Here is a 72,089-nt window from a genome sequence, read left to right as displayed (position 1 = left end):
TCTCCATCCATTCATATGTCCTAACTTGTTCTGCAAAGCATTGTTCCTAATTAAATCTTCCCTTTCATATTAATCCCTTAATATCTGCCTAGTAATCAAGAACAAATGTTTCTTGTTAGCATTCTTATGGAGTTGTTGAACACTTACCCCACTTGCTGAAATGGTCAGCCCTTGCTAGTTGGCTTGCATTTTCACTTGAGTTAGCAGCCGACTCGGCTGCTAGTTACTATTTCTCTGACTTTGTTCTCTGTGGGTCATACCCATAGCTCATTGTCTAGCATGAAAGAGAAAGGTGACAACAAATACAAAAAGAGAATTCACAGTGTGTCATATCTTCTGTTCCTGTCCAGGACTTAAGAGGTACAGCCCCCACACCACACTCTCATAATCATATCTGCCCTTTTTATAGAGGTAGGTGCTTTGTTAAAAAAATAATAACACATCAAAATTGGTGATGGTGCTTGGTAACTTCAATCCCCACTTATGTGAACAGAAGGTACCAGTAGAAGGGTTAATGATACTGTGTACCCCTCTCTCATACCTCTCCACCACAGCTATCTCTTACAAACTAAATTACTTCAGTGTTTTTCTCTCTCATATAAGTCCGGAATCTACCGCAATCACCACCACTGACTTTCTCTACTTTTCATATGCTGTTAGGCTTTAAAATGACAGGTGTGATTTTACACACTTGTGGTCCTGGTACAACACAAGAGCAAAATAATCATGTCCTGGACTTGTGGTCCTGGTGCGACACAAGAGCAAAATAATCATTCAGAACAATGTGACAGACCACACTCCATAAGCTCTGTTTTATAGCTTGCACTTAAGAGTAGCCTCGTATTTTTCCTGGAGCTGTTGTTCAGTAGGAACCTGAATTGTTTCCTCATAACTGGGTGATCTAAAGCCTAAAAAATAAAATAACTGCTTGCCTTAGAAAATATTTTAATGGTGGCAACAACAGATGTCTCTAAATTGGAGAGACATAGATTTGATGGATGGACCACTCAGTGGATAAGGAATTAGCTGGATGGTCACAGTCAAAGAATCACGGTCAACAGCTCAATATCCAAGTGGAGAACAGTGTCAAGTGGTGTTTCTCAGGAGTCGGTACTGGGACCAGAACTGTTTAACCTCCTGGTCAGCAACACGGACAGTGGGGTCAAGTGCAGCCTCAGCAAGTTTGCCGACGACACCAAGCTGTGTGGTGTGGTCGACACACTGGAGGGAAGGGATGCCATCCAGAGGGACCTTGACAGGCTTGAGAGGTGGGCCCATGCGAACCTCATGAAGTTCAACAAGGCCAAGTGCAAGGTCCTGCACATGGGTCAGGGCAATCTCAAGCACAACTACGGCCTGGGTGGAGAATGGATTGAGAGCAGCTCTAAGGAGAAGGACTTGGGGGTGTTGGTGGACAAGAAGCTCAACATGAGCTGGCACTGTATGCTTGCAGCCCAGATAGCCAACCATATCCTGGGCTGCATCAAAAGAAGTGTGACCAGCAGGTCAAGGGAGGTGATCCTGCCCCTCTACTCCGCTCTCATGAGACCCCACATGGAGTACTGTGTTCAGATTTTTTACAAGGGCATGGAGTGATAGGACAAGGGATAATGACTCTAAACTAAAAGAGAGTAGATTTAGATTAGATATTAAGAAGAAATTCTTTACCATGAGGTAGGTGAGACACTGGAACAGGTTGCCCAGAGAAGCTGTGGATGCCCCATCCCTGGAAGTGTTCAAGGCCAGGTTGGATGGGGCTTTGGGCAACCTGGTCTAGTGGAGGGTGTCCCTGCCCATGGCAGGGGGGTTGGAACTAGAGGATCTTTAAGGTCCTTTCCAACCCAAACCATCCTATGTTCCTATGATTCTATGATTCCATGATTTTTCATCTCAAGATTTGAATTAAATTTTTTGAGAGAAGAATCCTTATCCCATTTTCAAAAGGCTTTTCCTTTTTAAGCCATCTTTTTTAATTGCTGATATGGAATTGTCTGAACTATAAAGATATCTAAAATTAGAAATTCCTAACTAGCACCTAGGATGGTTGTGGAATCTCACTGACATTTTTTAAAATTGATTTACCAAACATTTGTCAGGAACAGTTGACGTGCAGTCAGTCATGTCTTCAGGAAGCAGGGTGGCCAGGCTGACCACCTTCCAGCCCTATTTTCTATGACCATATTACTAAGAAAAAGATTAAAATACTTTTAAAGTCAATTTACTTTAAAAAGCTTTAAGAATTTAATTGCAATAGCAAAAAATATCTTCCAATTTCACAGTTTAAAAGAAGACAGCCTTTACGTCTGCAAGAAAGCTGAAATACCTCAATCGTACATATAGTCCTGGTTCCTCAAAAATGTTTTTTAAAAACATCCTCTAGCTTGTGCCAAGCCACTATTAGAACAAAGTGTTTCAAACCTCAAAATGCTTAGGACAGAGATCATTTACCAGCACTGTCACCATCCCTTGGGGAGGGCTGTCACAGCTGAATACAGAAAAATAGAGCTTTGGGCCAAGCTGGAACTTGGTTGTATACCCACCTACCAGGTACAAGGAATAAGTATTGGTTGCACCAGTGATAAGAAAGTTGTGAAGATCGCCACTGAAAGCTCAGTGCATGTTCACACTGTTAGGAGAGGCTGTTGAACAGGAAAGCAGTGTAAGTCTTATCACAAACATCATCACGCTCAGAGCTGATGAAGATGTCCTAAATTGTTATTGGGCTGGAATTACTGACAGTTGTGTGTAGAATATATAGTAAGCTTGAGGATGAGATTAAATAAATCAAACATATTTGGATTAATAACATTCTTTTAATCATTTCTTCTTCTGTAAACACACTACATACATATACATACACAATTCCAGATGTTTTTAACAGGAAGTTCAGTGTCTGAAATTCCAAGCAATAGTAGTTTTTTAAGAAATTTATTCTGCACCATCTGGAATTAGTATAAGAGAGATCCATTATAGGTCGCATGTATATCTACACTACAGTATACTATTGTGTGTAAAATGAATCATGTCAATACATGTCTTTGCAATGCTGCTATGAAATACAACTCATTTTTCTCCACTTTCAGGAAGAGAATGAAAATGCCCTTAAGAGGACCTGAGGTTAGCTCAAAAAAAAAAAAAATAGTTGTGCAGCTACAATGCTCATCCCAGCTAGGGAAGGCACTCTACTTCTCCATCTGAATTGGTGTTGGCATGTGGAAAGGAATTCAGAACAGAAAGAGAAGTTGATCACACAGCCTTGTGAGTGAGTAGAGGACTCACACAGGGCAAGTAATCCTGGATTTCATTCTCAGGACTCTTACTGGTGAATTTGTGTTCAATAGATTAATAATCATAGGCAAGTACAATTTATGTTAAATACAAAACCAATCATAGGCAAGGAATCCAGGGTTCTTCCCTGCAAACAGGCTACAGAACCACGTCTGTTCTGTCTTATTCTCTCTGTGATTTGTTTCCTACAAAGCTTTTCCTTCCTTCTTTTGCCACATCTTTAATAATGATCTTAATAATTACAGAAAAGGAAGGAAGGAAGGAAGGAAGGAAGGAAGGAAGGAAGGAAGGAAGGAAGGAAGGGAGGGAGGGAGGGAGGGAGGGAGGGAGGGAGGGAAGGAAGGGAGGGAGGGAGGGAGGGAGGGAGGGAGGGAGGGAGGAAGGAAGGAAGGAAGGAAGGAAGGAAGGAAGGAAGGAAGGAAGGAAGGAAGGAAGGAAGGAAGGAAGGAAGGAAGGAATCTCCTCAGTTCAGAGCTAAGCAGAAGCTGAACAGCAACATGCACCATTATATTTGTGAATATAGATACTACACTTTACCTTTAGTCCCATTTTAAGGTGTCAGGTTATTTATCTGAGGTAGACAGTCACTGTTGCAAAAACAGGTATAAAACAGGAGGTAGTTTCTATGGTCAGGTCCTGGACTGGAACTCAGAGATTTGCCTTCAGCTCCCAGCAGAGCTACAGCCCTCTTTGGATGCTTGCAGGTACAGAGCTATAATGGGATAGCCATGATCGTATTGGCTGACCCCTGTTGTAACACAGGCAATAAGACACCAGAGGATGGAAAGAGAGTATCAGATGGAATGTGGAGACAATGCAGTCCTTCATCCTGCCCTGAGAACCTCTAAACCACTTTTAAGAGATGTTTATATAACCTGCACTTATAAACCACCACTGATAATGTTTCTTATATGTTTTGGCTCCATCTTTTTGCACGTTATAAAGCTTCTCCGGAGTCTTTATTGCTAGTCTTTAAACCAACTAGTTTCTCTCCTTACAGATGCAGAGAAAAGTTTTGTTTCTACCTTTCAGTTGCATTTACATTTCACATTTGAAGTTTGTTAGCCTGCTTACTTTCAGTATTTTTTACTTCCACAACTCAAATCTTGCTTTAACTAAAACCACTTTTAAATAAAGGGTTCAGTCCTGATAAGTTACTCCAGTAGTTCTTTATTTTTCTAGTGAAAAAGTGTCTTATCTTCTATAATCACATGTAGAGAGCTTTTACACTCTCTCAGCTTCCAATTGTGATTCTGCTATAGACAGTACTTCTGCTCTTCTCACATCCTTCTAAGGATAAGCCTGCTGAGAAAATAAACTCTTCAGGAGGGCAGCAAAATGGACTCCTGATATTAGAATAGGTCTCTGAGCATCCTTGTGATGGAAACATTAACAGCATTCGCTTTTAACTCAGGCTGGGATGAGCAAACACTGTGCAGCTCCCAGCCACTTACGATGCTGTCGTCAGTCATCACCAGCATCGTGCTGATTACAGGCAGAATCTCAGCTGGTAGAAACCAGTATAACTCCTATCAGACATCACACTCAACAGTTCTCACCTTCTTTATGAAAATGTGCCTTCTGACTGCCATAGGCTTTTATCAGCAGTGTGCTTTGCTTAATGTGTCTGAGATCTGTAATGGCACATTGAGCAATATGATAGGCATCTCATAAGGCTATCTGATCTTTTAAGGTCTGGACTGAATTGTAACATCCCTGAAGCATTCAACCTCTTTTAATTAGTGAGTCGATTCTGTCATAGCTACCTATTGAAAGACATATACCTAGCTCTCCCTTTCTCAAGCTGCTTCCTGTCGCAGCTTATCTGTTATTGTAATACTCATCTTAGTTATAGGAGACACAGTCTTCTCATTAAGAGACTTGTAAAAGCAGTATCCAGTTCATATTCAGTGGGAGAATACATTCAAAACCTCTTTGTATAACTTCTGGAAAACTCCATGTTGTTCCTGTTGTTACAGTAAAGAGTCCCACAGCAGAGGATGCCATACTTTAGTGTAAATATGCACCTATAGTTAGTTACATTTACCGTGCTTATTTTGCACATGCGAAAAGTCCACAGACTTCAGTGGGAAATTTGAGTGTGCAAGAAATACCATTTGGAGCTCATTAGGTAGACATAGTTTTTATTGTTTCTAAAGGATGTCTGCTCTTGAGTTCATACACAATGTGGGGATTGTATATGCACATGTTGTGTTAAAGGTTCTGTTCTTGCTTCATTTTAGACAATGACTGGGCAACACTCCAAATTGTTCCTTATGAAAATGTATTAAATGTAATGGTTTTGAAAGAAAGGTATTGCATAGGGTCAGATAAATGTAAAACAGTTCCGCTGGGTACCAGAGCAGTAGGAATAAAAAGTGTGTGAATTAATTTTTCCTTGGCAGCTAACGCTATTCAGTGCAAAATTTGTTCAGGGTTTGTTGCACAGCTTAAATATTTGAGCTTTTTGAGATTCAGATGAAATATATGTTTGTTTTTTCTAAAGCTGTCAGGGGCATATATGTGTCAGTTGTCATTAAGAATAATTTCCCTCAGGATCTTTGGCTTAAGTTAACCTTCAGACCTCCACCGACCCCTTCCAAACCATCAGGGTTTCTTTTTGTGTGTTGTTCCATGGATAAATGTACCTGCCAAAACCTAAGCGCCTTCAGAGGATGATGTTGACTGAATGTCTGAGCAGTTCTCAAATCTAAGAAATGTGCCCTGCAAACTACAGCAAGAAATTCTCCTCCTTCCTTTCCCCTGAAATGATCTATTTCCCCAGTACTAATAAAACAAACACTTAGGAAAGTGTACGTAGTAGTGACATTTAAAAATTCATCCCCTCTACGTTAAAGCTATTTTCTGGAAGAACTACTTTGTTCTGTATATGTTTAAGGTCGAGTCCCACTGTGAAAAGTTATGCTTGCAAACTAATGACAAAGCACAGCTCTGGCAATTCTTGAAATATATGAAAAGGAATCCAATTAGCTGACAAAAATCATAACAGTAATATGCAGCTAAGGTAGCTCCTCTGTACAAAACGCTGCTTTTTCACCAGCCAGAGGGACTTCACAAAGACTATAAGCCCTGCTAGTGCACCAGTCAGGACATACATCCAAGCCTCGTTCCACTCTTTGCTGATGGTATAGGCCACCCATTTCTTAAGAGTTAATTTTGTTCCCTGTTCAACTGTAGCAAATAATTTTAGAGTTAGGTCACTGTTGGCAAGTAGAAGAGGACTGTTGAAAGTAAGGAAGTTTCCAGGGAAAAGCAGAGACTGAAATATTATTCAAGGATCCTTCTGCCTAAAAATCATGAGGTTATTGTAACATAGCGTTCTGGTTCACACGATCCACTGATGTTAGTAAGTAAGGAATGCTGAAATGTTTTGATTTGAAGGCTGTGTTGGAAATGAATAATTCACTTCAGTTCTGCACCATGAGTTGAGAAATACATTTGTAATACACATTTCTCTTATAGAATGCTTTAACGAAAGAATTAGGTTATTTTCTTTTCTTTTCCTTAGATGAAATCCCATGATTAGCTCTTTGTAAAGAGCTATCAAAAACTTCTTTTGCTGCAGGACAAAGGCAAGGGATCAGCTCAGCCATTTGCAATAAACCGTACTAGTAACTGATATTTTAATGGCTAATGGTTAGCAATATGAAATGTTAACACAGATAGACTTTTTTTAAACACATAACTCACAGTGACATTTATCTAAAGGTATTATTATGGATGTAATAAAATATTTTTCATTAGTGCATTTACCAGTTGCAGAATCCTCTGAAAGCGTAAAATAAGTTATATACATTGATCCTTGTGTTGGGTTATGGGAAAATAACTTCAGAGGCTGTACGTCTTCAGTGCTAGATGTTTCATGTCTCGCCAAGACACTCCATTTGCCTTTTGGATGGCCTGGATAGAGTGCAACCCACAGGTGGGAGAAATCTGGCCCTTATTATTTATAGTTTCCACACAAGAGAGAAGCTGAAACCATTCTTAGGAAGATACTGTTTCTCTTAACTGTGGCTTACTCTTATGTTCATCATATTGGTGACATTATAGCTTCAGATTTTACCCATGTTTCAAAGGCTTTCTATATTCGGCAGCACTATACAGCAATAGCCAAACTAGAGTCAAACAAATTCCCTCAGGAACGTGAACAGGCCTGGTCACGACAGCAAGGTGCACCATGGGTATTGCTGGGTTTAAAGGAAGATACCTTCTTAGAAGTGTTTAAAGTAAAAAAAAAATGTTCATGAAAGTGCTATACAAATGGTCCAAAACTGACTGTCCACTCAGTCCATGGTCTTCTGGTTACCCATTCATAGATGGGGTGACCCTGTCTGGAAAAATTCCTAAGGGAGAGAAGAAAATATAAAGCATGTCTATGTGGTCAGAAGATGGATGTTATTCCCTTGCTCTGTCCATGGCTTGGGGCCATCGAGATGTTATTCCGGACACTGTTTCACCAGGCTCAGGGCCAGATCTTCCTCTCATACCTTGTCCAAAAGAGATTTCAGACAGATCTCAGATCTCTCAAATTCACCCTGCTTCCCTGATTTATTCTATGTCTGTCATATGGACCCCATTATAAATTAAGGAACAAGATCAGTGACTTTAAAAAAACCCTTACATAGGTATTGAAAAATAATGGCCCTCAGTACAGTATTCTGGACTCCAGTTCCCAGTCACCACAGATTTCTGTGAAGCATTCTCTATTAAATAGCCAGGCAGTTTCCTCTGAAGCAATCTTGTTAGAGTCATTGCAAAATGACTTGGAGCTCTCTTTAGCTGAAATTTGGCTCTGAACTAATAGTTAACCTCAAAAATAATCTTTCCCTTTCAGAAGAATTCAAAATGAGACCAACCAGCACTGTTCAGTGCTAGTTTGTGTCTCCAACTGTTACTAATTATTGTGTAGCATCTATTTTTAACTTGAAATCCTCTGTCTCCAGTTCTCCTCACACCTTTTCTGGTCATTATTTTTCATATGATAGGATTCCCTCAGTTAGCCTAATATTGTAAAATGTGCCACCTGATATTGGTTAGCTGCCAAGGCTCCCTAGAGAGCCAATGAAGAAAGTCAGGTACCTCCATAAATTTATACATTCACCTATATTATGTAGCTATGTCAGTCTCCTGGAGAAGACTATATATCTCCATCAGCTATAGGGGAAATTCAGACTATCAGCCTAGGCTAGACACCTGACTTTTGGGTGGCTAAAATCTGTTCAGATAAATCCCACTCTATGTGTCCAGAGAAGGCATTGTACAATAATGATCATAAACTAAAACTATGCAGATACATTTTCGCAGAATCTATGGAAATAAACCAAATTCACTCCAATGCATCTTGTCTGAAATGATCAAATATGTTTTGGATTATATTATTTATGGTTTATTACCATTACTTATAGGTGTCCAGTGCTACAAATATTTATCTCTTTCTGGTAATATTAGGGGGAACTGTGAGTGCTCATCATCTGAAACAAAAGCTGCAACAGGGTCTTTTCATATCATTCACTGGGCCAGTCATACCCTATGAAAGGTAATCAGTCATGATGGAAAAAGTATCACAGCTCTCCTAAATTCAGGGAGTTTGTCTCAGAGGGATTGGATTGTGATACTTGAAAGGATCTCAGCTCGTGAGGAATGGTAATTAAATAAACAACCGCTCCCTAAACAGAAAGCTCAGCTTTACTCAATCTTTTTGGAGTATTTCCCTTAGCATAATCTGCAGAGGACACTGGGGAAGTGTGCTACCTCCTTGCTGTTTGACCAGTGGTGTGTGAAACCAAATGACACTAATCCATGACGTGGCATCAGGTGCTGCGGGAATACACGTGTTTCACTGGTCCCCACTCTCCCTTTAGCTTCATTCGCCTGGTTCTTCAGTTGGCACTTACACCACACTTTCAAAGAATGGAGGCCTTTTCCTTAGCCATGCTAAAGAATCTCCTTCAAAGATTTCCAGAGAAGCCTCACTGTTTTAGGACCCTAATTCAATGATAGTTGAGCAGCTAACTCCTTGGAGAGGAGTTGCTACACTAAGTTGAGACTGCCCTAATTTTAACCAGGATTATTTGGTAGTGTTATAGATAAAATGTTCTCCAAATTTTTTGGTGTTCAAACAAATGGCAGGTGTTAAAAATCTGTTCTCACAGGCAAATCTGACATGTTGGAAATGGCTTAGCTGATTTGTACTCTTATACACTCAATAGGTGAGTAGAAGTATACCAAACAAGTTACTTATGGATTGGATTCTAATTTAAGTGCCTCAGCAGCTTAATGCTGTCCAGAAACATGCTGAAAGAGAAATACAGAATGTAACAACCAGTCTTATTTCACACTATTCTGGTTTAATGGGCAGCTGCAGATTGGAGGGTGAGCCATGGGACTGCATTTGCAAGTGTGTTTACAGACACAGTATTGATTTCCTTGCTCACTAAGAGTATTTCTGTACTGCCACTGTTTGCAATAAACAACCCTGCAAGAGCCTACATGGTTGTGAAGCCATAATGCATTATTTAACAGTAGCTAATCAATATAAAACAAGCATTCCCTTTGTTACAGGAGTGCTATTGACAGAATGCTTCTCCCTTTTAATTTTTTATTATTTTCTATTGATTGCTGAAGCCCTGCATAGTCTTCAACAGCATATACTGAGCCAGGCCTGACCATAAATTTCACTTTTTATATAAAACCACATTGCCCCATTTTAGCACAGAATTAATTTGGAAGAATATCCAGCATCCTAAGAAATCAATATGACCATAGCCATTAACTTCAACAGAAGAAAAGTGAGGCCTTTGATCAGATAGAAAAATCAGTCCATTTGACCATCTCTGAAATAAAAGATCAATACTAAAAACCCCTTCCTGTTCCCAAATAAGTCCTCAACTTAAGAGTTCACCTGGAAAGAATGCATGGAATTTGGATCTCTCAGTTAATTGAAGAGAAAGAATTTTGCCTTCTGTAATTTCAAAAATAACATTCTCTACCCTGTGGCTCAGATTTGACCTGCAATTCTATTAATGCAATGCCTGTAACATCATTCAAATAACAGTAAACAAGTGCTAGGCGGGGTTTATAAAACTGGACTGCCTTGCATATATTCATTTATCCTGTCTTAAAAATCTCCAACTGTTTCAGTGGGAGCAGGGATGAAGTAGGTAAAGAGGAACCTATTTGAAAATTCCACTTCCACTTCTTGGACCTTCATTTATAGGAATATGCTTAATTAGTGAAGTGTTAGGATCTTCATAATGAAACTCATGGGCATTAATTGTCAGCTACCACATTCCAGGATCATACTTTGAACTGGCATTCATTAACTGCCAATATGACATTTAGGGAATCAGATGATATGCCATACAAAGGCCTAGGAAATCCTAAATTAATCTGTTGTTTGAGTACATTTCATTTCAATTTTCAAAGGAAAGATACAGGCTTTTTCTTCTAGTCTAAAAGTTAAAACTTTACATTAACAACTGAACTCTAAAACTAACATATTCTGATTCTTTTGACCCTTCATATGTCTACTTCAGTGAGGGCTTTCAATATTGTTTCAAGTTGGATTGTGACTTATGTGTCATTCAAAACTGAAAATCTTTATGAAGAAATGCTATGTTTGACATTTTGGAAACTGATGAAAATGGTAAGTAAAATAAATGCGAAATATACAAAGGCAAGTCCCAAATATAGAGCAGGCAGCTTTGTTATCTCAGGGAAGATTCTTCACTATTCTCTGAAATTTATTTCAAAAAACATAGAATTACCTGGGTGAAGATATGTTTTGCTGGTTAGGAAGGAGATGTTGTGGGATGCTGAGATGGAGAGCATTTAGCCACTAGCCATTGCTGAGTGTAGAATGCTTGATGGTCTCAGGATGTCCCTTTGAAGTCACAGTTAAAGAAATCTTTACAAATTATAAATATTAAAGGTGACTATTTCCTAATTGTTTAGAAGTATTCTGTGTTACACCATTCTATTAGCAGACCAAAAAAAAAAAAAACCAAAAAAACCAAAAAAACCCAAAAAGAATCCAAAAAAACAAGATGAGAAAAGGAGATATTGTGGAGAAACTCTAAGTTTATATCTCATAGTATCAATCACAGTGAAGAGCATGGCTTGCCAGAGGCATTTCTTTTGTAATCTAGAAGACCATCTGTACAGTGTCATGAAATAATACAGCAAACAGAAGCTGTCATACTGGTATCTGTGCCTATGTGCATACACACACCTCCTGCAAAAGCTAAGAGGACTTCTGCCCAGCATACTGAGTGGAGAAGGCATCACTGGTGCTCGCTTTATAAATGATACACTAGATACTAGTCATACAAAGTTGAAAATGGGTCCAAATCACCACCCTTGAATGCTCAGAAGTCTGTCTGTATGGATGTACAGGCTGGCCACACCAAAGTTTCCAAATTCAGGACAGTATTTCTTTGACAAAGTGAGGGTTGTTTAGGAGGGCCCAAGATCCGTCTTATGAGGATATGTGGGAAGTGACAAGGAGAATTGAACTAGGACTCTGCTCCCTGTCTGGTAGACCATATAGAGGCATTCCAGTTTTAATCAAATTATTGGGATTGCAAGTGCTTTGCTTAGTGAGGGAGACACCCTCTGAGGTTTGCAGAGACATCCAGACAGCTCACAAGCCAGAAGGGCCAAGTGGGCTTAGGCGGTTTGGATTCTGGAGTGTGAAATTCAGTTGTTTCACCTCAGAGTTAGAGAATAGACATCACGCTGTGCAGCTCTTGAGAGGTGCAAAATCACCCCTCTCAACAAGGAGGAAGAGATCACCTGGAATTTGTGGAGCTGGAAGGTAAACCCATAAAGAAGGCTGCTCCTGCCAGAGACAGGCACTTTGTAAGCAGCCATACCTGGCAAGACTGAAGGGCAGAAGATAGAAGGCAAGACAAGCCTCAGGGCTGCCAAAGCACTGAAAGTCTGACAAAGAAGCACCACAATAACTTAAAAACCTGCTGATGGCTTTAGAAAGGGAGTTGACCTGTCTGAACAGGTTAACCTCAGCTAGAGATTTTATACAAAACTTGCTTCACTCACACCAATTTTGCCATTGTAAGATTCTCTCTCATGTCATGAACTAGAACAACTGCTCCTTTCATGGAGTAAGAAAATATATACATATGTAAATTATTGATTTATTTATACTATTTTCTAATTCCAAGAAAATTCATAGTATTCTGTCAGGATTCTATCTATTTTTTCTTTTTCTCTGCTTACTGTAGGAGCCATCCAGTAAGAAGGACTGTCGATACTACTATATATCTGAAAAGATAAACACTTGACAGCTTGGCAACACATAAGCATTCTTCATCCATATTCTTTTATGCATCGTAAGTATCTGCTCAGAACACCCACATGCATGCACAAACATTGTGTCACTCACACATAATGCACTCCTTTTTCCAACCACAACTTTTCCTTTCCCAACAGTTCCAGCTATAATTCACTGGCAGAGCAAAATCTTGGAATAAGCATCTCATTTATCACTGGACAAAGACAGGCCTTTACTTCTCCTCAATTCTAAAGGCCAAGGTAGAACTGGCTGCATCCCATTTGTCATAAACTTTCAGTAGATGAGTTAGTTTATATCTGGGTGGACTGAGACAGGCTGGAGCTTCCTGCACTGTTTTCTCATATTTTAGTCGGGATGGGGGCAGAATTCACAGTTCCGAAACTTCACTACTGAGCAAGTTTGACTTTATCCTGCCTGCAAGAACCAGTACTGTGGTTCAGAAGAGCTCCCTGGGGTGCTCAGGCCAAGTAATTACAGTAACTTGCATAACACCTCTCATCAAGAAACTGCATTTTTTCAGCAAGGAGTCTTGTTCCATTCACAGTAGACACTTAAAAAAAGAAAAATGTCAGTACTAAACTGCCTGTAATCTATTCTACCTTACCAGCAACAAGTAAGGGCAGCAAAACAGAAAAAAAAAATAAATAAAAACCTTAAAAGTCTTATGTGTAGCTTACTGGAGGATCAGAGAAGACACTATTCTTTTTGTCTCAGTATGGTAGAAGTGAGTTTTCAGGAAGAGTTTACATAAGGATTGGTTAATGGCCCCTGAACAGCAGAGTTCTCTTACAAGCTATCTCACAGTTCCTCACTGCCAAATTCACAGGCTACCACCCAAGGAGGGATTATGCCTGAGGCTTGCTCTTCTGTTCCACAATTGCTTGGTACATGTGGATGCCTGCGTATGTTTCAAAAGCTGTTAAGTTTTTGCAAGTTGCACCCCTCCCTCTGCCCCATCTCAGTCCTGCTCCCTCAGATGGGGTCACATCCATGACACTCTCCAAATGACACTCACCTGGCCACACAAAGTCTACGAAGTCCAGCAAGGACCATCAGTGGACTCCAACAGACTAAGGCTTTCGGGATACCAGGCTGGAGTCAAGGAGGACACAATGATTTAATCTCTTATTTATAAGGTTGGAGAATCCTTTAGTAAAACAAAAGCTCTATCGCATGCATGGGACTGTTTTAAGAGAGAAGTACAAAAAAATAAAAAATAAAATCATTCTTCACCCAGGATATTTCCTGGAAGGTAGAGGCACGGGTTCTCCACTGGCAGAGGAGAGCCTTGTTCCCCCACCCCTTGGGCGAGTTCCCTAGCCACTGGATTACTGGCTGCAAGATGGGCTGCATCACCTGCTGATTTTATGAATGGTGTGCAAGTCTGGCATGCCATTTCTCTGGCTTTGCTTTTAATGGAAATGTTGATATGTAAAATGAAAATGCTTTGTTTCACAGAAGAAAAAAATATCTCATTTTGCCCAAGAAAACCTTACTTCTAATCAATTTTATTTCTTTTTCAAGAAACAAAAACTAGGACATGTTCACTTCACTCAAGCCAAGTTCACTTCCATTTTTGAAACATCATTGGCATTTAAAAGGATAAAGTATACTGTAGTGTGAATTAACCCCTACTCCATTCCTTGCTCTTTATGCTACAAGGCTTAATAAATTAACAACATGGGAATTTTTACTGGGGTCCTTAAGTTTCCAGGCAATTTATTTTAACTGCGATGAGAAAGCTTTGTCTTACATATTTATTCTCTACACCTAAGATACAACATATGTTTATACTTCCAGTTTTTAAAAATTACACTTTCCTCCACAGAAACTAATTGAGTTGGTGCCCCTCACATTTTAACCTTTTTTCCTCAAGCTCAGGGGTGCCAAGGTTCTGCTTAGTACATAAAGCATCTGATATTTTGAAAGAATAAAAAAAATCCTTTTCTTTTCTTGGTGAAGCATACATTTAAGGATGAATAGACCATTTTAAAATTTCAACAACAGCACTTAGCCAAGAATGCAGAGATTGATAGTTTCTCAAAAAATTAAGATTATTTTAGGACATATTTGGTTAACAAAATATCTCAGGTTTCCCACCCAGCCTCAACAGTTGGCTTTTGCTGTACTAACCACTGCTGTTAAATTATATAGTGCACACTACACTTATGATGGACATGGTTATAATGGACAATTGGTTATAGCGGACAAAAACAGATCTCCCAAACCAAACATATTAAGTTCAAGACATTCCTCTCTGGTTATAACAGACAAACTTTGGCCGCAATGCCAATTTCTGGGTTTTTTTCTGAACCCTATAAGTGGACTGAACAGAAATGGGAGTTGGTGAGGAAAGTTACAGGAATACTATGTTTTTAAAATAGATTGTGCCTTAAACCAAAGACTGATCAAGATGGTAAAAGAGGTTATGCCAGACTGGCACTTTCTGCCAGCCTGATTGACCACTGCATACCAGATGAACCCAGAATTTAGAGCTCCTGCTCTAAGGGCCAACTGCAGTGGATGCAGTACTGTGGAGATGTAAAAAGACTCTGAGTCACCACTCCTTCACAGGGCTCTTTCTCAGATGACACAGCCTGTCCTGCCCATGCACAAGGGCAGAAACTCCAGGGCACTCCAATTGACATAATAATTTTCAAGGTAGCCTTTTATATTCTGTTTATATCAATATTTGCCAAGGGCACAAGGAGGATTGGTGGGCAAGTTAAAATGTACCTATTTCAAATAGAAAGATGAGCCTGTGAGCTGTCAAGAAATGCAAAATATTTATGATCCACAGCTCATGAAAAGATTGCATATTAGGGTCAGTCAAAACTCTTGTGAGATTTTAACAATACTCACCTAACCCCAACAGCTATTACAGATAACAAACCTTTAAGTAACCTTTCAGGTCCACTTCTTACAGAGCATCTTTCCTGGCTGAACTTCAAAAACTAAACTATCAATGGTGGGTATAGAAGTGAGAGCTATTTTTCAGGTCTGCTTTTCAAACAAACAGACAAACTAACTAACTGACCTTGTTTTCCCTTCTATTAAAAGTAAACAGTTTGAATTTAAACCTTTTGTTCTGAAATGTTCTGCTGGAGCGTGTCCAAAGAAGGGCAATGAAGCCGGTGAAGGGTCTGGAGCACAAGTCTGATGAGGAGCGGATGAGGGAACTGGGGTTGACCAGTCTGGAGAAAAGGAGGCTGAGGGAAGACCTTATCGCTCTCTACACCTACCTGAAAGGAGGTTGTAGCCAGGTGGGTGTTGGTCTCTTCTCCCAAGTAACAAGCGACAGGACAAGAGGAAATGGCCTCAAGTTGTGCCAGGGGAGGTTTAGATTGGATATTAGGAAAAATTTCTTCACCAAGAGAGTTGTCAGTCACTGGAACAGGCTGCCCAGGGAAGTGGTGGAGTCACCATCCCTGGAGGTATTTAAAAGCCGTGTAGATGTGGTGCTTAGGGACATGGTTTAGTGGTGGACTTGGCAGTGCTAGGTTAACGGTTGGACTCAATGATCTTAAAGGTCTCTTCCAACCTAAACAATTCTATGAAAAAGAGTGACATAAGCAAGGCATGCTTGGCTCAAGTGTAGGCAAATCCTACTCACCTGAGTTCCTCATTTGGGATCTTAGCAATATACAGCGTGACCCTTTTTGAAAGGCTTCAGCACATGTTTTTCCTTGGTAGCCACATACTTGCTTTTAAGCGCCTTGTAGCAGACTATTCCTGGCCAGCATTTGTGTCACTAGCAGAGCTAGATCTGCAGGCTCCTTGCCTGTCTGGAACTCATGAACTCACACTCTGCTTTACCTCCTAAAACAGAGTAACAAAGTAGGACATAATTCACACATCTACATTCACAAGCATCTACTCACACCTATGAAACAGCTCTGGTAGAAATAGAAAGGCTCTGTATTTGCATGACTAAGGTCCTGCAAGAGGACACTCTGTCAGCTGATGTTAATGGAGAAGATCCAAGATGTAATTCTGCATTTCAACAATAAACTTCATTTTATTCCATATGTTCTTTGGGGTCCAAGTCTGTCAAGGCACAACCTTGGCTTCCTGATTTCTAAAAGTATAAATAAGTACTTACTACATTTGGTTACGCAAACAATGTTATCTATGAATTTTAGTTATGTTCTATGTGACCATGCTGCAAAATAGAGATGAACGTCCCAAGTCAGCACTATGTACATTGGAAGTTCTTTTACCTACCAAGGTACAAAATACACATCTAAAAATAAATTATGGCATTCTAAAAATTATAATGGTGAAATATCTGTGATCCACGATAGTCTTGTGTGACACAGCAGACATTCAAAAGAACTAGGGAGTTCACGTAGTGATTTTCCAGGCAGTGGAGGTCTGTTTCCACCCATATTTCTCTTCCCTTCTTGTCATGCAATAAGGGCATCACGATATTTTGTGATCGTCTAAAGATTGTTTCATTTCAACAACAAGATAAATGCCTCAAGTCCCTTCCATTTTGGAGGAAGATTGATAACAAAAATGTAATCAGTGAATGATCATTATGGCAAGTTCAGTGACTGGAAAATGGATAGGGAATATATACTGGCAAAGACATTTGCCATCTAGAATTATAATTAAAAGTATTTGCAAGGTGCATTCAAATGTATTATATTTTCCAAAAGTGTAGAAAATATCCTTATTTAATTATTCAATTAATTCAGAGGGTTTGTTCTTAGTTTCAATATTTTAAGGCTTATTTTCCATTTATTAAGTGGATGTTACCTGTACTCAGACAATGCTAATGCGCAGAATTGTATAGACAACATGAAGTGTCATCAAGAGATGTGGTTGTCATACAGTTTCCTGTGCATTTAAGCTATCATCTTTGCACACAGCTTCAAGTAACCACTGGACTTTCTCTTCACTGGCTATCTAACAACACAAGAATAAAATATAGATTTGTGAAAAATATATCATTTCCCTACAGAGTGTCTTAAATAATTTGAGGTGCATGTTGATCTCTTCTGCTTATCTATCTTCTTTTCATTTCCTTGGTTAAAGATATCATACTCAACAGGGGGAAAAAAAAGAAAAAAATAAAAGAAAAAAGTGCATTAAGATTACATTTGGCATTTTGAATACAACAAAAGGTACCTATAGGGCTGCTTTATTGTACAGTCAAGTAAACTCCAGCTGTCAGCCCTGTGATCACTTCTTCAATAGGCAAAAAGGACGCAGCTGTAACCTGGCTACATGCTGGTTCTCACCAGTATAACAACTGATATTTTCTTCTTTATGAATTGGATTTACAATTATTCCTTGGCTTTCAAGGAAAACTTTGAAAGAAAAATGTGACTAGACTTCCTAAGTGAGTGCTTTTTTTTTTTTTTGTTAAATAAAAAAGCTGTATATCTGGTTTTATTACAGCTGAAGTAAAACCTTTTGCCTGAGATGAAAACTTCTGCAGGATGACTTGCAAAATCTTGTGGGTTTATTCACATTCTCCTATTACCTTCACATTAAAAAGCCCAAAATATGCTAAATATGGCCTCCTCTGCCTGGAGAGAAAGCAACTGCTGCATATATGGAGTCAGAGAATACGCATTGCTGAAACAATTGCATTGATCGCTTTTTTAAATGTGTAGGTAAGGGGAGAAATCCTGGCCTTGCTGAAGTGAATGGGAGTTTTATCATTGACTTCAGCTAGACCAAGGCTTCACTAGCAGTCTTCTGATAGGAGTGACTAGATTTATTGTGTAACTTCATTTGAGATCCACACTTCGCAGAACAAGTATATCTAAACACTAGAATTGATTTAAAACGTTGAATAACATTTTCCTGAAAACTTTTCTTTTTCAGAATGTTCTCTTTTAAATTTTCTGAAGGAGGAAAATGAAGAAATCAAACAAACCTCATTGTGAAAATCTGTTTCAGTCTTGCTTGGAATGTCCAATATTGTGTGTTTTTTCTTCTGCATACTCCCTTTTTTCTTCATTAATTTCTGTATTCTCTTTCTTCTGAAATCTAAAGAATAAAAAAAGTTTAAAAGGGAGAAGCAGGTGGGGCAAGGAGGGAACAGGGAAGAGAAATTATTTTTTTCTGTATTCCATTTCTTGCATTCAAAGTCAAAGACAAGACAGAGACAAGTGACACAGCTTCAAATTACAGAATTCCATTTTTTCCCAGAATGGTTTGCTATGCTGTTTTCAAAAGAAACTACTGTATTTTGAAAGATAATTGCATGTTGTATGTTGTTTCTTTTATGAAATTATCTTTTTCATTTCTAAGTCCATTCTATTAATCAATTTGTCAGAAACTTATAAAAAAAAAAAGGCATTCTAGATTGGAAGTGTTTAAGACCAGGTTGGATGGGGCTTTGGGCAACGTGGTCTAGTGGAGGGTGTCCCTGCCCATGGCAGGGGGGTTGGAACTAGATGGTCTTTAAGGTCCCTTCCAACCCAAACCATTCTATGAATCTATGATTCTATGATTGCTCCATCATGGAGATAGGCAAAACACAGGAGATTATGACAATACAGGCTGTGCAAGGCTAAGCAGCGTATGGAATGAAGCAAAAATGGGCCCTAAATAATTTCAAAAAAGTTATTTACTCTAGCATTATGCATTTGATAAACTATATTCCAGCAAACCAAAATATCGACAGCTATTCAGTGAAAAAATTTCTTTTCAGCAAAACGCTTATCCAGGTGGCTGAATGCTTTCGTTTCAGTTCTGAACTCAGTCAGCTAACTAGTCTACTCTTTCAGCCTTCTCCAAGTTCATCAACCTTAAGACTTCATAAAATTGACTCAATTTGGTTTGCCATAATTTCTCTATCAGTCAATAGTTTACGTGTTTATAGGAAAATACCTTTTCCAAATGTCTGAAATCTCCATCTATTGGCTCTTGGGTAAATAGTTAACTATTTAAATGACAAGCTCAAGGCATGAGGTGAGCTTTCTAAGCCGTTTTTTGGCTTCATCAGTAACATTCTGGTCACCTTATAATCCCGTTGAACAATTTTAATGTAAAAATGTACCAATGGAAAAATGAAATATGAGGAGCAGCCTTGTACAGAGGTTTTCTGTCCAAAACCTTCTATGTAATATAAACCAAACGAAACAACAACAACAACAAACCCTAAAAAATTGCATATTAAATATATGAAGGTACTTACTTTCATCCTCGGCAACAAGTTGCCAACAGAAATTTGTAAAAAGAAAACCATATATGTATGAAGGGTTTTCTAAGAGGAAAATATTTCCATTTTATCTAATACAAATTTAATCCTGTCAGCTGTATACTTGCTCTGTGTACACACTCAGGCAATGAGCAGAGCAAGCTTCAAGTTCTCACACTTAATTATTCATGTCATACATTATCTGTATGACATAGAAAGAGATACTGTTTCATACAGTGGGTCAGAAAGTTGACCACAGATCCTACCAGAGTCCTGGCACAAGTATTTTGATAAGTAAACCAAGTTTTTGACAATGTCATCAATAAGAATGGCACAGGAAAATGTTTGAAATATTTAATATCTGTACCTGAGGATATTCTGTGTTAATCAGAGGTAAAGGTTTACTTTTGAAAATCTTTTCATCTGGCATATCTGTCAAACACCTGTAAACATCTGTAAGCACCTGCCTACCTCTAGGGGACTGAATACCCCATGGTTCTTCACTCTTCCCTCCTAAGCTTCATCTAGCAGGGCACTGCAGCTAGCTTCTAAAAGCACTCACGGTTACTAGGTATATCTGTGTAACTTCTTCCAGAGTGGGTAAAAGAGCCCTAGCAGTTCCAGGGAAGATGGAGAAAGTTCCCGTAACATGACATGTTTGTAAGGTGATGATAAAAATCTCACTAGAATTGATTATGAATCCCAGGACATGTATTGTGCTGTGTTATGGACTGGCTGAGCCATTTCAAGCCTTGCTGCAAACATTTACTTCCCTACCGTTCTTCACCATAGCATACACTCCTCCTTTCTTTACCCTTATTAATAAGCAACTGCCTTTGAAAAATCTGAATTCTTTCTTAAATTATTTACACCTAACTACCTCTTTAAAACGGCAAATCCCAAAAACCACTGCCTCAGTTACTCATTCACTCATCATGCTCTTTGCGATATCAAGGGCAACACTGCATCCGGTATTCTGAGTGGTGCTTTTACCCACTGGGATTTCTGCTACACCACGGACCCTCAAGATTCTCCAAAGTACTCCAAGGACCACAGCAACCTAAAGCTTTGAAGCAAATTGGATAAACACCTATCTCCTTAGACCCCTTCCCTTCTAGAACTGAATTCCTTTTATCAGGTTTGTTTTATAAGTACTCACCAAGAAGCCACTTTATAAATAACTTATAGGCTGAGGTTTGAAACGAGTGAAGTGAAAGCCATAGTAATGTGTTGTAGTAATTCAACTCAATTTAGAAAAAAAAAAAAAATTATAAAATGAACCATGTTATATTGATACTCAAGAACACATCAAAATGGAAGACAGCATATGACATATGGGCAGCTGTGCACAGAGATATGTTAGCCTGTTCCAAAGGCTGGAAAAAATAATATCCATAGGATTCAAAACTTCAGTGAACTGAATATTTTGATTTACGTTTTCATCATTTTGTATTAATATAAATATTTAACAATACTTAAAATACATAACATGATATTTGATTAACCAAGTAAAATTAAGCATCTATTTTGCACTTTCAAAACATCTCTTTAGACAATTTAAATTTTTAAGCACCAAAAACAGTTATGAAAAATATTATCCTAAACAGAGCCTTTATTATCCATAAGTACCATAGTAAAATGTATTACACAGTTCAGCCTCTGAGAGATGACTAAACAGATAACCTATTGGCAGAGGTTTCCATGACCAAGAGCATACTCTAATATTTTGCTATTTAAAGTTCTTTTGTCTTTAATGCAGCTGGAAAGATTTAACAATGCAGGTAATCTTCAATAGAGAAATATCATGTGCTAGATCACTTATTGGTGGTACTTTTACTACAGAGGTAAGAATTACTTATCCTTTAATAATACACAAGGTTTATTACCTTTTTGTGGACAGATAGCAGCAAAACTAGCAAATTTTTTTAAAAAAAATCATTTTAGTTCAGTGTAGACTCTTCAGATATCAAGACCATTTCCCACTCCTGCTTGCTTCCCTCCAGGTGGGGAGAGAACGCACCCTTTCTGCCAAAAGGACACACCACCTTCACATTTGTGTCACTGGTGTGTTCCAAGTCCATGCAAGAAACCACAGCCCATTTGGCAGGAATCTACCGTTTTACAAGTTGGAGTAACAATCCCCCTATTTCTGGACTTCCTGCAATTACATGCTGATTTCCCAACAAAATGGTTTCCGCACAGGTAGTTCTCAGTGTTATAAGGCATGCATTGCTCCCCCTGCTTTCAAACAGCCCTGTGGTGTCAGGGTTGCATACCACCCCTTCAGCAGGGCTCCCAGCATCTCTGGGAGGGCTGGGAGAGGGCCAGCACTTCAGTGGAGGGGGACAGAGCCATCGATCCCACTACAATACAGATAGATCAGCCACAGGAAGGGCATGTCTGAACACCACCTGAAATCTCAGGAGAGAAGGGAGCCGGCGCCAAGAGAGCTGATGCACGCCCGTTGTACACAACACTGCGCATGCGCTAACCGGGACCTGATCATTGCTGTGCTAGAACCTCACTGCATCTAGAACCTCACAGCATCCGGAACCTCACTGCCTCCGGAACCTCACTGCATCCAGAAGCTCACTGCCTCCGGAACCTCACTGCACCCAGGCTGTGTACAAATGGGCACACGTCTAGTGCCACACTGGTTTGTTCCACTGCTTCCAGTTTCTGCAGTAGTTGAGCCTACAATATTTGAAAGCTCTTTGCTCTGTGCTCCCAAGTGAGAACGAGACAAGTACTTACAAGTGATATTTGGAGAAATTTTTCCCCCTCTATTCTTTGCTTAGACCAACGTTTAGACCAAAGAATACATTTTCAATGGGATTTGTATCATCAGTGTTTGGTTATTTTAAGGAGCCTCTCTAAACCTATCCTCTAGATTTAAGAAATTGTATTTTTTTCTAAAACCATCTGATGATAATACCTGGGGTCTAGACATAGCTGATTAACCAAAACCTCTCCAATATCCATCTCTCAGAAGTAAACACCCAGTCTTCAGTTTCACAGCTGCAGCTCTGCAATTCATGCAGCCACTTTGGAAAACAGAAAGCTTTCCTTTCCTTTGTCTTTTCCTTCTCTTGGCTGCGAAATCAGTTCTCACAAAACAGCAATATTCAGTCACTCTAGGTAGACAGCCTTGGCAAATACACATATACAGCTTTTGTAATAGCTCCATGTGAGGTCCAAAACTGGGGGAAATAATGGAACCATCTCCAAAATAAGGAAGATTGGTTTAAATCCAAAACAATTCACTGGGAAATTGTTTTAGCTATAAAGTCTCAGAAAGACTTATTCAGGTAAGTAGGATCAAGCTCATCTCCTCATTATAACATTTGCTAAATAAAACTAAATTTTTTTAACAAACCCATTCTTTAATTATAGCCAATGACTCCTCTTTTAATTGTTGTTCTAGATAAAACCAGATTATACAGAGTTTATCTTCTGCTGTTTTGTCAATGTTTTACCCATCAAGTCCTCAGTTCTTCTTGTAGCAATGTCCATGCACTGACACATCCAAAGAAATATAATGAAAGCTTCTTATTTTTTTAATATGATTACAGTACCCTACAATTTTTAAGAGAGACATATAAAATATATTCTTTCCCATTAAAGGCCGGCAGAACTGATTTATATTGTTTTAATTCCAAAGTAGTTTCATGTCAGTGGAATCAGGGCTAGCTTTGAATTTTCTCTTGTGTTTAAATAATGTCCATGGTTTAAATAATGTTCATGTTACTGAGAGGAAAGTTAAATCACTGAGAATATATGACAATACTGGCTGCTTCTTCAGACTGTTTTATGCAGCTGTGACAGCTATATCAGCCCATGAAGCCAAGGGGGAAAGGGGAAACAAAAAAACCCCCACCCAAAATAACCCAGCAAAAACAACAGCAGATGAAACCTTATTCACATGCTGGAAAATCATTTTTTTCCTAGTATGCACATGTTTTGATTGAAAAGTATTTCAATCAGTATAAATTATTTATTATAACTGGTACTTAGTACCAGTATAGTGTACTCAAGTACCTTCTAAATTCTTTCCAAGCAATTTATAAAACATTTCAACAAGTAAAACTGAGATTAATTTTAATTTGAACCTCAGCCATATCAGAACAATCATTAGAAGGTTACTGCAATCTGTCCCAGATGTGGAAGAAATAATTTTCACTATTTATTTGAGGTAAGAATGCATATAATACTTTCTACAAGATCAATGTCAGAATATTACATCATTTTCTAATACTAGATCCTGAAACACTCACAACTAATAGAATGAAAACTTTGTTATAGAGTATTCTTCATACAATAACCCTCAGCTTTAAACAATACTTAAAATTTTCTACAAAGTCACTACATTTTTTTAGAGGAAATTAACTGGAAGAGGTTAAGGCATATCCATGTGCTGAAATCAGAGTGAGAAAGCAGGTGATGAAGAACTAATACATAACACTGAACAACATCCCTTTTCATTTTTCCTGCTTTGCTATAACGAGTATTTACTTCAATCACATTTATAAGCAAAAAAAGTCATCAATTTTTTGTTGAAAACTTTGGTTGTTGAACACATTATGGCATAAAACTTCATTAGAAATAAGAACACGTTATAACTGCACAATACCAACTTTTTGAGAGAACTGTCATGGAAATGTAAGTGCTAGGCAATCATTGAATCATCCTTAATATCTTTGTTATTAAAGATCTTAGAGAGTTTTAACTGGTTGGTATACACCCAATGTCCAAAGCCATTTCTAATAGCTGAAAAATATTTCAAGATCCTTCCAACTTCAATTGATATAACTTGTGAGTATAGTTATTTCTCAGAATTACTTAATGTGCCAGGCTGAAAAAAAACCCCACAAAATCTCTTCTGAAATTCTGATGTTATTTTACTAGACAAAAAAAAAAAAAGTAATTAAAAACTGATGTTATACAACCTATTAGCAATAAAATAGCAGTTTACCTATATTACAGTTTGTCATATATTACATATTTGGCTCATGGCAAATACTCATTTTAATTTTCTTTTTACCTCCAGGAACAAAGGTACTTGTCTCAAAATTACCATTTACATTATCAGCAACAACTTATGTCATATCAAGTAATGTAAAAATTCTTTATATTTGCAAAATTTATTTTTTTACACAATTTTCTTAACATCTTGAAAGTGCAGTACATAATAACTCAGTCCTTTTTGGTTGTGTAATAAGAAACACAAATCTTCTCATCATTTTAGTTATCAGCCATCACAAAAGAGTACTTCCTTCACTGTCGGTTGAAAGTGAGCCAATATGTTGTTGCAAATGCATGACGTTTTAGTCCGGTAATAATAATTGTATTTCTGTTGCATTTTAGTGGTGGCTGAGTTTTCTTTTGAGTCCACAAGGAAATGTAAGATTTTTGTTATTTTAGACATGAACCTTGAGTGTAAGCAATCATCTTCTGGTCTTACTGTGGCCAGTTCTTTGCCTTTAAACATTATCCTCATTTCAGGATATGAGGGATTCCCAGATGAGATTCACAGTCTCATCTGAAACCTCCATCCAATTCTTAATCTAATATCAGAAGAAACTAATTTCTCTTTCTTGCACCCTCATACCTGTGTAGTCCTTCCACAATATGCTCAGCGCCTTAGACCACCACAGCAGCACACAACACTGAAATCTCATGCCGACAGCTGTCCTGCTCTATTTATAGACTTTTGCACCTGGAGAAATATTTGCAGAGAACTCTGTAAAGGCCTCTACCTGAAAACTGCCAGGAGTTTGCTTGCAAATACATTTCAAAGCCTTGCCCAGAATCTTTGCAGTAAAATACATCAGCACTCAGAGGCAGTCAGCACTTTCAGAATGATGAATGAAGAGTTCAGAATATGTTCATTTTTTCATGACATTACCCAACCTGGGTTGCAGAGTCCTGGGACAATAACTTGTTTGCATGAAGAACGTATAAAGCATCAACACTCACATCTCTGTCACTTATACCAGCTGAGCACTTCACCTTAGAGCAAGAACAGTACCACAGAACTTTTTTCTTTAACTGTGATTGATATCTTTTAAAATTTATTTTTACTCTGAAAACAGATTTAAATTAAAGTGACATTGCTTAATGTTGCTCTACAAAGCTTTGACTGATTTAGGCTTCTCTTATTTAGGGAGGAGTTGCATGAATTGAGAAACACACCCTATGATGAGTGAAGACGGGCATTATAGGGGACAAATCCAACAAATGAACCACAGCACGTACCCCAACAAATGAACCACAGCACGTATCTTGCTCTGTGAAGCCGTATCATTTTGTATTCTGTTTTATTTTCTCATTCTTTTATCTAAATCTTTTTTCTGTGCCATGCAAATTAACTTTAGGAATTTTCTGGATGTTATCTCTATCTCAGAAAAGGCTGAGGAACTAAATCTGACACCCCAAAGTTATAAACTCCAGCCTTATCATTCAACCTTCTCTGGCTTTCCCCTAAAAACTACGCGCACAGATGCACAGAAACCCAGAAGTAGTACAGCTTTCAGCTTTCTTCACAAGCACAGCTCCTTCTGTCCAACACCACTAGCTCTTTCGGTCTCCCCTAAACTGTTTTTTTGTCCAGCTTCTGCCTTCCAGCCCTGTTCAACTTACAGTTCTGTACTTTCTTCTACCCATCAATGGTTTTGTTTCTGATAGGAATTATGCTTTCTTCTTCATTAAACCATAAAGAAATGTAAGCAAGCTGATGCAGAAGTCATTCCAACATGGAGTTATTCTGTAGCCATATTCCAGACTGAGGTCCAGAGCCATAAAAAAGATTAAGATTGGCAGGATTTAGGAAATTAAAGCCAAGCTTGTGGCCCTCAAAACCTGTAAGAAACTCAGAGCTCTTAAACTGTCTGAAGCTCTTTTGGCAACTAAGGAAATGTCTAAAAAGGATCTTGGGGCTGTGCTTTGAAGAAGAGGTTTGGCTATTCCTCCACTTATTAAAGATAAGTCAGCTGTCCTCAGGAAGCACTAGGAGCCAAGAAACTGGAATGAGAGAGACCTCTGCCAGGCTGCAGGTTAGACACCTAAATCCAAGAGGCAAAAGCAAACCAGTCCTTTGCCTTCAGAAGCAGCTCCCAACTCGGCATGTTGACAGCCTTTGCCCGTGATGACTCTTTCCCTGAGCTCACGCAGTGACCACGAGCATCCCTGCAGGGCCACAGGCTACAGGCTCAGGGCTGTGTCTGCGCTGCCTTCCTTGGTGGCTCCAGCAGTGAATCTTATCTGGAATCATGTGGCTATAAAGTTACAAATGTAGGTCTGTGCAAAACATTCCCTAACTGTTTTTAAAGTACCTTTACAGTGTTGTCCAGAGTTAGAAAACCAAAAATGTAATCCTAGGATTTATCCAGACAGTCCAGCCCTGACCAACAACTGCTCTCTGGCTGTTTTCTAGGCGGTTAGAAATGGCATCTGTGACATTTCTTACAGACTTCAGCTGGCATGCAGCTCACCAGGCATTCCAATTCACTATGTGATGCTTTTGTTTCTCCACTCCCTTATCACATATTACACTTTAATTTTTATATTTTGACTCTGCTGAACATTTGAAGGCTGTATTGTTTTCTAGTCCCTAGGGCACCAGGCAAAACAGAGAATTTCAAATTTCTCATAACATCACGCTGCGATAACAGTGTCAGTTTACCCTCACATTTTGAAGACTGTCTCCAGTCATCGGGATTGAGATCATGGGGTACACTTCTGCTGCACAAGATCTATTCACTGGAAAATTCTGTGTAGCTGCAAGTTACCCAACACCCCAAAAGTGCAGAGCATCATCTATGTGTAGTGAGGAGCAGATGACTGTCTTTGTGTCTTTTGACTGAAAAGATTATTTACCTGCTGAAATGGAGAGCATAAGCAATCTTAGCAGAGGCGGCAGGGTTTCCAGACAAGGTAAATAAGGAAGATACTTGTAAAAGAGACAGGAGATTGGAGTATTAGTACTAGTATTAACACGGCTGCTAGTATTGACATGAAACAAACCAACCACTTTCAGAAACGTTTAGTTATTTCTGTCTTCAGCTTTATCACCTGGTTTCTTTGCTCTGTCCTCAAACAGCCTTCACTACGTGCCTGTCTTCTTATACTCCAGTTCTTCAGCGCAAGGACTGGGTTTTTTCTCCTGTATTTGGAAAGTGCCCAGGCCATTTTAGATATAGCCACAACATAAATAATTTTTATCCAGACTGCTGGAATGCCCACTCAGTGTGTTAGCTGCATGGCTGCACGTTCAGTCACCTCTTGTTCTCTTCCAAGGATTGTCCCTTATTTCCTGCAGTTTACTGCCAGCAGCAGGGGAGCATCTATACAATCAGATGCCCAGTTTCAGAAAAGCAGATATTTCCCCCCCTTGTTTTTCTAGGAAAATTAGATAATGACAGTTTTAATGAACTCCCTAAAAGGGGTGACCTACATGGAATCCACCAGCAGCGAGGCTGCGTGCGTTACTCAGCAAGACATGCCGCAAACACAAGTATAATAAACACTGCTGGAGAGGGCTGCCTGGTGAACTCGTGGTGCAGCTGTGGAGCACCACATTGCTGGCCAAGTGACCCCAATCTCAGAGCAGTCACAGAATCCAGAAAGCTGAGTTCATAATAGTTTTGTGTTCATAGTCAGGGAGAAAGAGTCAGAAAAACAAATATTTCTTCTTCTTTTAACATGTGGGATTTAAAGTACAAGACCTGGCTTTAAATTACTGACCGGGTTCTCTCGCTGTCCAATGCACCAACTCCTTTGTGTTGGCATAAATGTTGCTCCACGGAGGTTAATGGGAGTTCCAGCTGACCTCCGTGAAAGATGTGATGAACAAAACACATCAAAGAATTGGATTCCCTGAGCAATCTCTTCCTCAAATTTCCCTGCTGTAAAGGAATGGAGAATGTTACTCACTCTGTTGCATAAAGCTCTTTAAGAACTTCAACAGTAAGGCAAGAAATTAATTCAGTGACAAATATTGACATCACTGCAGAATACCTACACCTCTAATTAAAGCAAAATTACTTCATTTGTAGTACTGTATATATGACTAAATTATATTCCTTGTGAACTAAAAATTACGTAATTTGTAAAAATTAATTCATAAAGTTTGCAGTTTTTGAGATATGTAGACAATCTGTTAGAAAGTGAAACAAATATTTCCCATATTGTTAGATCTTTCACAAAATGTGTATAACTAAATTTTGCACACTCCATAGATGAATCCCCATTAACTTAAAATTAACTACGTAAATTAATCTATAAAATACATATCAAATATTAATAATGATAATCTGAAAACATAAGAAATAATTATTAATTGTATATTTACACCAATCTCACTATCCAGAGGTGTAATAGTCATGAAGAATCCATTCCCATATACAGCAGTAAGGTTGTAATTTTAGAACAATCTCTGCTAATGCAGCTACATGAACAGATTCACCATTGTTTTACCAAGTCTATCATTTTTAATTTAAAGATACCTTCCTATATAATGCAGAAGTAGTACAGTGCCAACATACATGGATTGTACAGATAATGAGCTATCCAGCCATTCAACAATCATGCTAAAATTATGATTATAAAGACACAGAGCAAAAATCAACTTTCTTTCTTTGTGACCCGTGTTTAGGTGGTATCATCCACAGACCGTGGTCAGGCTTCTGAAAATTTCTGCAAATTAAACCTTTATTTGATAACCTAGGGAACTCTTTAATTTCCCTCTGTTTTTCTTGTTTGGTGTGTCAACTAAACTGACATGGCCCACGTTCACATCAAAAGTTCATAGGATTTGCCTACAGTAAATAAATAACCACCGCTATCATGGCCCTTGTAGGTATTAAGAAGGGGAAGAGATTTTTAGTAAAATAATTGCACAAGATACACAATTTTCTGTGTAGATTAGTGTATGAGGTTACTCAATAAAGAACATTTTGAAGCACATCTAAGGTAGGTAACGGAATAATTGAGATTTCTTGCACAACTTTAATTCATCTCAGTACACTATATTCATTATGAGACAATCTTTAATTAAGTGATTATGTAGTACAAACTCCATACTGCATTTACAATGCACACAACAGACTTTTTTTTTTTTTTCTGGAAATGAATCAGAGTTGTCTGAAGAAGCCACTCTTACACTTATCTGTACACTAACAATAGTTATAAATATAGCTGTCTAAAACTAAATAAAAACAACTTTTACCAGTGTTTTCCATCTGGCGTCCTCAAGGAGATTTACAAAGTTGTACTGGAATATTTGTAATCTAGTTTGAAAATTAAATAAGTGGAAGCACAGTGAAGTCTTCATCTGCACTTTGAAGACTGTTCTGCATTGTTCTGTGTAATGAACAGAGAAAAATAATGGACCTCAATTTTCTTCCTTTCTTGAAACTACTTAAAATTAGGGTTTATCTGTTTCACAATGAACTTTTAGATTGCTTTCTAAAGCTTTATACAGATATGTGTTAAAAGCATATGTCTTGTTGCACTTTTTAAAGATGGAGAGGGTTCTACCTGTATTTACATATTTTGATTCAAAATCTCCTTTATTCTCAGTTGGGAACAGAAAAGCCTTTATTATTCTCAGCTGGGCCCAGTCCCACAAACATTTCAACTCTGCCTTCATCAGATGCAGATCACACCAGCATTTATCCCCACTAATCACCACTCCCTCTGGCACTGACATTATCCTGGGGAGTTTCCCATTCACCTGACATCAATTACCCTAGACCCTGCTGATACTTAATTCATATCATCATACTTAATTAATCATTAACCCCTTCACTGCAGTCAGTGTTCTGTAATTGGTGTTCACAGCATCTGCAAAATATTAGGGGTATTTGTACATTCATCATGAGCTCTTCCACTCAAGCATGAGCTACAGGCTACAGACCAGCCATCTTTCAGAAGGATATCACCCAAATATATTAACACTAGGAAAAATTAGCATTTCTGCTCCAGCAGCTCCATAAATCTGGCAGCTGCACATATACCATTCAGTTCTCTTCAGAGCCATTTAATAAAATCCTGTTCTCACAAGGATGTCAGGAGACCTACCTAATCACTTAGCCAGGAAAAATGCTCATGGAAATAAAGAGAGCCCATTGAGCAGCTTCACAATTCAAAATATTTAAATAAAAAAGACTGACAGATTTAAAGGAAAAGTCCAGTTTAAAATGTAACGGCTATCAGCTCACTCTAGAAATAAAGCTTTTCTTCTGATCATGATAATGATAGAGCTTGGTGGCCAAAATATCTGAACAAATACAACCACAGCTAGATATTCATCTCTGAGAATATTTTATGTTGTTTAGATGATATCATAAAGGGGAATACTTTTCTTTATACAGAGGCCAGAATTCTACTGAGCTTCAAAAATCCACTCATCCAGAGTAATATTTCACCTCTTCTTTTCACTGGAGATCTATAAGAAAAAAAAAAAGTCTAGTGTGCATGGAGTCATTGGTATAGGACATACAGTGAGAAATGCAAGGAGGCTGAGGAATAAAACAAATACTGGGGATGGCTCATTTCAGGGAGCAACCACCTACTCAGAATATGAGATTATCCATTATTATCAGTGGACTGAATCATACAATCACAGCATGGTTTGGGCTGGAAGGAACCTTAAAGCTCATTTAGTTCCAACCCCCCTGCCATGGGCAGGGACACCCTCCACTAGACCAGGTTGCCCAAAGCCCCATCCAACCTGGCCTTGAACACTTCCAGGGAGGGGGCATCCACAGCTTCTCTGGGCAACCTGTGCCAGTGCCTCACCAACCTCACAGTAAAGAATTTCTTCCTAATATCTAATCTAAATCTACTCTCTTTTAGTCTAAAGCCATTACCCTTTGTCCTGTCACTCCACGCCCTTGTAAAAAGTCCCTCTCCAGATTTCTTGTAGGCTCCTTCAGGTAGTGGAAGGCTGCTATGAGGTCTCCCTGGAGCTTTCTCTTCTCCAGGCTGAACAACCCCAACTCTCTCAGCCTGTATTCATAGGATTATTGGAGTATTAGGGTTATATCTCATAACCTCTTTTCATGTTTATCTTTTAATGGCAAGTTTGAACAGAAGGTCCATGAAATTACATTTATCTGAAGTAAAAGAGCCAAAGAATTGGTACAGAGGATATATCAGTGGATCTCAAGTTAGCAACAAATCTGGAGGTCCATATTCTACGCTTACTCTACTGAAAGACAAATAGCACATCGTTGATGAGATGTTTCCCACGTCTTTATATTCTGCTTTTATTTTGTTTTGCTTTTAGCTTAACAGAAGAGAAATATTTAAAGAGCGGAGTATCTGACAAATCTCATTTCACAAGCATCAAGAAAGAGGTTAATGAGGTTTCAAAATAGGGTTAAGTGGTACCACCATCACAGGAGCTGTGAATGTTTGTAGAAAATGCACATGAAAGAAGACCCATTTTAATAGTATGGAAGATTCTCACTTTCTTCTAGCAGGGTAATGTCACAGAGATTTTTAAATTTTTATTAGAGGTGCAAGATAAAATAGAACAAAGCCACATTTACTGGTCTCATATCTTCACTAATCAGGTTGCAGAGATCAATTAATACAAAAATAAAAAATTAACTATTTTTTAATATGTATTTCTCTTAGAAATATCTCTAGCAAATACATCAAAGTTATACATCAGTCCATGTCAGACTGAAATCAAACAGTTTTTCCTCATGGCCAGGCAGAATACAATCATATCTGTAGATCAATGCCTATTACTTCACTTTGAGAATAAAATAAAACAAAAATAATCAAGCATTCTATTCCCTGCAGTTCCACAGAACTGATAGTATCAGTCTTTAACTTCTTACAGAGACTTGTGGATCTACACCGTAGGTCAAAATCTTAGTGCTGCAAAATCACCCCTCCCTATTACAGTCACCAGTGTTATGCTTGCTTTCACCAAGTAAGGATCTTGTCAAGCATTTCCAAGGAAAAGTATATTACTGCAGGAATCTTTCACTGCAGGAATGGAAGGAGCTAGTTTATTTCTAGCAGTTGGAAAGAGTCCAAGCTCAGCCAGTTGAGAGAAAATTTCTTTAGCTAAATTATTTTTGTTGAAAATTTCATAAAGAATTTAGCCTGAGGCAGTCAGTGAGTATGGAAAATTTTAGTCCAACCAGTTGAAGTATGATGAACATATTAGCATTTGAAAATGGGATTTTATCATGAGATGTGTCAGGCAACTTTAGTAACAGGCAGATCTTTCTGCTCCCCCTGTAATACTGGCCTCCTTAAAGGCACCAGTGACTGCTATTAATTCCAGATCTGGTTGTAATGGACGGTCTCCTTCCCATTCTCTTTCAGGCTAATTGGAAAAAAAAACCTAATTCAGTGCACTTGCGGAATCCAGTATCACAAAAAACAGAATCTTTTTCACTAAAGAGTTGTCCCAATGGTAAAAGATGAGTAAAGCCAGACTTCAGAGTCTAGGAGTTTTTCTGGTGGCTTGTTGTATACACATGTCATGGAGGTTTCATGGCAAGGACTGGGTGTCCAAAACAGGAAAAAGTCATGTGCAGAGAACCACTCATGAGGGAACAGGAGGAAAAGACCTTTGTGGCATATGAGAGGACTGAAAAATAGTCTTGCAAACTGTGAGCAAGAGAACTTCTGTGCTATTGCTTTTTCAGTTGTATCTGTTTTGCATTTGGCTAGGACCATAATTTTTTCTCTTATTGGAAAATCTCTGATGTTCATTAATTGTACAGAACAAAGAGCAAATTTATAAACATTTATGTATACTGGCATGTGTTTATTTATTGCTTTTATTTATCTGAGATGGTAAAAGCCTTTACATAAATTTCATAGAGGTACAATATTTGCATTTACTTTATTTGTTTTATACCATTACTTGCACTTGATTCCTAATAATATCTTAGTCAGAGAAAGTATTTTTGCATGGCACTAGTCTCTGTAATCTGGAATTATACCAAATTAATGCCTACCACCCCATTTCATGGATCTCAGGAATTCTCTATTTTTCTTTATTGTATATAAGATGTCACCACCCTTATTTAAGTGTAGCGTAACTCATGATGAGTCCTCATGTACTTGTCATCAAAAATACATGTTACACAAGTAATAATTTGTTGGATTACAGTGCATTAATAATTTCTGATTTAGCACATTACTGTTTGACAGGAGAGACACACAATTATTTCTAACAAGAAAGCAAAACGCAACACATCAGCTGGGTGGCAATGGAAGCTCTAACGCCTCCTCCCTTTAGCACTGCCTAGTGCATAGCACAGCACAGACCCGCACAGCTATTACATCCAGCCCTTGTCATGATACATCCATCTGCCTGAACCATTCCTCCTCCAAAAATAGGTGCCCACACTGATGAGCACCATTTCTCCCCAGCTAGCATGCTTGCCATTGGCTTAACATACTTACTTCATCCACTTCCTCTCATCCAGCCCTCTTCTGCAAATTCCCCAAAAAAACATTTCTTGACCCCATTTTCCACCTGGGATTTGATTCTTTGTGGCCAGACCACAGACACACAGATATAGTGTCTCCTGGGGATCCAGAGAATGGGCAAGACACAGTGGAATAGCAGCTGCTATTTCTATACAAATAAAATATGTCCTTGAAGGAAGAAAAGGGTGCTGCCAACTTTGTACCATTTGCAGGACTACTGTGATAAGGGATAACTCTGCCCCAGGAAATGTGAAATCTAGTGATTCCCCTTTAGAAAAAACATTTTTTTAAATCAGTTAGAATAGTTCTAGGAAGTGTTGTGAATCCTATTTCCCTTTTCTCCATCTAAAATACTCTTATAATCTCAACCTCAATATAATCTCAACAATATGAGAGGATTAACTTTAAAATTGAAATTTTATTATAACTTCCTTGCCTCTACACTCTTTTTAATGTGCTGAAATTAAAATCAGGAACATTTTTTTCTATACATGTTTATATTTTTCTTGCTAAACTACCTTGATCATGACAGTCTGAAGTGCAAATATTTTCTAGAAACATTAGGATATTTTAATTGCTGTCTTTGCTATTCCTATGGCTGAGTGAGACACATTCTTTCTGGGTAGGTCTTTGCAAAAGACTGGAAAAACTCAGCTAGATAAAGAAAGCCTCTCCTGGAGGGATTGCCTGAAAGGCAGATGGACTAGCACCATCTTTCAACTGTTATTGTCTGACAGCTGACGATAAGTACAGACTGAAAAATAAAATTTGAAGTAACTTTTGCTTACCAGTTGAGTAGAAAATAGCAGGCTAGTATAGAATAGAATAGTAAATGGGAGACATACGTGGGTTTGGAACTGTAAAGATCCCCTGATAGGATTGGGCAAGCAGTTTCATTCCAAATCCAAACAACCTGAACTCCAGCTATATAATTATGTTTGGATTTGGCTTTTTTTTTCTACCCGTAATATTTTGTTTGGCTTCTGGACTGTTTGGAAGTTAGAATTTCTTCTGCTGCCTATTTACTTATGACATTCAGTGCTGGCAAGACTGATGCATTTCTGAACTGTGGAACTCTCTAAATTCCCAAGGATACTTGAAAACCATCATTGTCAGTAATAAAGTTTAGATATTGTGGGTAATAAGAGCAATTTCGGTAATGAGAGGCTCACAATATATCAGTCTTGTGACTTTATTTTGTTTGCTTGAGAGCTAAGGGGTGGGTCAGCAAGTATATGATATGAAGTAGCAAGTATTCATCCTAATTATTATGGAGGTACAGTAGTGTCACTAATAAAAATGATTCAAGGCTTTACTAGTTGGATGTGGTCTAAAAGCAGGGTTTCTCATTTGCAGGAAATGTTAGTTTGCTTGGTATTTCATTGCAAATTCAAACCTACCACAAAACTTTTCAAAATTCCTTATAAACTCAAGACCCTGGAGCTGCCCGGTGTTCCTGTCAGACGAATCACTGTCTTCACCACCAAAATTACCTCCTATAAAGCAACGATACTAGACTTACATGGCCTGGCATGCACCGCATATTCAGAACACTAATCATGACTGGTGAATCCAAAAGAAAATAAGATTATACAGTTGCACATACATGCAAAATTAGCCTCTTCTCCTCTAACAGTAGGTGGAAGGGCTGCCTAAATACTTCTGCAAAGTATGTTGTACGTTACTGCAACTGCCTGAGTTTAGTTGATCTCTTTTCCACTAATTTATTGTAATGCATTTACTAATTAGTTGGTCCTCACATATGAACAACAGTTTTCTCTCTCATACCACCTCTCATACTAGCTGTCTCCTAAAGCACCCCCTTAGCTGACCCAGAATCCTTGCTCTGCTTTCAATACTTCCTTTGTGCTCTGCACTTGTGACACAGAAACTTCAAGCAGCCCTTCTGTATGAGATTTTGATACTTAGCAGTTTTGCCTGAGACTGATTAGGACTAGAATTGTCCTTGTATGAGTGACTCAGCCTTTCCCTTACTCATTACTTAACTATCAATCTAAATTTTATTTAACAAGGTAGATCCAGTGATATGACATAATATGTACACAGGCTTGGTACCTGATTGGTACGGTTTACTAAAAAACTTAGTAAAAGCACATCTTTTGGAAAGATTTCAAAACTTCAGCCAAGGATTCCCAGAAATTGGTCTGCCATGTCCTTTGGAAACAGGCCTAGTGGTTTTCACTGCTAAGGAACTGCATCTTAGTAAAAGTCCACTTCCATACATTTTAACCCCATTTTAACCATACAAAGCTGGATGTCTTAACCAAGTGTATCGTGTCAGTTTATATCAGACAAGTCACCCCACAAAGACTTCAGGTGGTTCTTGTATGAAACTGAGATGGATTCTGTGGGGACCCATTTTATTTTGTCCAAAGCTCTGGTTAGGAAGATTGAGGGAACTTTTCCAGGACATTACACAATGATCCTTCATTAGAAGACTATAAAGTTTTCTGAGTAAAATGTAAGGGGAAAAAAATTACTTCTGGCTTCCATACTCTGTAACCCCATGCAATGCTGTAAAAACCCCTCCAAAATTGGCTTGCGCAGAGGCCAGACCTTTTACTTTGGCCATCCCTTATTAGTCACTAATATAATTAAACTCGTCTCATAGTTTCCACAGACAAACACCATCTTTGAGGGGTTATGATTCAGCAGTAAATTTTTACTCTAGGGTGAAATTTAACAAACAAGGCCTTATCCCAATATTTAATTGTATTAATTTAAATACATGTATTATTTTTTTAATAGCTTTTAAGCTATTGAGCTTTCCATGTCTCCACCACCCTATGTGCCTTGGCTAAGTTTTAAAAGGAAGTTACATTTCAGGCATGCTTAACCGATCGTATCAAAACCAGTTCTTGCTTAAACAGTGCTTCTCTGACTCTCTCCAGTGTCGCCCAATGCCCTGGGTACCAGGACACGTCCGACACCCCACACTAATGGCATTATCAGTACTCATGTGGGTATTCAACTCAAACATTTGGGGCACAAGGGCGAGCACCTACACCCATGCGAGACAGTTTCCTGATCACAGCCAGCTCTATTCTGACTCTGCCGGGCAGCTGCTCCCCTACCTTTGGCAAGGTCCTACCGAGCTGAACTCACAGCAAAAATTCAGAGCCACAGCTTTGCACAAAGGTAAGGTTCTTAAGTGTGCTGTGCAGCTGTTTTCTCATGTGTCTGCACGCACGGAAGTTAGGGGCTGCTTCCCAGCATAGATGCAAGTTACTGCAAATTTTGAGTCTTGTACAACAACAAGGAACTCTACCTTCTTTCATTTTTCTCATGAAAACCACAGGTTAAAAATGTTTTGCTTGCCATCAAACTTTGCTTGCATCTGCCGCTCATTGTTCTCTAAGGTTTTTTATTTTATGTTGGGGTTATAATATGTTCCTTAAAGCATCATATTTTTTTTTTAATGTCATCGATCTACTGGATATAGATCTGAATATCTGTTGATGGGCACAATTCACATTCATTGCTCAAGTCAAAACAAAGTCATTTTGATTTTTCTCTTGTTTTGTAACTTTCAGTGCAGGAATAAATGGCTACACAAACAACAAGATCTACACTCAGCATAAGAATTAGATACACCATTTCCCTTCCACACAAATAAATATATATACAAAATCACATAAATCTTAAAAAAACCTATTAAATTATGTAATTTTGAAAATGACAACAACAGCCTGGACTTTTTCACACCAAAAAAAAAAGTTTCAGTATGTCAAATCTGACAATTTTGCAAAAGTTTTTGGATAAGAAGCATATGTCTCTTTCAGTTAATAATTCTGCCTCTCCCAACAAATATTCTCTGCCTTATCTATCACTCTGCCTTTACTATCACTTGGTAAACAAACAAAAACCCAGAATTTTAAGAACCCTAAATTCCCTTGCACTGAGTGCCCTTAAAAGAACCTCATCACTCATTCCAAGATGGTGAGCGAAAGGAAAAACTTCATTAGACGTACAAAAAATCTAAACATCAAGCTGAAGAAAAGTAGCAGAGAAAACCTAAACCGCCTTCTTCAGCTGCGTGAGCAGAGGTCCACGCGGCTCAGCTGTACTCAGCCACGGGCAGGAGGGATAAATGTCATATAATCCTGGATCCCTGGGGCGGAGGACAGGCTGAAGACACAGCCCAGGTTTGTGCTATCTCTTGCAGGTGCATAGTCACAAATCTTCAGTTGTATTTGGGTATTTCGGGATATGTAGGTTTGCACTGGTGTGTGAGAAAGAAAAATTCTGCATCAGATCATGATTAAAAAACTAAGGAAGGAAAAGACTTTTTTATTCATCTGAACTTTATTTATATTTTTATTTCTGTGCATTTTAATAAATTATATCTGCTGCCTGTAAAGTAACATAAATACTTTTCAATTTGCAGTTCAACTGATCAGATTTTTAAAGTAAGCCTTTTGCCTTTCGAGTTGTTTTGCAGCGATCCAGTCATTACTGACCTTTTTTAATGGTACGTACCCAACCTGGCACGTCTGAGCTGCCCTCCGTGGACTGGCTGTACAAAGACTTTCACATCCTAATACCTTGTGCTCTAAATTGCACCTCATGCAGCTCATACCAGAGGGCATGCCTACATCCTCCAGGACCAATCCACACAGGCATTTTGTCTCCTAACTCCTGCATTAAATGGGACCAAATCTAAGCACCTTTGTGGATCTGACCTTTACACAGAGTTTGTCGTACGTTTAGTAGACCCAATAGCTTTTTTTGAGTTTCAGGAGCTTCCCATTCACTGATAAATATTGCCCATATGTTCCTTATAGAAAAACATTTTTTAATTTTGGCTTTAATCCAGCTACTTACCTCTGTCTACTCTTTAAGGACTGTGCCTTCTGTAAATAGAGCACTGCTGTCTAATTTTCAGTTTGAAGGCCTGAATGTTAGCAAAGTATTGTTATTGGTATTAAGTAAATCCTTTGCTTAAAATGCAGGTCTGCAGAGGACTCCTTGCATACCACACCTTTTAAAAGCTTCAGTAATGTCTAAACCATGTTCAGGCCTGCCAGTAACCAGATTCACATTTTGCAAAGTTGCCTAATGTCTGGGAACAAAGTTTAAATATACCAAGAAAATCTTATAGGCAGACCTCTAGCAATATTTTTATGTATCCATTTTTCCAAGGAAAAAGTGATTGAATTGTATAAGCTGCCCCTCTTCCATTTTATTATAAGAATTCCCTGGTGCTGTTAGTTCATTCAAAGCCAGAAGTATCACTTTACACAGTTTTTCATTGTACTCATGGGAAGTATATGGAAATTTTACAGCAATAAACTACAAATGGGGAGCTGGACTACAGCCAGCCTGCGTCCTTCTCATGCCCTTATAGCACTTTTCTTCAGCATTCAATATTCTCCACAGTGTATAGAATATTTATCCTGAGAGGCTATTATATTTGTTTTGGAGATGAAAACATGGTAAGTAGGCCTTTAACAATGATGTCTAAGCGGCAAAGCTGACATTTTCTTTTTGTTTCAAGAAAAGTTCATTAGTGGAGTTTTTAAACCCACAAAATCAGACTTTTCCATCATGTGCAGCTCTTGCATTTCAGTTTATTCTTTTCCAAGTGGTCAATAAATACTGTTCTGGTGTTATACAGCTCAATTATCATTGCATCTCTTGCACAAATTGTTAGCATATGCAACTTGAAGGTGCAGGCTGGCCTGACTCAGGGCCTCATAGGTTTTTTCTTTGTACCTTTGTAAGCAAAAAGAGGGGGTAGCCAGAATAGTATTATAATTGCTAGAGGAACATAAGATAACATGTTATGGTTATATTCAAGGACTGAAGTATTTAAGCCCATAGGAAAATTGCTGTTTCAAACTTCTCATGGAATTCTGATGGATGAAACATCCATCAATAACATACAGCTGACATATTTTAAGAGCAAGCTAACGTGTTTCATCCTTTGTTTACTGAATACGTGCATGAACATAGCCATTTTAGGAACTCTTAGTTATTCATAGTGGTTACTCCATAGAAGATAGACTTTTACAACTGAAAGGATCACATATTCCGGTAGAAACAAGCAATTGATGATTTCTTTCCAGTGTATGAAATTCACTCTGGAGCAGAAGCCTGTAGAGATTGTCTTTATAATGGAGACTTTCTTTTCATAGATTTCATAGGTCTTAGGTAGGAACTATGTCATTCACTTGCATTTCAGACATCGACATATGAGCCAGATAATATGTCTGCCGTTCACAACTGATGGAAAGAAGCTGGTACTCTAAGGACAAGATTCAGCTGTCCAATTTTAAAATTAACTTTAGGGTAAAACAACTAACACTAGAGACTCCATTCACCCAGTCTCTTCTCTGATCGTAAAGGGGGGCTAAAATGATCAGTTCCAATGGGCCTTGCTACACTACAGATTGTCACATTTAGACAAATGAATAACCAGGCCAGTGGAGCGATGGCAGGAGGCATGTTATAGGCATGAAAAGAAGTGGTACCTGCCTGAAATCCAAAGGCTATCACATCAGAAGACCTTTACATGATGCCGAGCCTCCTACAACGTCCGTACACATCAGCCCAAATCTTTGCTCAGGACAAATGTGAAATGAGCTGAAATCAATAGCAAAACTTGGTGCCTTTAATGCAGTCAGAATCATACTTTGAATCAGAGAACCAGTTCCCAGGAGGTTGCTAACACTTTCATGATCTAATAGGATAAGAGCAACAAGATCTCATCACATCTTGAGAGGTAATGGATGAAAAAAAATACCATGATAATTAATTATAAAAGCAGCGACAATCTTTTGCATACCCATGGCCAAAATAAAATGCACCATACCTTTTTTTTGGTAATGTATTCTAGAAAAAGTCATTTAATCTTTCTGTGCCTCAGCTCCCCATCTGTTCAGTAAAGGGGCAGTGTTCTATTTCTCCCCACTTCTGTAAGGTTAGAGTGAAAGTACTCATTGCAGACTCTATAATGACTTATTGTATATCTTTATAGTACCTAAAACAAAGACAGCTCAGCTGGGATCTTTGAATAAAGTTGGAATATACAAAACAGTGTACAAAACCATATTTAATCAATGTCAGTTCCTCACTGTTAACGTGCATACTTACATATGATTAAGATGTTAGAAATATTGTATTTTACAAAAATTTATTTCTATAACACTATTGTTACTACATATTCACTGCTATTGCAGTGTCTGCAGATGATTTCTTATTTTAAAGGCTAACAGCAAGCGTATTTAAGAGTGAGAATTCATGCTCATGACTCTGTGTTTCTTTTACAGCATTTCATTAGTAACACCTAAAATTATACTGGGAGCTATATTTCCTGTGTCTTTATACAGCCTTAGAGCTATCATCACCACCAAAGGGGACACAAAGATTTTTGTATAACTACAAGATTAACAGGTAGAGAAGGGAGGAACTGGTTTTCAACTATGTATTTAAAATAATGCATTGTATATTCCATGTTTATTTTTAATATGACAGAAGCATTGTGAAAATGGTCTAAGATTTTTACCAGGTTACTTTCTAATATTGCTCTACCATACATAAAGTGTTTTACCACACCAGTCAGTATGCACTCATTTTTCATGATGATTCTTCAGGAAGATGTGAACTTTTGACCTCCCACCTTCCCAACACAGGTTCTATTCATTAAAAAAAAAAAAAAAAGAGAGAGAAAGAAAGAACAAATAGCTTACACACATGTATGTGTAATACACAGCTTGGTTGCAAAAAGCACTTGGTGTAGTGGTTGCTCAAGTACATAACCCCAGCAACAAGAAACCTTTCAATTAATGTGGGGTTTTTGTTAAGTTTTTTCTTTAAAAAAGAATCTGTCGTAGAGGTGAAAATAAAATACTAAATATTCACTTAACATGACATTTCATACTTATGTATGTCATCAATTCAGTTCTTGACATTACAGACTCATGTAAAAAAATTCAAATGGACAGCTATTTGACCAGGAACTATGATGACCACTTATTTTTTGAAAAGTTTTGTTTTTTTCAAAAAGTTTTTGGTTTTTTTATGGTTGGACTCGTTGATCTTAATGGTCTTTTCCAACCTAAATGATTCTATGATTCTGATTCACTTCACTTGAAACAGGACTATTTTTCTGTATGTGGATATGGCCACCAGACAGTTCTGAACAAAATTAAAAGTTGGGTTCTTCATATTTGCCACTGAAAGTCGCGTAAGAAAATGGGCCTTTGACTTCCATTGACTTTAAGAGGTTAATGACTAAATTTATTCAAAATCAGTTGAGATTCTGGACTATAAGATTGGAAGGAGTGGTGACTTGTTAGAGCAAGGCACTAGTATCTTAGCCAACAAAGATACAAGCAGATGATGAACTTTGCACATGTGAACTCCATTTCACCACACAATAACTTCATGAAGAAATACTATGCCTATTAAGAGGGAAGATATCACAGTTTTTCCATATGGGAAATTAATTCTTGGATTGTACTGCATAGAGAATCTTCTACCCTTTCACTTTACTGTGTACCTGGGTGTAAAGTGAAAAATAAAATGCATGGAGAACAAAAAAAAAGTTTCATTCTTCTAGCCCCCTGACATTGACTCACTCGTCCTTATATGAGCACCAAGAAATGTCAGCATACTGAAATTATATCTCAGCTGGATTGATAATCACCAAGATTTCTGTTACTCATCCAGGTTATCACTTCCTACAGAGAAATGCGCTGTCTTTTCAACAAATATTGATATTTTGATCCAATCCTACATTCTGGGCTCAGTGCAGTGTTACAATCCAGGTAATCCTAAATATGAAGTTCATTTAATCAAAGCCAGTTTAAAAAGGGAAGTAAAACACTGGTTTAGTGTCTGTTATTTCACTCAACTTTGAAATGGCTTGAAATATCTTGAGGGTAAATTTAAAAAAAAAAAAAAAAAGAATGTGTTTTATCAAATCTGTGGTCTGGTGCCTCTTCATTGTTAACGGGCAAGCCAAAACTTGCTGATTCGTGCAACATGAGCAAAAGCTGATGCCACATTTACATTTCATAAGTCAGATGACAGACCTGTAGATGCCAAACTGTGGAAATCTACAGAATTCTACAGCTTCTAGTCACTTAGTTGGAGAACTCAAGTCTTAAAGAAAACTATGTTTATTATAACAAATAATATAAAGTTGTATTTCATTTTTAAATTGACTGTGTCTCAGAGATTGTAAAAATTTCCACAACGAACCAGCTTTGTGATTTCCTTTGTGTTGTACTCTGTTAAAGAAAGGTGCTCAGTCTGAGAATACCACAGTATAGGTGATTGCTCTAACCACTGATATTTTTACCTCCTTGTCTTCTCTCAGTGTGTAAATTTGCCAAAATAAGCACCCGACTTTGACAGGGCCAAAACTTGTAAATCCCAATCATTCTCTAATGTAGAGTTGAACACTAGCATTATAGCTATACAGCAATGAATCTAGCTGATTAGTGTAAAATACTCTAGGCTCCCTGTACTGATTGCTGTTAGCAGATTAGAGAAGTTAGCACAAAGTTAGCTAAGAAATGTGAAGCCAGTCCACGCTAATGGCCCATCTACCACTCCCCTTGTGCACATGGTGCTGCCCCAAGACCTGCCCTGTGTGACAGCAGTGCATCTGTGTTGCATTTAGTGTAAATCACCAACAAACCTAGGCCCATCTAGTTCTTTGGTTTACCGAACTGACTCCTAAGTGTTACAACCTTTTAACTTCCCCTAGAATCAAAAAATTTGGTTCCCGTCTAAGCAACTAACTTCTTAGGCAGTTATGTATTAGCTCAGTCAATGTCTGCCTCAGGGTGAAAACTCCCACTGAAAAACTACAAACTAACATTCAGATTCTGAAAATTCTCAGGCTTGAATTGCCAAAGTCATTATGTAGAGTTGGACTGGAAACTTTATCCATTATCAACTTCCTGTAAGTTTCACTTTTGTGCATGCTGTAAATCACTCCAGTTTATTCCTAATTGTTGTTTTATGAAATACTGCACAGAAGCTTGCAAAGAAAAAAACAGACAACTATTGCTATCAAACACAAGTTGTACATGATTAACCTTGGTTTCATAATCCACTATCTAATTTACTGGTCATTACACATCAGATTTGAGCACTCATTAACCAATAGGTAGGCCCGATGAATAGATAGGCACTTAAAGGTAAGCACAGATCGCTTTTTAAGCATGGTCTCTGGTGTAAGAGACACCAAAGGTCAATTAGCAATATGACTGCAGAGCTGAGATAGTGATGATGTGAAGAGAAGTTATTACCTTCTGAGGACATGAGGGAGCCTTTCCTGCTAAAGCACAGTAATCTATATAGACAGGATGGCCTACGTCTGAACAAAGGCAAAGTAGTGCCTTGAAGCCTCAGGACATCATTTCCCTTGTTCTCAAACTCAGTACTAAGCACTTGAGGCAAGGTTGAAATGTTAATGCAGGGGGTATAGAGGGTCTCCCTCATTCTCTGGCTTGTCTTTCAAGGGATCTTCTCCCATATTTCCATTTGAATTCTGGGGAGGAGATACATCAATACAGTCTTTCAAAAATAAATGAGGCCACAGGCACCCACTGACTGCACTCTATTTAAAACTCTCCTGTAATACTTTGGTTCAGCCAGTCTATAGGTTCTTGTACTGTACAAAATCCCTACTGAGTAACGGCAGTGCTACTTAGAGAGGTGCCAAATCAGCACTGCAGGGATCCCGCAAGTCATTGCAGACCAGCAGGTGACTACAAACTACCCGTAACAATCCATTGGATACATACAGATCTAGATACAGATGATACAGATGTATAGATAAGGTAGAGGTAGAGAAAGAAAGCTAGAAATAGAGGTAGAAGAGATAGAGATAGATAGATAGATAGATAGATAGATAGATAGATAGATAGATAGATAAATAGATAGAGATAGATGATAGAGATAGAGATAGAGATGATAGAGATGATGATAGAGATGAGGTAGAGGTAGAGATAGAGATGGTAGAGATGACAGAGATGTGAGAGAAAAATTAATGGTGACATTGACAGTAGAGGCAGGAGAATCAGAGAAATCAGAGCAAATATTTAAATAAATAAATACATCTGAGAGATTCATCTGGTGAGAAACAGCAGACTCTAGCTGCTCAGACACTGTTTTACAGGAGCCCTGAGACTAAAATCTTGCAGTAGTAAGCAAATGTGTAGTGAAATCAAAAGGGACAGCCTGAGGTGACTCTCTGCACTACAGTATTTAGGAGTCCTAGGTTCAAATCTCTTCTCCAAATTAGAAGCATTAGAAAATTACTTTGAATCCAAGCTTGATGTATGGTGACCAAGAAATAAATAGCATATCCCCTGGCCACTTTAGGTACAGTTTAGGTCTATGCATACATGCAGAAAAGCTTTTCTGTCTAAAAGGGTAGATTGCTGCCTAAATGTCTGTAGGACTTTGCACTGAATTAACAGGTTTGGGGCTCCAAACTCCAACTGATCAAAAAATTTTGCCATAACCATTAAAGACAATGCTGAGTCCTGCAGTTAGGCATTGCTGGAGGCACCACTCGCGTGTGTGTTGCTTTGCATTCATACCACTATGAACTAAAACAGCATGGGGAATTCTTTCAGAATGGTTGAAATGTTTTTCAACTCATAACAAAAATTCTTGCCATTTTCTAAGAAAACATTTTTTGCATTACATTAATAGTAACTGTGATTTATGGAGACAAGTAATCAAGAAATATATGAACCAAGTGGCCATGGTTTAGTAGAGAACTTTCTTCCTTCATATATATTTTACAGCTCTACCTTGAATCCACTGACTCTCCAACTCCCCTTGAAAATGAATCTGATGATGTGAACTAGGTCTGAGATTTTGGGGAAAAAAGAAAAAAAAAACCCCAAAACTCAGTGCTAATTTTTGGAGTCTAGACACAGTTTGGGATTGTCAAAACTGAGTATGTTTTCTTTCTTTGCAAGAAAAGAGGAGACTTTCTTGCCTCCATGTATGCACAGTGAAAAAGATTACCACTGCAGTGCTAATTGCAGGCAATATGGGGTAAAAAGTGAAGTGTACTAAACAAGCTAAACCAAACTCAGGTAGACTATAAAAAGGCATCCTAAAAATCCAACAATAAAAAAGGACCTGAAAAGAACAGGATTTAGCCTTTGCACAAGAGATTCTGTGGCTTTGAAGAGGAAGGTTCTAGAAGTAGAGGTTGTTCACCACCAACAGTTAAATCACTGAAGGGAGTATAGGAGACATTTCTGTTGGCAATGTAAAAAATAATGGTATTATTATAAGCTAAGTCTTTTCTAAAACTCAGTAGCTGGAATAAGTTCTATTAATGTGTTCAGAAGCAACCTGGCTAATATCACCTTCTAAGTCACAGATGCTGGATCATTCCAATGTAAAAGTGATATATATTATTTAGTCTGCAACTGCAAATGATTATAGTTTCACTCCCTTTTTTTCTGGCAGCTAACATGCCAGGCCATCTTAAAGTTCAGTATCAAATGTAAACCTCTCATCCTTACTCAATGGAGAATAGACACCAGAAAGAATGATTTATGTCATTGATAGGATGATCCTCCAAAAATCATTGTATCTCCCTAGCAGCTATGGCAGGAACCAAGATTAGATGAGTGATCTTAGTTAAACATGAGAGATCCCATGAAGTCCTCTACCTGTATGGACCTGACAACTTCCTTGAATTGCAGTTGAATCAGTTAGCAAAGGCTGTGTGTGCACTATAGGAATAAAACCCTACTCTTATCAGAAAGGGATTAACTTATTTATCATAGAATCATAGAATCATAGAACGGTTTGGGTTGGAAGGGACCTCAAAGATCATCTAGTTCCAACCCCCCTGCCATGGGCAGGGACACCCTCCACTAGACCAGGTTGCCCAAAGCCTCATCCAACCTGGCCTTGAACACTTCCAGGGATGGGGCACATTCTAAATACAAGCAGTTTACTAAATTTTAATTGTACAGTCTTTTGGCAAATGCACTATAATTATTTTTAATTGCAGGAAGATGTTTTCTTCTTTAAAGAGGTAAAACAGAACAAAAAGTCTAAAACCCAGAGGAGCCTGACTCATTTACATTTTACAGCCCCAAACAAAACCTCTTCACATCAGACGGAGGCTGAGCTCCTCCTTAGCAATAAGAAATGATGCCTGCCTGTAGAGGCAGGGCTGTTGGGAGAGGAATCCTGTTTTCTGCCAAGGATGAACCAGAGCAATACCTTGCGGGAACTGTTTTGTTGCTTCTCCAAGCAACATCAGTGCATGTACCTACTATGCCCAGACAGAGTTCTTGCCAATGGAAGCAGTTGGATAGATGGCTGGGTGAGTAACCAGAGCCATCGTCCTGAGGGCTACACACAGAAGGGAATATGGTGCTCTTGGCCCACCTCTAGTGTCCAACTTTATGCGCTGCTACAGATGCCACTCTGTTACTTGCTGGCTCAGATGACTGCCTATGCTCTTGGTTGATGTCTCCACCACCACAGCCTAGGAGGGAATGTAATACCCGATGGATGCTTGAATCAGCTGTTGCCAAGTTCACAGTCCCATTGTCACTAAGGCTATATCTCCCAAGATAAAACTTATTCTTGGCTTTCCTGTCTCCTAGTGCCAATACAAGCAGAACCACGAACAGCTTGTCAGGTGTCTAAGCACTGCAGTTCCTCATATGGGAGGAATTTTCTCTGAACATACTTATGAGTCTTTTTGTCACATTCTAAATACAAGCAGTTTACTAAATTTTAAATGTACAGTCCTTTGGCAAATGTACTACAAAAATAACTAGGAGGTATCTGCAGCCAAATTTATTTATAGAAGTGAAAAGTATCAAAAGGTTATCATTTCTGTTTAGTAAACCCCGTACGTGCCTGGCAGACAGCAAAGCACAGTGTGTGTACTGGGTGGTTTCTCAGATATGTCCTCTTTCTGAAGAGGTTGCCTGTTCTCACAGGATCATGTGTTACTGACATTTGTCAGTCTCAATGATTTAGAAGGACTTATCACTTGCCTCTTTTAAAGCAATGGCAAATACTTCCTAACAATATATAGTGTCACCCTGATGATTCTCCTGCTGGTTAAGTTAATTTTAATAATTTTTTTTTAACAGAGAAAAGTCTTGCAGTTAATTTCTACACTCAGATGAAAGTCATAATGACCTCATTTTGAAGTTCAGTTTCAGTTTCTTATGCCTCCCTATATTTATGCATCTCTAGTCTTCATATACCTCCCTGGGCACTGTGTTTGTGTAACTGAGGGTACTCAGTGGTTTGCCAATTAATTTAATAGTATTCCTGAAGTGTTTCAGACAGCGCACAGTGGAGAGAGTTGCTGAAAACTGTTTTCCAAAATCTTTTTTTTTTTTTTTAATGGAGAAAATCCATTGGGAATTGATTGCATTTTGGTGGAGTGGGATGTAATAGGAAGTTTATTTTCTTTTTCAGAGACAAAATGAAACAATCACCTCCATGCCCAGGCTTTGGCTTCTCCCATGCCCTACCCTTGGCTCCTTAACTCTTACTTCCCCAGCATGACACTTCTTTTTCTTTTTCTTTCTCTTTTTCTTTTTCTTCTTCTTCTTCTTCTTCTTCTTCTTCTTCTTCTTCTTCTTCTTCTTCTTCTTCTTTTTTTTTTCTTCTTCTTTTTTCTTTTTCTTTTTCTTTTTTCTTTTTTCTTTTTCACTGTCTTTTTTCTTTTTTCTTTTTCTTTTCCTTTTCTTTTTTCTTTTCATTTTTAGTTTTACTTTTAGTTTTAGTTTCAGCTTTTTCTTTTTCTTTTTAGTTTTAGGGTTTTCTTTTTCACTTTCTTTTTCTTCCTCTTTCTCTTTTCCTTTTTCTCTTTTTCTTTTTCTCTTTTTCTTTTCCTTTTCCTCATTCTTGTTTTCTTTCTTTTTTGGTGGACTGTCCCTCTTTCCACTTGTTTCATTATCACATACCTCTCATCATGATTTTGTTTCTCCTTCAAGAATAGGACTGTAAGCCGAATGATAGAGATTTTGCTAAGTGAGGAACTAGAACTCTCACCCAACCACAGATCCAGTAATATGACTTGAAAAGAATTTTCCTATTTATTAAAACTGGGATTTTTTTAGTATTTTTCTATGGGTATCATATAATTCTGTGATTTTTTGTGTGCATTGGTTGAAGCAGCCCACTACCTCTATGACCATTCAAGTATCTTAGATTTTGTTGTTGTTAAATTAAGCCTCACTTTGAAAGGGTTTATTTTACTTCTTTTTGAATTCTGTGATATTTTCCAACCAAGCTTTCTAAAGAGATTCTTGCCAGGAGGTTGTATAATTCCCCTATGATTCCATATGCATTCCTCCCTCTTTCCAACCTACCTTTTAAGCTGTTTTTACAAGTTCTCTAGATACTCCAAAGGGTCCATCATTTATCTATCAATCCTTTTGAAACATTCTCAATATTGTTCATTCTCACCTACTCTGTGCTTGCAGTTTTGCAGATAGCACAAAATTTGTTGGTTTTTAATATCTCTTTCATGTGTCACCTCTGCTCTGCTGCTCCAATCTCCTAAATTCTGTAACACAACAAATCAGCCTACAAACTATGCATGCTTCACAGTAAGGAGATATTGACACCAGTCAATTTTAAATACTATTTCAAGCTCCCACGGAGATCAGGATGGCAGTCATAACCTTGATGAGTGCTGCTTCTATTGAATACTACATTTCTTCTAGCATGCTGGGAAATCTGACCCTTCGTTTTCTTTCCGAACTGGATATACTCAGACAAACTGTCACAGCACACTGTATGACATGGAAACAAACAACACACAAACTAATGATCACAGTGAAATTAAAATCCCCTTAGATATCCAGTCAGATTCTTCTTGTTCTTGTAGATTCTAAAGAGTGAATGTTTTGTTTGACAACAGTTGCTGTTTTGGAGAGTAAAAAAATGGGTACAGGAAAATGATTAAATCAACCCATATCAATTTTCCTTCTTTAGTGGATTTTTCTGTTTGGTAGCCAAAGTAAAGGTCAGTTAAGCAACATAGTCCTACTTTTAACCTTCACTTTTGTATTCTTGCAAACAGACTTCAAGTGCAAACCCAGGCAGACCAGATAACATGTGGTAACTGGTTCCTGCTCAGGATAGCTTTTTGCAGCTTCATTTACTCCTCCACTGTTTGCTTCACAGCAAATGACCCTTCACTTTGAAATGAGGAGACAGAGTAGAAGACCTACAGGGTAGGAACATGGGCAGGGAGATGGATGACACGAGCCTAGAGGATTTAGCTTATCTTAGTGGTTGTAGACCAAAACGTAGTAGTGAATACTTCTTATTAAGACTCTTTTCATTCCCTCCATTTGACTCCCTTCAGTCCTAGCATAAAGATGTGTCTTTCTTTAAAAGCATGTTTATTACATTACATACAATGTCTTCGAAGTTCAGATGTTGAAATTTTAATATAGCTTTTTTTTTTGCCTTTTTTTTTTTTTTTAATCCTAGAAACAATGATTGAAACATAGAATGGTTCTGCCTAGGAGTAAATGGATGCAATTCTTTATGCAGTTCTTCTTCAGGAATACAGAATTACTCTACTGAGAAACTGAAGACTATCTTAGAGAAGGGAAATATACAGTCCCAGTTATCTGTCTAGAAGTTCATCTAAGCTGTCTCTTCAGATTCAAGGAAAGAATAAAGAATTTATGATTCAACACTGTGTTTGAGTTTTGATTCCAATTCCCTTCAGATTTTTTTTTTTTTTTTTCCTCCATTGCTACCTAACTTTTCCTGGCAGGTATTTCCCCCAGCCTAAGGTTCTGGGCAATCATCCTGGTTTTCACTGTTTGGAGAAAAAACTTCAGGAGGAAGCTCTTAATTGCTCTTTTAACAGCAGCAGCTGGTTCTGGTAAAAGCATCAGGTCTTTAAATCGCACTGAAAATTGCAGGCTTTTTTAAAGAAGTTTGCAAAAAGGGACCAAACTCAGAATGGGCTCATAATACTAGGACAGAGAGAAAAATGAGAGAGGATACTTTATCTGAATTTTCAGTGTTCTGTGGGTTCTAAATTAAGAATAAAAGAAACCCACAGTCCTAGAGACCTGACTCTGTGGGAGGTCTGCGTGAAATAGCCCATAGCAGAAGGCAGAAGCCTTTCAGGAAATGTGCCATTCCATCTGCATTAACTCTTGCCTTTCTTGAATTATTGCTATTAAGCTCTCTAGATCTGGTCACTGATAAAATGTGCTTCTAAAAGATTGTCTTGTCCAGGACCGTTCCAGGAATGGCATTGCAAGCTGTCAAAGGCTTTTGTGCATACAATGGAGCTTCTGTGAGAAATATATGGTATAACACTGATGGCATTTTAAAGCGTCGTTTAGCATCAGAGTAAAAGTTTACACAGCATACATAATATATAGCTCTGGTTGCTAAACGTCTGCTGCCAGTGCTTCCTGATGTCAACAATGGCTGCCATTGTTTAGTCAACTTAAACTCTTTAGAAATATAGCTGTGAAATTCTTTCCTCAAATGCAAATTGAACAGCCCTAATAAATACACTGAGCTTTTACTGACATATGAAATCCCTTTTAGGATTAGAGGAAGCTGAAGATGGTTGTTAACATGGCACTCAGTGCTATTCAGAGCTGGTGAGGTAGGAGGACATTTAAAAGTCCTCAGTCTGGACTGACTGTGTTCCTGCTAAAGTCAACCTCCCATTCACTTTAATGGTCAGAACAGAAATTACTCAGTACTACAAAATGAAGTAATGCATCTGATGGAGAAAGTCCTCGAGAGCTGCTCTATAAAACTAGCCATGTTACTTGCTCGTAGTTGTCCCTTTGGCTTTGAACTCTCGAGGGTGGGGTTTTTTACACATCTTGCTTTCCAGTACCATTTCTAGACGATCCTTTCAAACAGCACCATTTTGGTTTTTATTTATTTTTTTAATGCTGTAAGAGCATATGATAACAGTGCCTTAAACTTTCCATTTAAAAGGATTCCTCTGACTTGTTTTTTCAAAGCTCTACCACATTCATTGCTTGCTGCAGGCTTTTGATATTCAGCAAAGAAAATTCTCTCGGGTAACAATTTTTTTTTTCCCCCCTCCCCCTCCAAATTCCTTTCGGATTTGGCCAAGATATAAAGTGAATAAATGTGATTTGGGATCCCAGCGTTGATTGGAGAGAGGATTGGAGATGATAGAAGAGAACAGAAGGAGACAAGAGAGTGTCCCATTTGCAAGAACATGTGTTTTACCTTTTTGCTTCATAATGCAAAAGAAAGCAATAAATTATACATGAACTAAGACAGCAAAAGAACAGTACTACAGTCTGCAAAAACAAGCTGAGGTTTACAATTGGTTATATACTTATTCTTTCCCCTTGTACAAACACATTAGGCACAGTCCAAACTGACGATTTTGCTGGAAATTACTGTGAAGCAGGGGACAGAAGAAGGTTTGCATGGTAAACCTTCAATCTGCCCTATCCTGTGTTTTATGGGCACAGCTTTTTTTATCTAAAAAGAACTTCTTAAATCTAGATTTTGAAATATTACATTTAAATAGACAGACAGTATTATTCAGTAGTGTATTTTCTATACTATTTCTTCCAAAGAATAAATACTGAGTTTTATCACTCCCAATCAAGACTAAATCCACTGTCATTCCAATGACAGCAAGTGGACCCCAGAGTTTTGGCCCTCAAAACTCAATCATTTTATTACCAAATCTTAATTCCTTGGGGGTTATGGCAGCTTTTTAAACTCTGCTTCTTAACCACACAGTGTGCAGTCTTTTTTTTTTTCTTTAAAGTAATGTTATGATAGTGTATTTTCTGCAAATTAGACAAGGAGAAAAGTGCACCAGAAATGTGCTGAAGGACATACAGACAGTTTCTTCTCAAAAGATTTCATCTCGGAGGTGAGCTCTGTCTCTTCACTGGTGCTATCTTCATTGCCACATGCAACAGTCACATATTTACTCCCCGTGGGTGCCACTACCTGAAGTGGCAATTCCCTTTCAGTTAACAGTCACAGCACTACACCCAGCAGCACAGGTATAGACAAGCCACACAGAGCTGTTAGCTGGGCTTGGGCAATCTGTGTGATGCAAGAAACAAAACGGAACGGCACAGAAAAGGGTGTCTGAAGTTTAGCTTTTCGTTGTTCATATATAAGGGTCTTGGTAATAAATCTGCCCGAGGACATTGGGCTTTGTCTGTACAAAAGCAACACCTGTAGCTATCATGTGTAGAGCAATGCCAGTCATAGCACAATAAAAGAAAATCTTTAAGAAACAGCTCAGCGTTGGCAAGATCCATGAAGCCAGTGAGCCTCGATGCTGTTCTTGCACACACACATCCACGCTTCTGGCAGGATTTTGCGGTCTTGGAGTAACACTGTTCTAGTCTCACATCACTGAAAGCATAATTTGTCTCATCATATTTCCATAGATCTAGGCAATAACACATTTTAAATAGCATATTACATCATCTACAATTATTTCTACTCAGATTTACACTGTTCCTTTCAAGTCAACCTCAGTATACGAGACTCTCTGAAAGCAGGCTTTTACCAGTTAGGATTCTGGGTTTGGGGGACCAGTTTTCAGCGCCCACCCTTTCTACCTTTCCTTCTTCTTTCTTTGAAACAAAGTAATTCTGTATATCCAAATTTGGATGTGTTTGCTACTGATGGAAGTAACAATAACAATACTAAGCAATAACATATGCTTTCTTTCAAGTTCAATCATATCTAAGTCATAAAATTCATCATTCATAGTCAATTTTGGACGCATTTTCACATATTTGGAACTTAAAATATTTGTGAGTTCATGTTAACTGAAGCCCTAGTCGAAGCTGTTTATGAGTAACTTCAAAAAACTTGGTTTATTTTTAGAGTGCTTAGAGGGTGAACGTCAATAATTCTTTGTTTAGCCCACTCTGAGCATTGCGACTGTGTGTCTGAATCACTCCAGCTTGTCTTGGTATTAGCATTATAATCCTCCGGTTTTGAACAGGAGGGTTATAACAAAGTGGAAAGATGTATTCCAGAATAAAAGTTAGGAAACAAGTTCTCTCACCAGGAACATATTTTGTTTGTATATTTAAATAGATATTGTCAAGTTTGTTGGCTAGAGAACTATTATACCTTGAATAGTTTCCTAGGCATGTAACTAGAATTAATTTCCAAAAGTGAGGGCTCTGATGGAGAAATTGCTTTGGAATTTTACAGTAGAGAAAGAGCTTCTTCCTAGAGCAGTTCCTAAACATATGGATTTCTATAAAATGAAAACATATTTCCTTAACTTTCAAAGGAAAGTAATGCATCCTTAATAGTCAAGAAAATAGATGGTCAGTAAAAGAAAAAAGTCAATTCCTATAGTTTTTGCTTTTTTATGCATAGAAGCAAGGCAGCCTATAGTTTTGGTGATAATGTAAGAACTATTTCTTAAAAACTGGAAAAAGAAAGATAAGTCAGTATTGGAACTGCTGTAATTTTGAAAAGGAAACAGTTGGTTAGTATAAGAAAACACCAGCTCTTCTAAAATGCCTAAAAAGTGTAAACCTTCCAGGAATTCTGCCCGTCAATAAAAAGGGAAAAAGACAAACAAACAGAACCAGCATCCTATAGGACAACCATTCTTTTGGCTTACTTCTGTAACCTTTCACATGAAAGCCATTTGTTTGAATCTTGCCTTGCTCAATATTAATTATTTAAGTCTACAATCATCCAATAGTTGTTTGCAGGTTTGTATGTGATTAACAGACAGTTCATCCGATGGTAGAGTTCACAGCTGACAGATATGCATCACCCCAAACTACTCTCTGGTTTCCCAGCTGGTGAGCAGCATTTCATGAACATGAGATAAAGTCCATTTATCTGTTCAGCTTCATTTGTGCTCCTTGTTTGAAAGGTAGGTGCGGGCAGGTGTTACTCTTCTGAATCTAGGGGCATGTCACCAAGTTACATAGCCTGCATAGCAGACCCGGAGAGGAACTACCCATTTTACAGAGGCAAAGGCAACAGGAGTTACTCAGCTACTAAGACAACACTATATTGAAACATCTATTTTTTGTTTCTTTGAAAATCTTTTTTATAAATATTGCTTTAGGAGCAGAATTGCCCCTGACATGGCCATCTTTTTTAACATTTTTAATATTCTTGGAGTCATTAGGATTTTTTAAACATTATGTCAAAAATTTCTCATTTGTTTGTTTAGGGTTTTGGGGGTGAGGTTTTCGGTGGTTCAGAATTAGCCTAACAAAATAGAAACTGACTTCTGTCTGCCTTGATAGTTCTGCTAAGTTAAGAACTCATGAAATTAGTGGTTAGCTGGATTTTTATATTGTTTACTTTAGTAACAAAACCATTCCTTCATAAAGCACTGGGGTTTTTGCTGATGGTGATCATGATCATTTAAAGGTTCATATATTAAACCTCCTACCTTTGAAAGTAGCTATATTTCTCTGGTTTGTGGGGTTGTCACTTCAGTGTACGCCTAGATGTTATCTTCCTTCGGTGAAGGAACACCACAGAGAAGGGGAGGCTGAGCGATGGATACAAGAAATTGGTCATTAGCCATAGCAGTTCATTAATGTTTACGTCGCTGTCTCTGAACTGCCTTAGCCATTAGGTGTGTGCTTTTATTAGATTCACCTGCAACAGATACAGAGTTGAATAATTCAACCTATTCAGCATATGAGTTTGTACCAAAAACACAGGGGAATAGCATTTTGATCAACAATTCCGGTGTAACTATGGGGGTTTGTGTGATTTCAGTCTTTACCATTTTGGCAGCCCTGTGTCTGCTTTCTTCTGTTACCAACAGTAAAAATCAGCCTTAATCAGTCATTAAGGGTCTCTCACATACCTGAAGAGCCCAAAGCCTTGACCATTTTGGATATTTTTATTTTAATGAACTATTTAGAAAGATGCTTTGTTACTGAAGAAAAGTTAGAATGGTAAATAAAGACGACCTCTCCTTCAAAATCTGTCTCAAGAACAACTTTCATTCCTCCTTATGTGTTTTATTACCTCCCGGCTGCTATTAGTTATCAGTGCCAGCTGCAACGCTACAGGCACAGAGAGCAGCAGACGTGGTTCTTGTAGCGTTCGGCCTAGGACATTGCTGTTCAGTCTGATAAAACTTCCATATGTTGAAACCAGGTACTTAAAGAGAATACACAACCCTTAACAATAAATACTTCTATTCGCTGGACACAAACTGCCTTCTTGGTTGAATAAAATGTGAGAAGTTCTACAGAACTTAGTCATTTCTTATTTTTAAAGAACAAGGAATATAGACAGTGACAGATACAATAGAGGTAACCCAAGGAGGGCACGTAATGACAAGACATTGGTATTTTTAATGCTAATGGGAACAGAGAAATATTGAAGCAACCTTTTCACTATATCCCTAGGTTCCCATATGCAGCTCTAAAAGTCCTTGAGCCCTGACCAACTTCCAACAGTAAGGCTGCAAGGGAAATCTCCAATCGAAATCTGACTTTACTCCCCAAGGGAAGTTACAGGATAGACTAATGAAATTAGATACAAACTCTTGTTGGTCTTGACAATGTCTTGAAACACCAGCACCCAAAAACAGAAGACAAAATATTCAGTAGCCATGAGCAAGCCTAATTAAGTGGGAGAAGAGGTGGCAGGGCAGAAAGGACACTTGCCATGGGGAAACCCATGCCAAATCTCTACATCATCTGTCTCTGCAAGTGCTCAAGGTGTCTTCAAAATCAGGCTGCTGCATCATTCCCAGACATATGCATGCCAGCAACACACTTACCCAGTGCAGGATGCTCCCATGGATGGGTTTGGAGAGCAGGACAGTTTTCCCACTGCAGGATGTGCACAGGCACAGCCATCAATAGGTCAGCTCCGAGCTGACAAAGTGCTTTACCAGCAGCACTTATTCTTCTGAGTCGCTCCAGAAGACAATAACATGGTTTGTCTGCTTCATCAGTGCTCTCTCCCCATTTCCTTGGGGAACTCAAGTTTCCATAGGAAACCCGGCTATGGGAAGCTGATTCCTCCAGAGGTCTAACACCAGAACCCCTTGGGCCAGAAGGCAGTGTAGTGCGCCCAGTGGGAAGAAGCAGATGGATAGAAAACTGATCTGCTTTCCACAACTCTTTAAATCTAAATGCTTTTTTGCTGTAGCTCTGTAAGGGCCATATAGAAGGAATATTTAATCAAAAAGAGGGGTCATGATGGAGGAGTTTGGGCAGAAAATGATGTCAAAAAAAAAGGGGAAATGTCATTTGTAAATGTAAATATAAACCTGACAAAGGCTGAGTTAAATCTACGTGTCCCACTTGAGAACTGTGAAGCAACATTGCTGAGAATGGTGTCCCAAGAAACAGGTAGAGGGGTAAAAGTAGACTTTTTGGTGCTGATCTTCGTTCCTGGGTATGAATTTTGGATTTTACCATGGCAGTAGGACAGATTTCTAGTAGAGCTGTCCTTGATTTAGCTGAGGACTGTTACTGGATGAGAGCAGAGCTTTCAGGTAGTAACTTCCCATCACATAACTCATTAGTTTTCAGATAAGCTGAAGCAAATAACCTGCTTGTATGCAATACTCCACTGGTTTCCCTGTTCTTGTATCTAACGTGCTGAGGAATCTGGTCACTTTGAGAAATCCTCACACTACTACTAATCATTAACTTATCTGAATACAAACATGCTTCTAACTGCCAAAAAACCTACCGCAGGTCTTGAAATAAATTCAAGATAGGACTAGCATCATCTTAGCCTGTCAAAGCAATAGTGTAGGTAATAATTTGCATGCTTGCAGACTGATACACAAATGAGATAGGGTAAGCATTAGGATAGACATTTCATTAATACTGCCTACAGACAAATTTCCCCAGGAAGGAAATATGATTTAAATATTGTCAACACAGACATACAGTCTGCAAGGTTACCCTCTTGGTGGGAAAGGTGGATGAAAAACACTCATCATTTCACATATATATAATTTTAAAGCTGTGAGATATACAGTAGAAACAAAAGGAACTAGGATTTTAGACACCATTTTCAGTTAAAGGTCAGTGTTTGTCTGTGGTGTAGGTATGAGGTTATGGATACCTCAAAAAATTGCTGAGTTTTGTGTGCAAAAGAACATGAAAGTCCAAGTCAGGCTGAATAAGACAGAGGAAAGAAGTAAGAATACAGAGTTTTACTTCCACATTCAACTAAAAATAAAAATAAACCTGAATATTTTCCAAAGTCTGTGCGCATGAATAAAACTTTACACAGCAGGTTTCAAAAATTGCAGTGATTTTCAGTCCTTTGCTTGGTCTATCATATTTATTATATGTTTAGTGTTTTATGGGACCGCGAGTATGAATGCTCTGCTGAGAAGTTTATTCACTAATTCAGCACAAGCTGACTGGATGAGGAATTCTGCAATGTATTGCTCCAGGTCACATAAAATATATGATGACCAAAACCAGATTATTTATTTGGAAACACTTTCTAATGTTTATATCCTTGCTTACTGATCAAGCTAATAATCAGACCTTGCTAAAGGCTGTCAGAAGAGATATCCAGTCAGTTTAAATGCCAGCAATAACACTGAATTCTCCATTACACACAGTTTTGGTTGAACAACAAAGACTCTTGCAGCAACAAAGTGAACTACATTTCCTGGATCTGGCAATTTTTCATACAACCAAACTAGCAATTCACATATCTGCATAGTATCAGTCCTCGTTAACTGCTTCAAGATATCCAACAAAGATGCAAAATCTGCAATCTTTTCTCTCCACTCCTGACTCCACCTTGAAAATTATCATCTTTTACTGAATGTCCAGTTTGTTTCAGGACCTGGACAATGACAAGTATTTTTGCTCCAGCTTATAGAAAAGAATTTCCTGTAGCTCTATGGTAGAGCTCTGCAATTACTTGATTCCCATAGCACCAAAGCTGACACAAGACAGACATGTCTTCTAGTGTTCCCACTCTGACTTTTCCTATTTTGACATGGAAGGAAGCAAACTTGGGATCCAACTGACTTCATTCCAGAACTGAGAGAGAATAGATAGTGATGGAATGAGCATCAACAAATATAGCATCCAGTATCCCCGTCCTAGATTTAAAGAGCAATTGTAGAAGACATGATATAGATGCTAAGGTATTTTATGGCACAAATTCTTATGTGATATGGCTTAGATAATTTCAGAATTCCATTTAAGTTAAATATCAAATGTCTGAGAAAAAGTGTTGAGAAGTCATTTTGATAAAAATGTGTTTATATGCCAAAAGTAAGAGAGCGTATAGAGTCTTGTATAGGAAAACCAAGGCAAACTAGGAGCAGAGGTCATACTAGAGAAGAGATTCATTCAGGGATCTTCAGTGAAAGAAATACTTCCACATGCTTGCTTTTTTTTTTTTTTTCCCCCAGGATAGGTGTCATCCTGCAAACCAACTTGCCACAGCCTTTTCAATATTTCTGCTCACATGTTGGTTTTAGGATGGGGGGTGTTATGTTTGTCTGTGAAAAGTAGATAACATATCTACAACGTCCAGAGATGAATGAACCTAAAGCATGAATAAATGTATGTGTGAGAAAAGTTGACAGTGGATAACAACTCAGATGCAGGTCTAAATCAACAGAGGCAACAAAACATCACGGGAGAAGGAAGGCATAGGTATCCCTGTGTTAGAGATGTCTACAAGCTACTCTAAGTTTGTGGTAAGAGCACAAAGGATAAAATAGCAATGTAAAATTAGTATCATTTAAGAAAACCTTATATGTGTCTTGACCTGCAGCTGACACTAGCTTTAAATTATGCCAAAGAATCAAGTCTGACTCTTTTATGCTACCAAAATACTTTCTCCTTCAAACAATGGAATTATCTCCTCCCACACATACCAAGATCCTCTGGAAGTTCAATGTAACTCGGTACATACAAGGATTTGGGCAACATACATTTCATATTTGTAAGTTGAAGTAATAACAAGGAAAGGATCTCTCTTGAGGAAAGATATGAAATGTTTTGAGTTACCAGAAAAAGGAAAGAAAGAACTTGAAGACAATAAAGAAAAGAGTGTAAAATCTACCAAAATTCCTGAAGGAAAAGTGCACCCTGAAAAACCCTCTGCTCAGCCTGGTGTTTCATGCCTGTGCTCGCTCAGGAACCTTACTCACTAGGGAGGATTACTCACTTTTTAAGTGTTTTAAGTGCAGGCCCTCTTGGCTTGTGGGTTTCTACACTGGCTTTAGTCCTGTGCAGTTCTTATTTTAAATCCTGACTGAGATCGCAGGTGTCACTGGAAGGTTTCTTCCCAAAGAATCTGCCTGCCTCTCAGGTCATTTTGTAGCCCGAACATGCCAAGCAAGAGGATGCCCTGGTGTTACCAAGTGGGAAACTGTAAATCTGAAGTGAAGCTTCTCAAAGGCAAGGTAGTGCCTGAAATTATTTTTTGCTCTACTGCTTTTCTTGACATTAAGACAGTATGTCTTTCTAAAAGATATGCTACAGCCACACAGGAAACTTCACCTTAGTGAAAGATTAGTGATAAAGTCTACGTGCAATGTTACACAAAGGGATAGACTGGATGTCACCAAGTTTCCTTTCTGACTTCAGAACACGTGAACTTATGACTGTTGTAAGAAGGATCACATGCATGCCAAAACTGAACTTCTGAATGGATTTTATAGAATATTCACAGAAGGAGATGTGTCTGTATAATTACTAATATTCTCATAGTAACTGTAATTTTAGTAATTACGCATGTCATCATTAAAAAAAGTATATGCTATGCTGTGATCTTGATGCTTAATTTACCAGTTTGAATTTTGAATGTCAGGTGCTTTCTAATGGCTTCATAGGAGCTCACATCTATTTACAAGTTGCTTTGGAACTTGAAAACAAAGAATCCTATTATAAATTAATTAAGAAAAAAAGTCAATGTTCACCCAGAGCATTGTGTTAAGCATGTAGATGAGTCATTGAAAGAAAAAAAGAGGAAAAATAATTGAGTGGGTTTTTAGGTTTTTATGAATCACTCCCCCATGGATGTAGATGTGTCTAGCAGACATCAGAATTTATGGTGTTAATGTGATCACAAGTGATGAGTTAAAGCACAACAACTTTTTTATTCTCCCCTCTGCACTCCATGACAGAGTATTTGCCATCACTAAGCCCCAGCTGAAGGAATCAGCAGATTACATTTCTCTCAGCCTTCAGAAACACCACCATATCATATACTTGTTCAAAATCGGTAATGCTCGGTTAGTTCTCTATCTAACTGTTCTTCTGCAAAACCCTACCCTTTCACTATATTTCTAATCTACTGCTTCAGAGTCCGCTGCATCTGCAAAGCTCCACACTGGAGGAGGCACTTGAAGCAAAACCCCTTCTAATTCCGAGATACTATTTATCGGTCACTATGTTTTTCTGCTAGAAATAAAAAAGACTCCCAGTTTAGTCATCTATATGTCAGCCTAGAAATAGTGAAAACCTTTTTTTTTCCCTCTCTCACCCACATTTAACAAATTTAAAACTGACTGTTCTGTTGGCAAAAGGCGAGGAAGGGGGAAGGGTGTCCCTCCAGCTGCTAGCAGCAATCTTGGCGCAGGGAGCGGCTCGCATCCAACTGCTGCAGACTGGAAAAGTCGGACTGAGGGCAGTGAAGCAATCCCACAGCAGGTCTAACTCCCGACTGTCCCTGATTTTTTTTTCATCAACAATCTCCATTGTTTGTCCTCTGTCTGGGGGTTTCCCTTCAGTAAGTATGCAGATTTGGAAAGACTGAAAAAATGTCAGTTTTAAAAGCAATAGCTGAGTTATTTTGCACATCTTTCAACTCCTTCCCTCATTCTCATTCACAGTCCCTTGCTCATATTTTTACAGTTTTTTACCTGTATCGCTGCTTTTTGCCACAGCTGCATTTTTTTGTCGTGTCACTTCTGTGTATTTTAATTTCACATCCCAATTTCCTGGTTTGAAATGCATTTGAGAAGGTTTGGAGGTGATCGAGTCTTTAAAAAATGAGCAATAAGCGGCAGAGTGTATTGACTTCTCTAGATTTACATTTCCCTCAGCATTCAGAGGAGTCTAATTGATTTGTGAACCTTGTGAGCTTTTTCCCTCCAAAACAATAATTGTGTATGCAGTCCAATTATACCCAGGGCAGTTAAGAATCACAATTTGAGTTAGAAATAATAACAGAATTCAAGACAGAAAACAATCACCTTTTTTGGTCTGTTTCTTTTCTAAGAGAGGTCAGAGCCAACACTTCCACGGAGTTCAAGAGGAAGACTTCTCTGCCTTTATTGTCAAGTAAACACAGTTAAAATACATAAACCAGACATATACAGACAAAATACATGGACTATTTCTAAGGCCAAATTTGGTAACCGATCACAATGAATTCACTGTTTCTAAACGAGGGCAGAAGTTGTCCCTACAAGACATTTTCTTTTATGTAGGATTTCAGTAAGCTCTGCTGAGTTTATCAAGACCTGCTTTTCTGTTTTGCCTACACAGAGTACCTCACAGAGTGGACTACTGCTCCACGTCTGAGACTGTATGACAGTTCTGCAGCACAAAACCAAACAAAACAAAAAAAATCCCAGTATACTATAAAATCCTTTCATCTGTTTTCTTTCTCCAGAATACTGCTATTGTTTATGTAAAGATTGCCATTTCGAGACCAAAGTAAAACCATCTTTTTAAATGCTTAATGTTTAAATACTTTCAGAACACCTACACACAGGTGGTGGAATAGTCCTGGAATTTAGAAGATCATCATAAAAACAATACAAACAAACCAAACAAAAACCCAACCAAAAAACCCAAGAACAACACTGAGCTGGATTTCAGTTTAGTTGGGAAAAACTTCAGACTTTAGAAGCACCCTCTGCAGAGAACTGTAGAAAATCTAGAACTTTAATATTTTTCCAAGCAAAAAAAAAAATGAACCCACTGTTGCTAGTACACCATTAACTGAAGGTTGCTTAGGGATGGGAAGGAAGTTCAATCCTTTGGAAGAGACAGCCCGAGAGCAGCCACGCTAGAGCCAACTGTACAGTCACCCTCCAGTGCAGCTGACAAACAAGCCAAGGAGAAGACAGCTAAGGGATCAGACCCAGGTCTAGCTGTAGCTGTAACTGCTGGAAACATTTTATTCCAAAACAAAACTGAAGTAAATTATCAGCTGGAGCAGGGGGCTGACTACACCCAGAATGATTAATATTTTTCATGTGCAAGGGGCTGAAGGAGAGTTCCCAGACTCTGCTAACTTTGAACATTTCTTATGACTGATAATATCAGGGACACAAAGTGCAGGAAAGTAGTTAAGGAATTGCTCCCATGAGGCCAAATCTACACACCTTTGCCCTCTTCATTTGTATGAAACTCTTTAAGGAGCTGCTGTTGATTTCAAGGTAAAAGTTCTCCGAAGAGGGTTCTGCAGTTCTCTTGGTGGATTCTCCATAACCACAGATTTTCTGAGGTACAGATGGAAGTTACATGCCCAATTCCCATTATCTCCCAAAGACAATTACATGCTTAACTGCCCTCTGTGCCTTTTATAACCTTCCCTTTTAGAGTCAGATGTTCATGATTACATAGATTATCTGCAATAGGTTTCACAACAGCAGTACTTTGAGGTACTTCTTTAAAATGCTATTGGAAGGTTTGACAACATACACAAAATATAGAGTAATGATCATGTAGTCTATGGATTGTTTGTTTTAAGAAGCTGAGATTTTCATGCTAAAATAGGATGCATTTTTAAGGAAACATACCCTCAGTCTAAAGTATATGTAATTATGGTTTATTCTGTTGCTCCAGTGGATTAAAACATTCATTATACAAGCCACAGATAAGATATAATCTGGGACGTTGATGACTTTTTGCAACATCACAGAAGATTAAAGGGGAGATTTTGTTGTAAACTAGTTGAGTTTGCCATAGAAAATGATGCCCACTCTGTGGTAAAAGGGTTGCTGTCACTTTCAGCTCTGGCCTTCCTTTATTTTATTTTTCCTAGTCTAGCTGGCTGTAAATCTTTGAAATTGCATAATGCCAATTAAGAAAAATAAAGAGCAAATTGAGATACCAGTATTCATAGAGGAATGCTGTTGGCTGAGGCCCCAGATATTTTTTATGTCTCCAGTGATTTGGCTGTAACTGTTCCAGGAAGTTTGGGAAAAGCTTTGCATTGACATCATGCTGCAAGTGCTGGAAAAGCTTTACCCTGGGAAAGATTTGAGGCCTAGTTCAACGTCCTGGGTAACCTATCCTATGACTTCTATGGACATTCTCAAGGTTAATTAATTTAGCAGAAATCTAACCCATCTCCCTGCCCCCTCCCACCCCCCCGAGCTGTTTTACTGAAGGGAAAGTTAACAAATTGTTTATTTTTGTATTATGTTTCTCCTGATTTCTCTCTTCCCAAAGTCTTAGAGCTTTGTTTTTGGTTCAGGTTTGCTTTTGGGTTGGGTTTGTTTTTTTTTTTTCATCTCAGTGCAGCTACTACTATGAACCACTTAAAGCGAAAGAACTCTATCCTACATTGATTTTTTCAAAATATTTTTAATGCCCACAGCAGTTTATTCTCACTACCAAAATAAGCAGATTAAGGATGACTTTCCTCTTCCTAATTCATCGTCTTGAGACTTGTTTCCTTCTTTTTACAAATGAAAAACAATACAAAAAGACAATAGACAAACAAAAATTAATTCTGGACAACAGCAAAGTCAGTGGGCCATTTAGCTTCGGTTCAGGAAGATGGCCACTGTGGAAGGATAAGCCATGTAAGAGGTAGCTTCTGAGGAGGGGAGAAAGCATGCAACGTCTGTTAGGTTCAGTGCTTAAGCCCTCAACAGAAGATTCTGTGGAATTACTATTTAGAGTGGGCGTTTTGTTTTCTGGGAATTATTGTATTTACTCTCACTTGTCAGCAACTGGTTGGGCTCTTCTGACAGACTGAGTGACTCAGAAGCTGGGTGATCCGGTCTCTATAGAGGTATCACAGACCTGGAAGCTGCACTGCTCTTCTCAAGGTGCCTGTCTCTCTCTGACTACAAGAAGAGCTAGCTGACTAGGTTGAAGTAGAAGCCTTATTTTTAGATGACCAAAGTTAGTCAAGAAAAAGGTCAGTTAAATAAATTCTAATAATTATATTGCTCTTCATTTCCAAGTAAAATCAAGCAAGACAAAAGGTGCATAAAAGCTGTAAAAAATTTTGTAGAAGCAGCAATCATTTTTTCTGATAAAGGCTGGGAAAAAACAGGAAATAGAATGACCTTGAATGTTCACAAGAAATGAACTTGTATCACGGTTGTTTCCAAATGTGCCAGTTTTTCTAACTTCTTATTCTTGAAGTACATTTTCTTCATAAATATGTTGTACAGGAAAAATTGTTTATATACCCTCTCACATTTGGCAAATTGAAACCCCAATGCCTCATTTTCCTTTGCTGATATTTCACAGACAAGGGTAAGTAACATCTTAGAAACAATGCTAAGACTGTGTGTACTTGTTGTTTTTAATAAAACTGTCAAGTACTAAAACCCTGTGAGTGCACAGGTATATTTATAGATTTTTTTCTCTCCAAATGGATAGCAAGAATTATTTTTAAAATCACATTCCCAAATGTAAAGCTAGGGGAAAAAAAACACAACTCATTACAAAAAATATTATAAAGAAATGAATGCATGTCTTAGTACATAAACTATTGAGTAGACTCAATAAAAATTATTTATTCAAAATTTTATTTAAAGAAAACCTTTAAAATGTATTCTAAAAATGATTTGATTCTAAGCAGGAAAAGCAAAAAAAAAAAAGAACCATTAGAAACTATTTTGTTTCCTCTTGGGTTTGGTGTGGGTTTTTTTACTGTTCTGTCAACCTTATTCAAGACAGGTAATCTACTGTTAACATATCAGAGCATAACAAAACCCTTACTGGATGACAAAAATACAAGTAAGCAATATTTATATCTTTATACAGGCAAGCAAACTCAGATAGAGACAGATTATGTCCAATACTTTAAGTTCAAGTACTTGCATCTAGTACACAAGCACTTAAAATCACTTTCAGAGGTACTGACTACAGAAATCCCAGTGAATTTAGCCAGGAGGAGAGTTCAGGGGTTAGATCTGCAAAAGTATTTAGGCCACTAAATCACATCAGCTATTTCAGTGGAACTTGGATTCTTAAATACATTTAAGGATATGGCTATAAAACTGCAAGAGCATATTAAGTACTGCATTTCTTAAATGTCCAGATAACTTGTAAAAATAGCTGATCCTAATTAGTTAGTCAGACGTACTCTATAAGCCTGCAATAGTAGCAATACTTTGGGGCACTTTTTAATAGATGTACAGAAGCCATCAAGTTAAGCAAGCATTACCTGAATCTGAAAGTGTCAAAGAAAGGGCATCTTAGTCCTATCCTTGAAACTTAATTTAGCTCATATCCTCAGATAAAATTTTATGGTTCAGGTAATTTCTTAGAGTCAAAAAACCAAGTCAAGTTAGCCCCTTGCCTTCACATAATGAGGTCATTTTCTACATTTATCAAGTCTGAAAACCACATCTATACTACTATCCTTGTAGACAGCCAATAAGCCCATCCATCTTATACACAGGCATCAGTACCCCAAGACATGCTTTCTTGCTTTATATCAACTCCACAAATGCTATGAGATGGAGCCTAAACCATACGCTCCACTGTGGTTCTTCTGAAAGGATCAACTAATACCTCTAGGTGCCCTTCATTTTGATATTGGTCGTAATGAGAAGCTGAAAATGCTCAGCTCAAGGCTGAAGATTCTCATGGACTTTAAGGATACTTCAGCTTTAAGAGTAGAAATAATCTGGCTCAGTGTAGATGTCAACATAATTAATCATCCTAGGTTCCCTTGACAGTGAATGGAGATCTATTCAGAGTAGACAGTGGCGTTCAGGTTGTGATTCATGTCATCCTAAAGTACACACTTAAAATAGGTCAGAGAAACCATGCCCTAATAAGGCCTGTTTCTCTTCATAGACTACAGATGGAGACTAAGATGATGAACTCAACTGAAGATAGCTGAAGTTAAAATTAATCCATGCCTGCATTATTCAATACAACCTTCATGGATGTAGCCTATTGTACCAAGTCTCCTGTTTTCCAAAGAGGATGAAGAAAAAGAACGTTCAAGTATAAATATTTTTAAGCCTAGACTCTTGCAGTTTTACCTGTAAAATTTATCTCAGAACTTTAATATATCTATTTTAAGGTTACAGTAAAAATTAGTGTAAAGAGAGTCTGAAGAATCAAGGTCTTCAAAGAAAAAAAGTAGAAATTAGACATGGGATTTCAAAAGCAAAGGGATTTGAATGTCTAATGTAAATTGAGCAAGCATATCCCTTGGGTTTCTTTGAAAGCCTAAATATTAGTAAAGGGAAAATTAGATCAAGAAAATGTTGGCATTTAATTGAAAGGGGAATGCAGCAAAAATAGCTAGTTCTCTTTTAGCAAATGTGTTAACATAAAGTCGTTCTTTCAGTCGTTCCATCATATTTTATGTCTGGAGAAAGAAGAACATTCCAGTAGTCACATTTTATTCACTTCAGGTTTTTTCACATGAATCCACATTTATGCAACCTCTGACCACTGATTTTGAAAAATAAAACTTGCACGAATCCTGTAAGCAAAGCTCTTTTTCAAAAGCACCATTTAAAACCTTAAAAATAATTCCTTGTGTTCCACTCCAACTACACACTGTTAAGCTCTGTCCATTAAGATGTTTCTAAAGAGAGTTTGATAGGAAGACTTATAATGAATACCTTGACTAATAAAAAAACCCAAAGCGTATGTATTTATCTTTACATTAGTCTGTCTCTTTCAACAGGAAATGTTATAGAACTGCGCTTACCAGGCACTGAGGGTTTTTTTAACGTGTAAAATAGAGAAGAGAGGGGACAAGCTGTGGTGAGGAAAATGCAAGCATTGTACAACTCACCAGACCGCCTGTCCCAGAGAGATTTATTTATTGGAAATTATGGTGAGAGGAAAAAGACTAAATAACTTTAAGTCCCTAGTTATTATGTCATATGTAGCTCCATAGTACAATATAGCCACAATCTGCTGTTTTGTAAACCAAGCTGTCACACACTTGTTATTTTAAAGCTGCAGCTTTTCAGGGTTCCTCTGACAGCCCGTGGTCCCAGCTCTCAGCCTGATTCATGGCTGGCTCTGAGACAGAGGAAGTTCGCGTCTGCTATAATCTAAACACTTTGCAAATGGAGCATTGGAACAGTGGTGAAAGAAGAAAATAGCCGAAACCCTATAACCCAGACAAGAATCCTGCAAAGCTTCTGGGGAGAAGAGAAAGGAAATAAGTACAACAGCATAGTCTGCAAGATCAGCAAATGTATTCACATAATTTTATTTCAAAACCTCTCAGAGTTTCAGGCAGGGGGAAGAATTTGATTTTAAGCCACTTAACTGAAAAACAGTGAAAATTAGTCTCTGTCAAAAATATGGAAACAATGTCCCAGATGTGTACTTCTGCAACATCTGTATTTTCCATTTCAAGTGTAAATACAAAAAGGTTGGTTGTAGGAGGATTTCTCCTTCTCCTGCCCTCCCTCCCACCCCTGAGAGTTGTGTCTACCCCTTAAATTCAAATCAGTGGATGTTTATAAAGCATAAAGAGATGTGGATAATTCAGTTTTGCACTGAACTCTAGATCTACTGTTTCAAAGGCACCATGCAGACAGTAAAGGGAAGATGTATTCCTGGGCTGTGATAATGTGCCCCTTTAATACTGAGATAATGAAATCAACACAAATCTACTGCTTATTCTTTCTTAAAGGAAACAAATGTCCAAATCCAGGAAAAATATAAAAAACCTCCCTAATTAATTAAACAAAGGCACATGTAGGATATATTAGCCTAGAATTAATTCCCCATTTTGCCCTAATTACTATTCTCCCACATTTGCAGTCTTCCTTGTCTCCAGTACGTATGCGTTTGCTACCTGTCTAAGCCTCATTCTCTGTTGCCCTTCCACCAACTTGCATAGAGCATCTCTCATCCAAACACTCTGCCAGGATATAAAAGAGGCCTTCCATCTATCTCTTTACATCTTGGTCTGACCAAGTGTAGAAGATGCTTATTTTAATTACTTATATACACCTCAAATTAGATGCATATGTAGCCTTAGGATAGAATTCTAGCTACAAGTTTCTTTCAACTGTCAGGAAAAAATATGTTTCTGGATGAAAACTTGGTAATTCTGTCCTACCAGACCTCATGACAACATAAATCAAATGTATTTTTGTAGTTTCTGTCTAGTGAGTTACGGTTCACTTCTTTAGCATTTGTTTTATAGACAGTAACACAATACAGCAGGAATTGTTGCAAAGGGGAAGAATCTGTGAGAAGAAATAGTAGCATAATTTGTATATATTCTGTGCAGAAAGACACAATGCTGAAGATTTTGGCAACTTACTTCAAATGTTTATAGCAGCCATAAAACTTGCCTTTCAAAAAAATGATTTATGGGCAGCTGGAATTTACACACATTATTTGGAATCTGTGGATGGAAACTTAGTGAGGGTGCACTCGATCCCACTGTCTGTGTCACTGACAGTGGGATCGAGTGCAGCCTCAGCAAGTTTGCTGACGACACCAAGCTGTGTGGTGTAGTCGACGCGCTGGAGGGAAGGGATGCCATCCAGAGGGACCTTGACAGCTTGAGAGGTGGGCCCATGCAAACCTCATGAAGTTCAACAAGCCCAAGTGCAAGGTCCTGCACATGGGTCAGGGCAATCCCGAGCACAACTACGGCCTGGGTGGAGCATGGATTGAGAGCAGCCCTGAGGAGAAGGACTTGGGGGTGTTGGTTAATGAGAAGCTCAACAAGATCCAGCAATGTGAGCTTGTAGCCTAGAAAGCCAACTGTATCCAGGGCTGCAGCAAAAGAATCATGACCAGCAGGTTGAGGGAGGTGATTCTCCTCTTCTACTCTGCTCTTGTGAGGCCCCACCTGGAGTACTAATGTCCCCAGTACCAGAAAGACGTGGAGCTGTTGGAGTGAGAGCAGAGGAGGGCCATGAGGATGATCAGAGGCACTGGGACTGGTTGCCCAGAGAGATTGTAGATGCTCCATCCCTGGAAGTGCTCAAGGCCAGGTTGGATGGGGCTTTGAGCAGCCTGGTCTAGAGGAAGGTGTTCCTGTGATGACAGAAGGTTAGGTCCCTTCCAACCCAGGCCATTCTATGATTCTATGATAAAGAATCTATATGGTGGTTCATGGCCTTCAGAAAGCTGGATGGCTTAAAGCCGAGCCATGTACAATATGGAAAGCAGTCACAAAGTATCTGCAAACTTGTGCCAGCACTATTGCCTTTGTCATCAAGCAATGGAAAGACTTTTCCAGTTCAACCGCAGTAATTAAATCTCCCTGCTCTTATTAAAAAAAAAATATAACTGTCTGCTGTTGGTCTGAAGAATTGCACCAAGTGAATGTAAATTTTAATTTCATGGCGCAAGTGTTAAATTATTGCCATCTAAGCCGCCTGCCAATATTACATGAAATCCCACCACATTTTAATAATTCTCCTTTTGTTTTGGATGGAAGTACCACATGTTTTATGATTTGGAATTTTTTATGTGCAATTAGAGCCCTGAGAACTACAACATAACCACATTCAGTTCACCTAATTGGACTGAGAGGAAACTATCATTTCTGAAATTGTTTGTGTCCTTTTGTGCATCTGTGTGCGTGAGCACGTGTATAAAATTAAACTTATTTTCTCCTTCATCCTGTGTTAAAATATGAGAAAGTCCTTGCAATTTAAATTGAACGTATAGCCGAGTGTTCTAAATTAATCTCAGAACAATTGTTGCAGTATATGTAAATACAAATCTGTCCTTCTGAACCCCGGAATTCCTTCCTTGCATTTTCTTTGTTATCTCTTATGATACCAACATGGATTTGTTATTGATTCCCTGTGTTAACAGCACACTGAATGACAATTTTCAGATTCCCAAACTACACAGATCAGAATCATCCTCTGCTGTAGAAAGAAATACTGATTTTTCTTTCAGAAGTGCAGAACTAGTGACAAACTTCACAATGTTCATAAGATCATATAGCTTAAGTTGCGTTAACAAATATAATCACATGGAGATATTTTCAGTATAAATGGATTTAAAGGTATTTATAAACTTATATGGAGAAGTGGTGAAAGCTGGGAAAAGCAATAGGTAAGTCTCAAATACTTATGAAACCATTAATTTCTCCTCAGGTATTTTCTGAAAAAAAAGAGGTTTTCATTTCTCTTCTATAAAGTCCACTAAGGTCTGTTAGATAATACCGCACTGACATTTCTACACGGCCAGTGGCTCACTAGCTCAGCATGGTCCCTCACCCGGGCTAGCGCTAGCCACCCTTCGTCAAGAAGTTGCTTAGTGTATTTGTGTCATTGAGCAAGCAGGCCTCTTCTCTCTGGCCCCACAAAATTCACACTGGCACAAGTGCCGATGAGCTGAAATCTAGAAAAGGCAGAGAAATGCCACTAACTCTGCTCTTCTCTGACTTTATGATTTCTGTCCAGAAAGTAAGCTAAGAATTGCAAATCCCACCAAAATTATGTTCCCAAGTCCTGTTTCAGCACCTAAGCTTCCATCAGAACCCATGAGCTAGGCACACAGAGGAGATTTAAGAGCTCATCTATCCTTGGAAGTCTGACCCTTCTTTCGAGAAAGCAGAAATGAAGCCTCTGAGCTTTTCCTTTGATTTTCCCCCCTCTTAGTGAAAAGTTACCCAGGCTGTAGAAAAGTGGGATTCAACACCCTCTTTTGTCAAAGGTAAAAGTCCCAC

The sequence above is a fragment of the Grus americana genome, chromosome 2, assembly GCF_028858705.1.
Source record: "Grus americana isolate bGruAme1 chromosome 2, bGruAme1.mat, whole genome shotgun sequence".
In the NCBI taxonomy this organism is placed as follows: domain Eukaryota; kingdom Metazoa; phylum Chordata; class Aves; order Gruiformes; family Gruidae; genus Grus; species Grus americana.
The sequence above is the reverse complement of the archived record's forward strand: the minus strand, read 5'-3'. Positions refer to the sequence as shown.